Source organism: Hippocampus bargibanti, linkage group LG06 (genome assembly GCF_051943395.1).
Source record: "Hippocampus bargibanti isolate YZ-2025 linkage group LG06, ASM5194339v1, whole genome shotgun sequence".
In the NCBI taxonomy this organism is placed as follows: domain Eukaryota; kingdom Metazoa; phylum Chordata; class Actinopteri; order Syngnathiformes; family Syngnathidae; genus Hippocampus; species Hippocampus bargibanti.
The window spans coordinates 11,702,521-11,773,827 of record NC_142739.1 but is presented as its reverse complement, the minus strand read 5'-3'; the positions used below and the strand labels follow the sequence as shown (position 1 = coordinate 11,773,827).

Here is a 71,307-nt window from a genome sequence, read left to right as displayed (position 1 = left end):
AAGGTGGAGTACACTCTGAACTGGTCGCTCGTCAGTCACAGGGCACACACAAAAGACGACCATTCACCATTCCCACCCACATCGACACTAAGTGAGAACCGATCCCACGCTGCCCAAACAGAAATCCACCACATCATCAGCATCTGCGGCTAGTACATAACATGCAGTACATCAGCAGAGGTTCTATGAGATGACACAAGTTATGTAGTTCTTTTTAATTCGCCTTGCGTCATTACTGCATCATCGCTTTTCATCCTTAATCTTTTCTCAGCATTCCACTTAGTTGTTCAATGTTTCACAATCTCTTGTTGGTTGCCAAAAAAAGCTCTCAAAGGCCCTTAATGTCGTGCACATTTTCGTCTGTGAATGAGTCGGAAACTGATATGCAAAGATTGACGCGAGTATCACTGGTGAAAACCCAAGGGTGTATGTATTCTAGATGTCATCCGCTACCGAGAAGGGGCGTCATGTTATGTTGTATACAAACGTGATGTTGATGCATGTCATCACTTAAAATAACTTACATTTCTTTAAAAAAATGTCAATGCTTTCAGTATTAATATGATCATTTTTCCCATTTTTTTCTATTTGTGTGACATCCAAATTTTACAGAATAACTCTTACAGGTTATTCTCAGAGGCCAACACTAAAAATAGGACAATATAATGAATTTTTTTTTTCCCCATACAATCAAGAGTTTTCAAAACAGTATATTCACATTGTGCATAGCATCAAGGTGCATTTTCCTGTATTGAAACTTAAAAGACAACAAAGTCAAGTTGTGTCCATAATTTGTAAAATCACTTCAAATGACTTCTACTGAGCGTATTTTACAAAGATTCCACCGCATATAGCTATATTTTACGTTTTAAGACTCGCGCTGAATATTCAGGAAGTCTTGTTTTTGAGTTCAGAATCAGAAAACCTGTATTCGAAATTTGAGTTGATGACGATGCCTGACCTGACGTCACGTCTGAAACGCCCCTGACCGAGAAAGCGACACACAATGGATTTTGGGTATTTTGTTTGGTCTGAAAACTTCGTGTTGATGGCGAAATTAGAAGGAAAGCAAATACATAACGCAATGGTGAATCATTGTGTGTTGCACCAAGACTACTATTTGATACGAGTTGACACAAATTCCCAGCAGACAAATCAGCCCATTTCCAACGGAGCTTGGGCACCATCTTGTGCATTTTCTGGGACGCTACATTGGAGTCCTGGCGGCTCGAATTGATACGGAAGGACTTCTTTAATCGATTGCAAACATTTATGCTTTCCTCTTCTATTTGAATCATATTCATAACTGGATGAGTAACAAGAAAGTATCTTCTCCAAATCTGAACTCTCTGAAGCCATTGTTTTTATTCTAGAGCAAGGCACGACGTCACGAACAAGGACCTACTGAAACTGAAACTCATTTTGGAGTAGTTTTGAGACACTTTATGTCATTTTTTTATTGGTGTTTTTCATATGACTAAAAATATCAGCCTGCGTGTTTTGGGTATTTTAGATGCTATAAAATGTTTTTTCTGATGTCAGTTAGGAAACAAATAAATTGTGTTGGTTGTCCTTCAAGTACGGCAATTTAAAACAAACTTTCTGTTTGAACTAAAATGCTCTGTTAAAATAAATGAGTCGTGTAATTTGGAGAATATTGATTGAGCGACCCTCAAAAGTCAATCAAAATGCAGAACTCCATTGTGAAAACAAATACTGTATTTTCCGGTGTATAGGGTGCACCCAAAAGCCTTAATTTTCCTCAAAAGATGACCCTGCACCTTATAGGCCGGTGTGCCTTATATGTGAAGTAACATTGAGCCACAACGGGTTTCACAACTACTATTAGCAGCCACAGAATCCATTTCCCCTTGTCCAAGAAGTTCTGCATAACCCACCCTCTACTGTAGCGCCTTATAATAAAATAATTAAAAATAAATAAATTAATAATAATAATAATAATAATAATAATAATAATAATAATAATAATAATAATAATAATAATACATTTCATTTTCAAGTGCCTTTCAAAACTCTCAAGGACACTTTACATTCAGTGATTAAGTTTTTCTGCGGATGAGCTGCCAGACCTGCAAAAATGTGTCCAGTCACTCGAATTTCAGACACACAAAATATTTAGTTTTAGGACTATATAAACATTCAATCCAAAAGAAAAAAACATTGTCAGAGGCCATGGCCAGTGCATTATCGGCACCCAAGCATGACAAGACAAAACCCAAACAAATTCAGGAATGGTGCTCTGCGTCATATTTTCACTTCCAAATATATCGATGAGAAGGTTTCTTCAGCCGTCATCTGTACAAAAGTGAAGGTTTCGGACGTTTCGCCTCCTATCCAAGAGGCTTCGGAACAATCAGTGGGCCCACAGGGAGGGGTTCCCCTGCCCCCCCAACCTGAGAGTAGGGACCTATCATAGCTGTGTCCGGCGCCACCATGTCTGGACATTAGGGATATATAAATGGGGCCGATACGACCAGTCAGACTTTAGTTCGCTGTCGAAGCCTCTTGGATAGGAGGCGAAACGTCCGAAACCTTCACTTTTGTACAGATGACGGCTGAAGAAACCTTCTCATCGATGGACCACTCCTGTACGACTGAGAGCTTACACAGACTTCCAAATATATTTGTGAATGGCAGTGAATGAGTTAACCAGACTTTTATAATCATGTGAATTATATAATATTATATTGATGTTATGTTATGTGTTATGGTGGAGAGGATCGTTTTTCACCAGCGGACCTGGGACGTCATGGTGAAATGTGCACGTCTGCTACAAGTGGAACAGCTCCTTATGAAAGGAATGGCTTGAGGAGCCCACGATAAGAAGAAAGGAGGGTCAGCGCAGAGCGCCGATGCGTATGTGGAACCGCCGCGGCTTGGAATTGAAGCCGATTTATGTGGGACACGAGATGTGAGACAATCTCTTTTTGTCAATGGATGCTACAGCTGCGTCTTTGCTTTTAATATTTATCTTGTGGTAGATGTGCACATTCCACCATGACGTCCCTGATCCACTGCTGAGGGGGATGCTTTGATCCTCTCCTCCTTCATCTAGAACTGCTTCATGTCACAAAGAGGGCACAGCAAGTGCTGAAGAATGAATGACTCTCTGTGTCTTTGTGTTGTCATATTATTTCCTATTTAGTTTTCTTTGTTGTTTTTTTTATTTCAAGATGGCGCCGCGAGAGTGGCTACCTTTCCAGTAGCTCCTGTATTTTGTTTTCTACTTCTTTATTTCCTTTCATCTTCCTTTCATAACTTTGCCGTTGTGAAATGTAAATGTATCCACTGCAAAACTAATCAAGGCTAATCCAATCCAATCCACCCCAACTCTGGACTGACTGTGTGGCGTTTACATGTTCTCCTCTGGCCTGTGTGGGTTATTTCCTAGTCCTCCGGTTTCTTCCCACATTCCAAAAACATGCACACTCCAAATTGTCCCCCAGTGTGGGTTGGAGGGTGGATGGATGTTCATCTCAATGTTCACTGCCATTGGCTGGCAATTGGTTCAGTGTGTCCCCCGCCTACTGCCCGAAGACAGCTTGGATAGGCTCGGGCTCCCAGGCGACACGTGAGGATAAGGCGGATCGGAAAATGGTTCACAAGCAGTCTTGTGGTCACAGTCACTGCATGTTGCGAGGAATTCAAATCACTTGAGTGCTATCAATGATAGCTTAGTTGCAAACTTTTGAGGAACATTTTGTTTTGTTCCAAGATGGGCAAGGAAATGAATGCAGCCGTTCGTGCAAGGTTTTTCCATGTCGTCAAGGAAGATTTCATTTTTTTAACTAACGCTCTACTCTACTTAATGACGTACAAGAACTCCTAATCTTAACACTTTTTTTGGAGGGGCAAGGAAGTGACTCAAGGCAGAGTTGATCGGGTGTGCACTGACAGAAACGAGAGTTAATGTGCCTTTATGTATTTGTTGCTAGGCCTACCATTTATGAGCCAAATGGAAATGGTGATGACACAATTGAGGAGATGATCTCACTTTTTTCTTCGACTTCTGATAAAGCACTGATAAGCAGATACTCATTGATAAAAATGTTCTGGTGGTAAGGAAGTTACTCTCAAACCTTTTACCTTGACATATGAAGTGTTCTTCTTTTGATAATCGGTGTATACATCGATTTGTATATCAATATGCAGATATTCACTGATGAACATTGAAAATATAGAATTAATTAGCTTTTTATGTACATTGGGTTGTTGTTATTTATAGGCAAGGATATACCACACCAGGCAAGACCCAAGGTGTAGGTTGTGCAAAGAGGCACCTGAAACAATCCAACACATAACTGCAGGGTGTACGATGCTGGCAGGGAAAGCCTACATGGAGCGCCATAACCAGGTGGCTGGCATAGTCTACCGAAACATCTGTGCGGAGTATGGACTGGAAACCCCAAGGTCAAAATGGGAAACACCTCCCAAGATAGTAGAGAATGACCGAGCAAAGATCCTGTGGGACTTCCAGATACAGACTGACAAGATGGTAATGGCCAACCAACCAGATATTGTGGTCATAGATAAAGGGCAAAGGAAAGCCGTTGTCGTGGATGTAGCGGTCCCGAGTGATGGAAACATCAGAAAGAAGGAACATGAGAAAATGGAGAAATACCAAGGGCTCAGAGAGGAGCTGGAGAGAGCCTGGAAGGTAAAGGTGACAGTCGTGCCTGTGGTGGTCGGAGCACTCGGGGCAGTGACCCCCAAACTCGACGAGTGGTTGCAACAGATCCCGGGAGCAACATCGGATATCTCGGTCCAGAAAAGCGCAGTGCTGGGAACAGCACGGATACTGCGCAGAACCCTCAAGCTTCCTGGCCTCTGGTAGAGGACCCGAGCTAAAATGGGGAACAGACACCACCCATGGTGGGTGAGACGCGGATTTTTTATTGTCACATCTCGTCTCGTCATCTGTCTCCACCTCCGGAGTCTATATATATATATATATATATATATATATATATATATATACTGTATGTACATACTGTATGTGTTGCATACCTACATGCATATTACACATACATACCTACATACTGTATAATACAAACATGCATATCATTTATCGTCTATTGTAGATGCTGTCATGATCGGGTTGGCGACCAACGGGGGACGCTGTCGGCCCCGCCTGCACCTGCACAGGTGCTGGTCGTCCCGATCAGTGGCGGACTGCGGGTAGCGACGTCAGCCCTGCCTGCAGCCTCGCAGGTGCTGATCGTTTTAATCAGTGACACTTAAAAGGACTCCCGGCACGACCATCCGGTGTCGGTTCATTGTTTCTTGCATGCTTTGTATGCATTGTATGCTGTGCATGTGTTTGTTTAACATTGGCGGACTTTTACACTTGATTTTCTTTTGATACTTTGTATTTTTTCCGTTCAGATGATTTTGATGTTTTACATTTTGTTCCTGCTGACCTTTATTTTAATACAATTTGTCAAACAACCTCCTGCCCACTCCTGCCTGCTTTTTGGGATCCGCACCCGCCATCACCACCTTGCAAAGCGTGACAGATGCGATATTTGCGATATAAAGATACCAATTCATGAATTCAAATCTTGTTCTTTTCATTTGTTGCTATAATGACTAACAAACCAAAAAGTCAATTATGTAATGAGTATAATAGAATGTACAGTGCTTGAGTTCGACACCCCTGCCCTTGGTCCTAGGTGCTCAATTATATAAGTTGTGCGAGTGCGTGCGTGCGTGTGTGAGTGGGTGTGTGCGCATACGCATGCGCTTGAGACTACATTATGAAAAAGGCATTTTTGCCCTTTGCCTTTGGCTTAACACCGTCATTACGTTCCACACCCACCGACCTCTCACCACCATCACATAAACACACAGACCCACATGGAGTGACTGCGGCAAAGCTGGAACATTACAAGCACGGGTGCTTCCCACTCCCCGTTGTCACGGTTTTGCGAGGTGGTGATGGCGGGTGCGGATCCCACAAAGCAGGCAGGAGGGAGCAGGAGGTTGTTTGACAAATTGTATTAAAATAAAGTCAGCAGGAACAAAATGTAAAACATCAAAATGATCTGAATGGAAAAAATACAAAGTAGCAAAAGAAAACCAAGTGTAAAAGTCCGCCAAGGTTAAACAAACACGTACACGATGCATGCTGCAACCAAGCAGCAAACAAACAATGAATCGGCACCGGATGATCGTGCCAGGTGTCCTTTTAAGTGTCATTGATTATAACGACCAGCACCTGCGAGGCTGCCGGCAGGGCTGACGTCGCTACCCGCTGGTCGCCAATCTGATCGGGACGACCAGCACCTGTGCAGGTGCAGGCGGGGCCGACAGCGCCCCCCGTTGGTCGCCAACCAGATCATGACAGTACCCCCCCTTCAAGGGGCTGCTTCCAGAAGTCCCAACAGTCTCCCAAAAGGTCCACTCGCCAGGGAACGGTCGGTGGAGAGGGCAACCGCTGCCTCTCCAGCATACGACGGGCGGCGGCCTGATGGGAACGGGACTCGGCCTGGGGTGGACGAAGACGCGGCACGGATCGTCGTGGGCGTGAGTGCGATCCCTCTCGCACGTTCACGCGACGGCGCATGGCTCTGCGTGGACGTCGAACTGCCAGGCGCAGAATGGCACCCCGTACGGCCGTATGGGACCAGGTCTCGGCCGGACGCCGACGTGGGCGTGAACTGCCCGGCTCCGGGGGAACGAGACCAGTCCAGAGCCGCTCCGGGATCCAGCGGTGAGTGGGGTCTCGGACTGACGTTGACGCGGACGTTGCACGGCTCGTCGTGGATGAGACTCAATTCGTCATGCACGACGACAGCGTGGCTGGACGTGGGCGTGCAATGCCAGTCACCCAGTGTCACCCTGGACGGCCACCTGGAAGGAGGTCTCGGCCGGACGTTTACGTGGACGTTGCGGCTCGTCGAGTGACGCAATTCAAACTCGACGAGGCTTGCGCTAACGTGGACGTAGCATTGCCAGGCACAGGGTGGAAATGAGACGGGTCCGATGTACCTGCGGGATCCGATCGTTGGCCGATTCATTCCGTCACGGTTCCCGCTGGTCGCCAATCTGATCGGGACGACCAGCACCTGTGCAGGTGCAGGCGGGGCCGACAGCGCCCCCCGTTGGTCGCCAACCAGATCATGACACCCGTGAACTCTGTCTCTGTATTGTCTTCCTTTAACACCCGCTGTGATTTTTTTTTTTTGCCGCTTCCCAAATATTCTTACACTTTTTTTCCTCTCTGGGTCCACCCCTCATATTTTGTAGAAAATAATGTAGACTCTACACCAGGGGTTCTCATTACGTCGATCGCGATCTACTGGTCTATAGCGATCTACTGGTCGATCGCAGCGTGACAGTAAAAAAAAAACATTCGTCAGCCTATCAAACGTCCCGTCCCCATGTTTATGTTTGTTAAAGTAATTATAAGTGCCTTGCATGCTGGGTCCGAGAGGACAGTAATTTCATCTGTGCTGTATGTCATGCATATTAGCATATTTGACAATAAAGCTGACTTTGACTTTGACTTGATTGACATACAGGGCAACCGTTCAGATGACAACGCATGCGTAAACAACGGCGCTAAGCGCAGCAAAATTTACGAGCTAGTCAACGAATTACCTCAGATATTAAGACCTTGCTAAAACATATGGTGATCAAAATGAGTGGGAAAGCTGGACCAAGTTCTTCACAGTCTTTTTCAAAATGCGTATTGCCAAGTGCAGGCATGATGCGTTCCCAGACTTCTTGAATTACCATTGCATAATCCACCAACAAGCGTTATGCGCTAAAATGCTCAACATGAGGAAATACCTCCTTGACTGCATTATTCGGCTCCACTTATTTATGTGAGTCAGCCTTTTCCTACATGAAGATCATTAAGTCCAAATACCGTTCCACCATGAGTGATGAACATTTGGAAATGTGTTTGAGGCTGGCCGTCAGCAGCTACTGTCCGGACTATGCAAACCTGGCTGATTCAATTCAGTGCAAGTCATGAAAGTAAACTCAGGTAATTACAAAAGATGTTAATAGTTATTTATTATTTGTTGTATTAAGTTCATCCTGTCTACTTGATATCTAATTTAAAGCAGATTCTTTCCTTACAGTGTATTGTAGTGTCAGGTATTTGAACACTTACAATACACTGTCTGTAAGTAAAGAATCTGCTTTAAATTAGTTATTTATTATGTTATGTATATGTAGTTATTATGTGTGTTGTGCAATATTGGCTTATTCAGTTATGCAAGGTACATCAACATACATTGTACATACAAAGAATTATTAATACATTTGAAAAGAATTATGTTTTGCATTTTTGTAGTGGGTAGATCATTTTGACTTGGTTGTTTGTATAAGTAGTATGCTGAAAAAGTGTGAGCACCCCTGCTCTACACATTTAAACTTTTGAGGAGCTCATTTCTAAAAAAAAATGGCAGTTAAAAATAAAAAGGATCTTCGCGTTCCCTTGACTATCTGCGCGTGCACAATCTTGATTATCTGTGCAATCAACATGACGTGTCAAGTGTGTTAAAACATTAACTGGACAAATGAAAGAAAAAATGGCCTTCGGATGGCAGAAAAATGGATTCCAGCAGAGGGGGTGTTCCAGGACGAGTCCTTTTCGTTCTTTTATTTTCTCCTTGTCCGTAACACATCATATTGCCACATTCTGTACTCACTTTTTTATCTGACAAAAACTTTTATGAGTTCATAAAACCAGCAAGCACTTTTACACCAGGAATTGAAAATGCATTACACCAAAAGGTGCAACGTTGTAAATACAAATGAAGTGTGTCACACAAGATTGATCTAAAAAATACAAACTCTGTGAGTTTTCCCCTTCCCACGCAGAAATGAAGATTGTAAATTGGATTTTAAATATAGTTTAGTGACAGTATGTATTATAATCCAGTCCCGAAATTCTCTGGCAAGACATTTTGGTCAGTAACTCAATTAAGTTGTTAATATTGCAGGAAATCCATTGCACAAAAACGAATTACTGATGATGTAGAGTTATGTCAAAATATTTTAAACTAATGTTCATAACATTGTTGGGGTATTTTTCATTCCTTGTTGAACGTGATTGAACAGAATCATCAGAATCAAAGATTTGGATCTGGATAAATATAATCCCCCCAGACTAATCAAATCAAAATGACAAATCAATCAATCGTCCATCCATCCATCCATCCATCCATCCATCCATCCATCCATCCATCAATCCATACATCCATCCATCCATTTTCCGTACCGCTTATTCATCATTAGGGTCACGGGGGGTGCTGGAGCCTATGTCAGCTGTCTTCGGGCACGAGGCGGGGGACACCCTGAATTGGTTGCCAGCCAAACAAAGGGATTTGTTCCCTATTAGTCCCATTCTTAATGAGCCATTCAAATACGTAGTGTCCTTTTATTTTTACTTTTCATGTTCCAGTATAGGGTGGCCCGATAGTCACGTGTTAGCACGCCGGCTTCACAGTGCAGAGGTCGCCGGTTCGTGTCCCTCTCCGGCCTCCCTGTGTGGAATTTGCATGTTCTCCTCTGGCCCGCGTGGGTTTTCTCCGGGTCCTCCGGTTTCCTCCCACATTCCAAAAACATGCATGGTAAGCTAGACCTCTTCAAAATTGACTTTTTTCTTCAAACATATGGAAACTGATATTATTCCCATTGTCCAATGTCCAATTTAGCTAAATATACCAGTTATTGTGATCTTGGACCTTGGCTATGCCTGCCTCAAGAGCCATGTAATTTTATTGTTGACATTTTTCAAAAACGCTGCAAAATTTGGGATATTATGTCCCAAAGTTAATAGAATTTTCTTGCATATGGTAGTAAACACATGAACACCTGTGTAATTTTTTTTCTTTGTGTGTGTGCGTGTGTGTGTGTGTGTGTGTGTGTGTGTGTGTGTGTGTGTGTGTGTGTGTGTGTGTGTGTGTGTGTGTGTGTGTGTGTGTGTGTGTGTGTGTGTGTGTGTGTGTGTGTGTGTGTGTGTGTGTGTGTGCCCAAAATCACCGGGGATAACCTCCAGCTCATCGATGACCCAAATCAGAAAAATGTGGTTTAATAAATGGAAGGTATAAAATGACATGACATAAAATACATTTGCTCCTTTGATTAGAAGCCAGTAAAAAAAAGTTTACATCAGTTCCGACTAAAAGATGAAAGACATGACTAATTGGAGCATAAGGACGGAAATGTACAATTTGTTTTTTTTTTAATGCTATGGATTTCATAATTTTTCAACAGGTATCCACAATGGATTAAAAAATAAGAACAAAATCACAGCCAGGTAAAACATGGGACCAGACTATGTTCACATTTTCGGTTAGAAAAACTGATCTATTTATGTTGTCGTTCAATGTTACAAAAAATTAATTGGACTTCTAATGTGAATGAAAAGTGACAAGTGACACACATGCGCACAAAGCATAACGTTGAGTGATGTGCACCAAAAAGAAATACATGCTGCAGTGTGACCATAGCAAAATGAAGCACAAGAATGAAAAAAAACATGGACTCTTGGTAGTATTGGTTGACGACAAACGACACATATTGGTTGTGGACATGGCACAATACAAGACGATGTGATAAAGGACAGGGCTCGGCGCTGACATACAGAGTACAAGTGACAACAGATGGGGACAATTGTAAAGCTTCTGAAACAAGAGGAAATGCTTATAACAAAACCAAATGCACGTTGACAATATGACAGGACAAAAAAAATGAAGACAGATGACATCTGATAAACATTTATTGATATTTCAGAGGAATATATAAGCTCAGGGCGGCCCGGTGGCCGAGTGGTTAGCATGATGACTTCACAGCGCAGATATACCAGGTTCAATTCCAGCGTCGGCCTTATAGTGTAGAATTTCAATGCTATGGCTAATGGAACACTAGAAATTGTCTCGAGGTGTGATTGTGAGCACGGATAGTTATTTGACTTTGTGTTCCCTGCGATTGGCAGGCAATCGGTTCAAGGTGTCCCCCGCTGACTATCCGAAGACAGCTGCGATCGGCTCCAACACCCCCCGCGACCCTCATGACAATAAAGCAGTTCGGAAAATGAATGAATGAGAATATAAAGGTACCGGTAATCATTTTTTGTCAAGTATATAATGTCATTTAAATTCTTAAATATTTCTCTCTTTCCTAATGTTGGTGCTGCAAATTGGGAATTTCTCCACTATGAGACAAATAAAGTATTTCTTATCTTAAATTGTTCCATATTCGTAATCTACATATAATTGTATGCAAATCCGTCATTGCAACAAGTAGTTTTTATAAACTCATTCACTGCCAGATGATGTCCCAAAATGTGTCAATCAGTGCCAGGGTTTTTGTCATTTTCACTCAAATTCCATTACCCACAAAATATTGAATTTGAGGACTACATAAACATTTGATGCAACATAAGAAACCCTAGACTCTCTTCTTTCATCAGAAGAAAAGAGTTAATTCCTAAATTATACGAGTCTGGAGTTATCTGAGCTTGAAATGGGGGCGGCTGTCCAAAAGGAAAACGCTGCCTCCTCTGACCAGCGCTCTATCGGCACCCCCCTCTCCCTCACCGCCTCTGCACAGGAAAAGATCCAAACAAATGTGGGACTGGCGCTGAATAAATTCGGTAATGGCACTGAATGAGTTATCATTGTTTAAAAGCTTTTTAAAGTTGTAATGCGTATCATACCTCTGAAGATGGAGGTTACTGATTCACTGTGGCGACCCCTTGAAGGGAAAAGCCGAAAGGAAAAGAGGAAGAATGTTACTTCCATTGTGTTAAATTTATTGGGTGCAGTTTTGTTTTGTTTTGTTTTGTTTTGTTTTGTTCTTTTTTTGAGTGGAGCACTCAAGGCCTGCCAAAAATGTGTTCTTGACTGGGTGGTGGTACAGCAACAAGCAGTGTGAGCGTGAGCTGCCTTCGCATGCCTTTAAAAAGGAGTAGTAACCTTCTAAATATAGTCAGACATGACTCAATGCCTCAATGTGACGTTTCAACAACACGTTGCTTGGACCTTTTCCACTGGTTTTCGCCGTCGCCCCGGTAACGCAAGATGCACCGTGGCCTCCAAGTAGTAGTCCATTTTATGCTTGTCATCATCAACATCTGAATGTACTTTGTTATTCTCCACACATATAGGGCTGATATGGGGACAGGCGGTGCAAAACAGAAAAATAAAAGTTGTTGATCAAGTCATAAGTCTTTCATTTGAAGATTTTTACGTACAAGATGGGTGGAGGCACTTTCTTTCTTGGATGTCGTCGAAAGCAACCATGGCCCACTTCATTTGTTTTGTTACAAACGGCCATGCATCTATCATGATTGTCAATGTTCTCTTCTTGACGTCATCATCTTGTTTTCACACGTCCTTCTCTGGTGGGACAACTAAATTGTTACAATGTTGCCGTGTTTTTCCAAAGGAGACTTTTATTCGGGCACAAAGTGACTGCAGTCCCTGTCTCATACTTACTGGTGTGCTCAACATCCACCCACGAGTGTGCAGTCTTTCATGACAGTGTCCTTGTGAGAACTTGTGCGCGTACACATTAGAACTATACGTACAATAGAACATCTCAAGTTGAAAACATTCCGTTCTGTTCTGTTCTATTCCAGGGTCAAACTGTTCAAATTTGTTTTACGTTCCCACGGTGACGATGTAACGATGCGGGAATAGACCGAGCCTAACCGGGTGACTTTTATAGCCAGAAGACACAATCAGTGGATTGGGATCAGGTGCGTGAGCCCGGAGGAGCAGGTAGGGGAGGGGCGAGGACCTGACGCCAATCAGGATGTGACAGTGCCCCCCCCCCCCCCCCCCCCCCCCGTAAACGGACGCCCCCTGGCGGCCCACCCGGTTTGGAGGGATGAGCCGAGTGGAATTCTCAGGTGAGTGATGGGTCGAGGATCCAGGAGCGGGGAACCCACTGACGTTTTTCCAGCCCGTAGCCCTCCCAGTCGACCAGATATTGCAAGCCCCTGCCCATGCGCCGTAAGTCCAGTATCTCCCTCACCGTGTATACTGGGTCGCCGTCCACCATCTGGGGAGGGGTGGGGGGTGCTGGATCTAGGGAGCTGGTTTCCACCGGCTTGAGGAGGGACACGTGGAAGACCGGGTGGACCTTCATCGTGGGTGGCAGCCGGAGCCTGACCGAGATCGGGCTGAGGACGGCATCGATAGGGAAGGGGCCCGCGAAGCGCGGCCACAATTTGGCCGACGTCGCGGCCAACCGGCGATCCCTCGTGGAGACGGGAGCGTCATTGAGCATCATTCACAAATTTGTTTGGGTTTTGTTTTTTTCTTGTTTGGGTGCTGTTAGAGCGCTGGCCATGGCCTCTGGCAATGTTTTTTTTTCTTTCCACAAGGGGGCAGTATTTCCCTCTTTTCCATCTTAGCGCTTTGTTCCAGCTTCAGCTGTTGTTAAAGCGCTATATAAACCAATATCTATGTATTGCATATTATTTAGGACAACTGCCCTCATTTCAAGCTCATATGACTCCAGACCTATATCATTAAGGAATTAACTCTTTTTTTTTATGATGAAAGAAGAGAGTTTCCTACGCCAAATTAAATGCTTATATAGTCCTTAAACTCAATACTCTGTGGTTCCTAGAATTCGAGTGGCAATGACAAAAACCCTGGCAATTAAGTGGACACAGTTTTCCACGGCTGGCAATGAATGAGTTAATCAGTAGAATAAATGGTGAATACATACTACAAAAGAAATGTGTGCTCAGTTTTGGGGAACAATACTTTAATTTGGCTCATATTTTGCAAATACATACAGTACCTGGGCGGCCCGGTAGTTCAGTGGTTAGCACAGGGGTGGGCAAACTTTTTGACTCGCGGGCCGCATTGGGTTCTAAAATTTGACAGAGGGGCCGGGCCAGGAGCATTTGGAGGGAGTGTTTGGGCCGGAAATACTCCGAACAAGTTATGTCCATAATTTATAAAATCACTTCAAATGACTTCGACTGAGCGTATTTTACAAAGATTCCACAGCATATAGCTATAGTTTACGTTTTAAGACTTGCGCTGAATGTATGAAGTCTTGTTTTCGAGTTGATGACGATCCCCATGTGACGTCACGTTTGGACCGCCCCTGACCGAGAAAGCGACATACAATGCATTTTGGGTACTTTGTTTGGTCTGAAAACTTCGTGTTAATCCGTGTTGATCCGTGTTGATGGCGAAATTAGAAGGAAAACACATAAATAACGCCATGGTGAATCGTTGTGTGTTGCATCAAGACAACTATTTGATATTCGCTGACACAAATTCCCAGCTGACAAATCAGCCCATTTCCAACGGAGCTTGGGCGCAATCTTCTGCTTTTTCTGGGTGCTACATTGCTGTCATTGACGGCTCGAATTGATATGGGAGGACTCCTAGAATCAATTGCAAACATTTATGCTTTCCTCTTCAGAAGAACAAGAACAAGAAAACATCTTCTCCGAATCTGAAGCCATTGTTTTGATTCTCGAGCAAGGCACGACGTCTTGGCGTGACGTCACGAACAGAGGGGTGGGACCTTCTGAAACTGACCATTTCCGGATTCATTTTGAAGTCATTTTTATTGGTGTTTTTCATTTAACTAAAAATATCAGCCTGCCTGATTTGGGTATTTTAGATGCTATAAAACGTTTTTCTGATGTCAGTGGGCAACAAAAACAAAAAATGGTGCCGGTTGTCCTTTAAATGTAGTATGTACAAACCTCATAGCACAGTAAAAACACTACAACCCAATTTATTAACTGTCTTTCAAATGTGAAAAATATCCCTGATCAGTTAATAAATTTGTCTCAAGGAATATGCAAGATATGGCATTTACAGACTATTTCGCAGATACTTGGAGGAGGAAATGGAAATAGATTAAAATAACATATGCACTGTGATTTATCAAGATTGCGTCTGTTTTTAAGTTTCCATCGAAGGGGCAAAGAAATCAACATTTATTGAAAAATGGAATCACTTTCCACTTTACACAACGAAATATTCAAGCTCAATAATACCTACTTGTGTTAAATTCCGCCAAATCATAGATGGTTTGTCCTGACCGCGCGCTCAACAAACTCCTCACTGACGCTCTCGCCTTCACGTGCTAACAATACACGTGTACCGTCGCCGAGCACACAAACATAGACTACCTGCAGTTGAAATTTGCATACTCGGCTCGGCAGCCAATCAGAAGCCTGCTTCTTTCTTCCGGACTTTCGCAAGCGTTACAAAGTCGTGCAATTGCATGTCATTTTCCAAAATAGATGCACAGAACCTCAAACTAGAAGAAAGATTCAAAAGAAGCTAACAACATATGTGACGCTACAAAACGTAAATTTACATTAAACCGTGACTGTAAAGTGTACGTGAGACTTATGAAAGGGGCTTAGTGGCTCGTAGGAATCAATGCAAACGTTGCATTGTGCACCACAATGACAATCGACTACTGTAGCAAAATTTACAGCCATGCGCAGTTGCTGTAAATTAAGCAAGGTAGCATTTGTAGTTGGTGCATTCTTGATTTAAAAAAAAAACTTTATACTTTGTGACAATGTTTCTTAATGGGATTGGTCTCATTTTGCTTCAAGTTGGGAAAAATGGGGCAGGCAACTTTTCAGTTATCTGCCCTGTTGTTCGCTAGCTTTTTGTCATGAGTTTTAGACACTGTTTGTACTATAATTTGGGCAAGTTCGGCGGGCTGGATTGAAAAGCCTAACGGGCCGTATGTGGCCCACGGGCCGTAGTTTGCCCATGCCTGGGTTAGCACAACGGCTGTCCCTGTGTGGAGTTTGCATGTTCTCCCCGGACCCGCGTGGGTTTTCTCCGGGTCCTCCGGTTTCCTCCCACACTCCAAAAACATGCATGGCAGGCAGATTGACCACTCCAAATTGTCCCTAGGTGTGAGTGTGAGAGTGACTGTTGTATATCTTTGTGTGCCCTGCGATTGGCTGGCAACCAATTCAGGGTGTCCCCCGCCTCGTGCCCGAAGACAGCTGAGATAGGCTCCAGCACCCCCCGCGACCCTAATGAGGAATAAGCGGTATGGAAAATGGATGGATGGATGGATACAGTACCTTACTTTTGGTGGCACAATGAACAACCAGATAGCACGTCCGCCACACACCACAGAGTTCTTGGGTTCGAATCCCAGCTTTGGCGTTGCTGTGTTGAATATACATGTTGTCCCTGTGCCTGTGTGGGTTTTCTCTGGGTACTCAGGTATCTTCGCACATTCCAAAAACGTTCATGGTAGGTTAATCAAACACTTTAAATTGTCACTCAGTGTGTACCTTGCAATTGGCTAGCAACCGTTTCGGGGTGTAACGTCCCCACTGGCTGCACACAATTGGGATTTGCTCCAGCATACTCGTGACTTTCATGAAGATAAGCAGATCAAATCATGGATAAAAGAATATCTTACATTGTATGTAAAGTGAAATTATCTCCAGTTGAGTTAATTGATGCTGACCGTTGACTTCATTCTCAGAATACAATAAAATGATGACGTAACACAGTCACAATCTGCAGTTTTGGTTTGCTGCAGGTGAACCATTTAGGCTTGGCTTGAATATCATGAATGTAGGTGTCAACCAAATGTGATTTTCAGAGTTAACAAGTTGTTAAGAACTGCTTCAAAGAACCCTGATCCCAAAGTTCAATATCGGGGTACTGCATCTGCACCACGATCGGAGTGACCCAAATGATCACTTTTATCAGTATTTTCACAACATTTAAGGTAAAACATTTACGGTCAATTCAGAACAGCCTTTTAGCTTTTAGCACAAATTGTAGTCTGTCATGATCATGCATGCAAAACCCAACAGAATCAATTTGATTATGACGAATGACTTACTGAATTAAATTTTGGGTGGTGTCCAATTTTGGAAGAAAGTACAGAAATGATTCAAAAGATGTACCTTCTTGCTCCCTCGGGACTCCAAATTTTTGTTTTGGAATGTTTTGCTCACAGGCACATTATCTTGACGGAACTTTCCATCTGCCGTCTAAAGGAAAATACAATATGCCCACACTCGCTCGTGTCCATTTTGTAGGTGGTCTGGGTTCTACCATGTTTCTTTGAGCCGTAACATATGTGTCTGTTTTGTTTCTACGCTGTCTGAGTTGCATCACTTTTTTTATTTTATCAACAGTTCTTTTTTCCCCAACTTGTCTTTGCTGCTGTGCTGAGCACCAGATGGGGAAAGTCCAAATGTAAGGACACAAATCACAATACAATAGTGAGAATGGCTTCTTGAACTCTTTGCCCATCGGTTAATTTCTTATTAAAAATTTGCATTAACTCAATCCAAGATGCTGGATACTGAAATCAAGTACATTTAAAACTGAATCTAACAGCAGCAACAATTCTTTTTAGTATAGGTATGCTATAATGGTACTAGCGCGTATGAGTGAATGAACATTTTATTTAAAATGTTTCCTAAACACTAATACAAATACAAATATAACGCTCTGCAAACCAATGGCGATGTTCATCATTTGGAACCATTGCAATAGGGTTAACGGGAATCCACGACTCTGACGGGGCAGACTTTGTTGCACAACAAAGAAAAGCACTCAATTGCGAAATTAATATTACATTACGTGTTAAAATGGGATCAATCTAAAATGATGTCCTGTTCATTTAATAAAAGGATGAATATATACAAATGTTTTTTAAAACATATTCAATCGATTATTGAAACAATCATGATTATAAATCACTGTTCCAAATCCAAACAAAACAAAGTTGAAACAGACTGCAGAGAACAGATTGTGATGGAATGGGCTCCATTCTACTAGTTTTTTCACTTTCTGACTGCAGTGACTTTATCAAACGTGCACTTCGTCCCATCTGTTGCACTTTTTTTTCCACACTTTTATGTTGACTGTAACCACAGAAAAAGCAGATGGCTTCTTGCTAAACCCCAGAAACAGATGCAATGAAGTTCTAAATAACTGCGGGCGGAATGTCCACACTCGTGAATCTAATGCGTACTGAATTAGTCCAGTCATGCATCCCGGGCTACGACGCTTCCTCCTTCTTGACGTCAGTGAGGGAGGGAAGCCCAGACAGGGTGGGGGTGGACAGTCTAATTGAAAACAGCCTCAAAGGGAAGCGATGCCGGCTTTGAGCAAGAACTCTCATTGAACACAGTATATCACGAATGAGTCAAAGCCAACGCGAGCTTTTAAGGAAATGCAGAAAACTTTACTCATGCTGTTGGGGTAATTCGACATGCGATAGAATTTTTTTTTTCAAAACTACAAATGCTTTGACGACCACCTGATATGTTGACTCACTGAGTGTCCGGACCAAAAAAAACATGTTTTTTTTTTTTTTCATAAGAGCTATGGTCTAGTGACTCTAGTCAATGCTAACTCTGAACTCTTCTTACATCTCAGTGAACAGTGATCTCCTGCATTTCTCTGTGGAAAATTCTGTCACTTGTGACCCTTTAATGTCCAAAGAAACATCGATAGAAACTGGAATCTAATACTCCATATGCCTCCCTATCAGGGAAAAATGGAAGTTCTCCCCAAACGAAATAGCTGTTTTTTTATGAGTGGCCACGAATGCAGCATGCTGGTCAGTATTGGACAATTTGGAGCTTCCCCTCTTTGAACTCCAACTTCCATCCATATTCCAGAAAAGATGATAAGTTTATTGAAGACTCTCAAATATCGATAAGTGTGATGAAGACAAGAATGGGTGTTTCTTGGAATTGTTCCAAAAAACTAAACAGACCAGGGTGCACTTAGTCTCTTGACCAAAGTGAGTTGAGCCTCTTTCTTATCGAGAACACTTACACTAAACTAGTTGCGGGCCGTGCATGTCACTCCTAGGCCTACATCTGAATCACTCCACAGCTGCGAACGTGGTGTGATTTACTAGATGTCCACTATAGGTTGTCATTGGCCACGAACTAACATGTGACTTGAAGCAACGTCATTAAACTGTTGGAAATTTTATTATGAACTTGTGGATTCATGATAACCTCAGAAAATTGCCATATTATTTGCTATATTTGCTAGCTTCGGAACTGTTCAACCTTTCTTAATGATGTCCATCTATTTTTGAAAAGTCCATCTTGAAAATGTCTTTAACAGTGCATCTACAACCAAATCCATTTCTTCTCTTCCATCAGCCTTTGTGGGTTGACAAAACCACCATTAAATCAACATAAAAATGTATTTGCTTATGCAGCTCTGGCCAGTATGCGGCCAGAGCTCTGGCCAGTATGCGGCTAGTGATACTATGATTGGCTAGTGACGAGCCGATCATAATTTGCAAAAACTCTGACGTTGCCACCCCCTATGAGCAGGCCTTGGCTTGCCAACTCGAACTCTGATTGGTTAAAGCCATTGTTTCTTCGCGATTGATTTTTATGCTGCGGAGCCTGCAGGACTGTGAAGGTGTCCAGGTAGATTTCTGACAATGGTACCAAATGATTGCTGAAATGTGATTGGCTGAATGCTTAAAGGACAACCGACACCACTTTTTTGTTTTCTAACTGACATCTGAAAAACGTTTTATAGCATCTGAAATACCCAAAACACGCAGGATGATAATTTTAGTCAATTGCAATAAAAATGACTTAAAGTATGCTTAAACTGCAAAAAAAATGAGCTGTGAATTGGGCATTTTCAGAAAGTCCTGCCCCCAGTTTGTGACGTCACGCCAAGACGTCTTGCCTTGCTGGAGAATCAAAACAATGGCTTCAGATTCGGAGAAGATGCTTTCTTGTTACTCATCCAGTTATGAATATGATTCAAATAGTTCTGAAGAGGAAAGCATACATGTTTGCAATCGATTAAAGGAGTCCTCCCATATCACTTCGAGCCGTCAATGACAGCATGTAGTGTCCCAAAAAATGCAGAAGATGGCGACAAAGCTCCGTGGGTTGATTTGTCAGCGAATATCAAACAGTTGTTTCGGTGCAACACACAACGATTCACCATCGCGTTATTTATGTGTTTTCCTTCTAATTTCGGCATCAACACGAAGTTTTCAGACCAAACAAAGTACTGCAAAATGCATTGTGTGTCCTTTCTCGGACAGGGGCGTTCCTTCCGTGACGGGACGTCAGGAATCGTCACCAACTCAAAAACAAGACTTCCGGAATTTTCAGCGCAAGTCTTAAAACATAAAATATAGCTATGTGTGGTGGAATCCTTGTCAAATACGCTCAGTAGGAGTCATTTGAAGCCATTTTAGAAATTATGGACACAACTTGTCCGGAGGCGTCGGTTGTCCTTAAAGTAAGAAAACACACATCTGGACCAGCGCAACAGGGGAACAGTAATGAAAAGAAAGCTGAAAGACAATTTGGAATTATTCAATAAGAATTCACGGACAAAATATAATTCAGATTATTCTGTGATTCAGATATTTTTCGGCCAGCAGAGAAGGCATTGTAGGCCCTGATGGCCTACCCCTGTGTTAAACTGGCTCTCATTTAAATAGCATGTTTCTACCTTCGAGGGACTCAAACCGCTTGAATTCTATCCATTTGTTTACCCGATGAAGCATCAGAGGTCAGGAGCAAATGGGTGCTCAGTATCTTGCTGAAGTACAATTCAACATGGTCATGGGGGGGACATGGCCCAGTGGAAGAGTGGTCATTTCCTGAACCTGAGGTTTATGGCTTGATCCCACTACCATCTGAGCCACGTTGCTTCTTGAATACTGAGTTTTATCAATATGTAGTCCCCCAACCACTGGGCCACATTCATTGAAAACAGGGGTTTTACTTCAATGTTTATCTTTGCTTGACTGGTAAATTGACAATCATGTGACACAGTTTGACAGCCATTTCAATTTAAAATCACACAAATTGTAGTGATTGGGTGGTTGGCCGAACCACCCGCGCACTGCACGACAAGAAGTCAATTACAGTCACGTTGCTCAATGTGTGGCTGCCCTTAGCGTGTCGCAGAAAGACTGCAAAAAAATAACCAGGTCACACAGCAAATGGATACGTTTTTTTCCGCGAATATTTTTTTTCAATTCTTCACATCAAATGCTGCAGTGCCAACATACAAAGGCCACAATCTATAACGTTTCCCACACATATACTAATCATTTATCACATCCACACCTCCAGTCAGAATATGTACATCCATCACCCTTACAGCTTGCACATAAAAATGAAGGACACACTTGAGTATGGAACAAACGTTTATTTCAATAGTTAAAAGCTACACAAATGTTTGAGGAACATGACACACTGAGCAAGTTTATTTCTAATGTTGGCAGATTTCAACATCATTTTCTTTGGAAGTACAAGTCAACAGTCAAATTAAAAGTTTTTGAAAATGCATCACATATTCAAGCTTTAGAGTGCCGCGCTTTGAATTTCAAACGAGGTTTGACCCAGGTTATCTCAATGATCTGAGACCAAAGCCATACTTTTAGTAACAGTTTTTGGGTCACCGTTTATGCATCTTGCTCCTTTCAACCAAATTTACCTTTTGTGAATCCAAAAATGACTTTGCGGGGACTTTAATTCGCTGTCAAGCAGTTCAGGGTGCAACATGCCAACTACTTGAAGACAGCTGATATTGGCTCCAATATGCCCCGCTTATAAGAGTAAGCGCATTGGAAAAGTGAGTTATAATATAATATAAATGGTTTTACAGGGAGCCATTCATAAAATATAACTATTTCTATATCAAGAAAATATTCAGCAAAGTCAGGCTCGAGGTAATAATGATCGTGAGTTGAGGTACAGAAGGCCAAAAATTCAGCCTTCTGACTCATGACCCCTTCACTGAAAAAAAAAATTAAGAAAAACACTTCCCAAGTACAAATACACGCGTGTGGTTAGCCATTTATAGCACTCACATTTCTAAGGAACATGAACTTTATCTTAACAATCACATGAAGGCCGTTGCTGCAAATCGATGCCATTTGCTTATTATCACTTCCTTAACCAAAGTTTTAATTGACAGCTTTATTTCAATCATATCTGGAAAAACAGACATTGAACTTTTTTCACTGAACACCAGTCTTCTGGAACTCAGGTTTTTTGTGGTCATTGTAATGAAACTCACAATGACCTTTGTGAGGATAAAAGTGGATCTGAAAATGGATGGACGGACGGATGGATGGATCTGCATCTCTGTTTGTTTTTGTCTTAATTTAAAAATCAATGAAAAAGAAAATTATGCAAATCGCGTTAACATAAAGCACACAACAGTGGTAAAACATTCACAACCACATGCATACGGTCACAGAGCAACATTTGCCAGCCAAGTCGACCATGACACGATCAGCGACCAATTAATTATCTATTTTTAAAATAATACAACTAGCATCAAAAACAAATTTAGAGAATGGGACTGTGTTGAGAATTAAACTCAGCCACCTTACTATTAGCATTCCCAAGGCTAACCGAGGAGACAATGGAACACAAGTGTGTGAAACATAAAAAGATATAGTCTTCAAATGATTACATTTCATGGTAACATAAAATTTTAGGAACCGGAGACAGGGAACAAATGTTTTTTGTTGCATGTGTCTGTTAGCAGCTCGCCAGTTAATTTAACCTAATAACTAATTAATTTTATCTGCATCTCTGTTTGTTTTTCTCATGATGAAACTTGCACTGATTAATAATAATAATAATAATCTGCGTTCAATACCATCATCCCAGAACTCCTCATCCCCAAACTTCTCCAGCTTGGTGTGTCCCCCACGATCTGCCAGTGGACCCTCAGCTTCCTGACAGGACGGACACAACAGGTCAGACTGGGAAATATATCATCCACAACACGAACCACGAGCACTGGAGCCCCGCAGGGATGCGTCCTCTCTCCATTGCTCTTCTTTCTCTACACGAACGACTGCACCTCAACGCACCCAGCTGTCAAATTCATAAAGTTCGCAGACGACACCACGGTCATCGGTCTCATCAAAGACGGCGACGAGTCTGCGTACCGACAACAAGTGGAGCAGCTGGAGCTCTGGTGCAGCCGTCACAACCTGGAGCTGAACACGCTCAAGACAGTTGAGATGATGGTGGACTTCAGGAAACATCCATCACCACAGCTACCCCTCACACTATCCAACTGCCCGGTGTCAACCGTTGAGACCTTCAAGTTCCTGGGAATCACAGTCTCCCAGGACATGAAGTGGGAGGTCAACACCAACTCTATCCTGAAAAAGGCCCAACAGAGAATGTACTTCCTGAGGCTGCTAAAGAAGCATGGCCTGCCACAGGAGGTGCTGCAACATTTCTACACGGCTGTCATCGAATCCATCCTGTGTTCTTCCATCAGCGTTTGGTTCGGGGCCGCCACAAAAATGGACAAAATCCGACTTCAACGGACAGTTAGGACGGCGGAAAAAATCATTGGCACCGCCCTACCCACTCTCGAGGACTTGCACACTGCAAGAATCCAAACTAGGGCGCGGAAAATCCTACTGGACCCTCCGCACCCTGCCCACCACCTTTTCCAGCTACTCCCCTCAGGCAGGCGCTACCGATCCATGCGCACCAAATCCAGCAGACATTTAAACAGCTTCTTCCCCCAAGCCATTAACTCTTTGAACTCTTTCAACAGTAGCCAAAATGGAACTGTATAGTGCCACTTAGCAGTTTTTTTTGACAACGATACTAGTGCAGCGTGTTCTACCGGAAACAAATTCCTTGTGTGTCCTACATACTTGGCAATAAAGATGATTCTGATTCTGATAATAATAATAATAATAATAATAATAATAATAATAATAATAATAATAATAATAATAATAATAATAATAATAATATAATACATTTTATTTCAAGCGCCTTTCAAAACACCCAATGACACTTTACAATAAAAACAATAAAACAAAGCACATAACAATAAAACCATAAGTAAAATGATACGTAATAAAATAGCAGATAGAACTAGACATTGAAAGCAATTTTAAACAAGTGGGTTTTGAGGTGAGCCTTGAAAATAGGGAGGGAGTCAATATTACGGATGTTGGGTGGAAGTGAATTCTAGAGTTTGGGAGCAGAGCGGCTGAAAGCTCTGCATCCCATCGTGGTGAAACGGGCAGAGGGCACATAGAGGTGAAGGGAGGATGAGGATCTGAGGGACCGAGAGGGAACAGGTCAGAAATATAGGGAGGGGCAAGGTTATGGATGGCTTTGAATGTAAACAGAAGTATTTTGAATTCGATACGATGTTTAACAGGTAGCCAGTGGAGTTGCTGGAGGACAGGGGTGATGTGGTGAAAGGAGGGTGTTCTAGTGATGATCCAGGCTGAAGAATTTTGGACGAGTTGGAGTTTATGAAGACATTTCTGATTGATACCGAAGAGAAGTGAGTTGCAATAATCGATGCGGGAGGTGACGAGACTGTGGATAAGGATAGCAGTGGTGTGATGGGTGAGCGAGGGTCGGAGACGGTTAATATTACGGAGGTGGAAATAAGCAGACCGAGTTATGTTATTTATATGGGACTGAAAAGATAGTGAGCTATCGAGGATGACACCCAGGCTCTTGACCTGAGGGGAGGGGGACATGATTGAACTGTCAATGGTGAGAGAGAAACTGTTAGTTTTGTGGAGGGTGGATTTGGTACCAACAAGGAGAAGTTCGTTTTTTTTCACTGTTAAGCTTGAGAACGTTATGGGAAAGCCAGGATTTAATTTCTGAGAGGCAAAGTGAGAGGGATGAAGGTGGAAGAGAGGCGTCGGGTTTGCTGGAGAGGTAGAGTTGGGTGTCATCCGCGAAGCAGTGAAAGTGAATGCCAAACTTACGGAAAATATTGCCAAGAGGAAGTAGGTAGATAACAAAGAGAAGTGGCCCCAGGACAGGCCCTTGAGGCACACCAGAGGACACAGGAGAGGACCGTGAGGTGAACTAGTTGATTTGGGTGATTTGGGTAGTCGAGTGGTTAGCACACCGGCTTCACAGTGCAGAGGTCGCCGGTTCGTGTCCCGGTCCGGCCTCCCTGTGTGGAGTTGCATGTGCATGGGTTTTCTCCGGGTCCTCCGGTTTCTTCCCACACTCCAAAAACATGCATGACAGGAAGATTAACCACTCCGAATTGTCCCTCGGTGTGAGTGTGAGAGTGACTGTTGTATGTCTTTGTGTGCCCTGCGATTGGCTGGCAACCAATTCAGGGTGTCCCCCGCCTCGTGCCTGAAGACAGCTGAGATAGGCTCCAGCAACCACCGCGACCCTAATGAGGAATAAGCGGTACGGAAAATGAGATGAGAGATGATATGAGTGAGCGATCAGAGAGATAGGAATGAAACCAGCGGAGTGGGGTATGTGTGATGCCTAGGGTGGAAAGTCTGTCGAGCAGGATAGGGTGGGAAATGGTGTCAAAGGCTGAGGTCAGGTCGAGAAGGATGAGGATGGAGAGTGAACCGGCATCGGCTGCCATAAAAAGATCATTCGTGATTTTTATGAGAGACGATTCAGTACTGTGGCGCGGGCGGAAACCAGACTGGAATTGTTCGTAGAGGTTATTGCGAGTGAGGTGAGAGTGAAGCTGGGACACAACTGTCTTTTCAAGAATTTTGGCGATGTATGGGAGGTGGGAAATTGGACGTAAGTTATTGAAATCGTTTGGGTCTGAGCCAGGTTTTTTCAGGATTGGAGTGACAGCTGCGGTTTTGAGTGGGATAGGAACAATTCCAGTTGATAATGAGGAGTGAATAATGGTAGAAATAAATGGGAGAAGAGAGGGTAGGCAGGACTTGATAAGGAGGGGGTCGAGTTGACAGGAGGAGTTCTTGGATTTGGTGATAATGTCTGCGATTATAGAGGAATGGGGGAGTTCAAAGGCAGAAAGTCGTTGGGAAGGAGTAGAAAGGCTGGAAGAGGGGGGGGGGGCAGAGGACCCGAGGTGCTGATGGATTTTGTTGATCTTTTCACCAAAAAACATAAGCAGAGTGTTGCATGTCTCAGAGGAATAGAAGTGTGAGGGGAGAGGGGTAGGAGGTTGTGTGATTTTGTGATAGAGGGAAAAGAGGACCCGTGAGTTTCCAGGATTAGAGTCAATGAGTCCAGAGTAATATTGCGATTTTGCACGTGTGATAGAGTCCTTGTAATGGGTAAGGTGAGTTGCGTACATGTCCTTGTGAGTAGTGAGCCCAGATTAGTTGCGATGGCCTCTATACTGTTCTGAAGAAATCGAAAGATAGCCAAACCCATGCCACTTTGTCCTACTTTACTTGTTTATGCTTTCATCTACGTAAATATATCCCAACTTTACTGGTAGTGTGTCCCTTTGTGATTGCGCCATTAAGTCCACCGTCTTATCTTTTTTCAAATTCTCAATTTGTATCTGATTTTAATGAAAAAAAAATCTATAGTTTTGTTCATTAAAAACATATTTAATGAAAACATATTATCAGAAGATTTAGATACCTATGCCATTTTGAAACAGATGCAGTACCGTATTTTCCGGTGTATAAATTGCACCGGAGTATAAGGCGCACCCCCAATGAATGGTGTATTTTCAAACCCTTTCCCGTTATAAGCCGCACCGGACTATAAAGTGCACCTCCAATGAATGAAAAAAGTTTTCCAAATATAAGGCACACAACATTATAAGGTGCTACAGTGAACGCTGGGATTACGCACCACTTCTTCTACAGGAGGAAATTGTGGCTGCTGACAGGAGTTGCGAGACCTGTTGTGGCTCAATATTACTTCACATATAAGGCGCACCTGCGTATGAGGCACAGGGTCATCCTTTGAAGGGAATTAAGGCTTTTGGGTGCGCCTTATACACTACAAAATATGGTGTTTTGAAATCCCTTAAAACTCAACTCGGTCTTCTTTTTATGACTGCCGCTCCAGGAAGCCAAATTACAAGTGGTTGTCAGATTGGATTTTAATTAATGAGCCATTGGTCACAAAACTTCAAAAATGGTATCGGGAGTTAATTTTCATCGACTCCTGATACTGTTTTTGAAGTTAGCTTGACTGTTAGCCAGCCAATTGATGCATGAGGGAAAAAAGAGTACACAAAAGCAACGTCTTTGCAAAAAAAATGTGATCTTGTAAATTAAACTCAGCAAAATGTTGCCTTTTACCTGATCTACGTTTAAGGCTCAATCCCAATTTATTAATTTATTTAATCTCACCATCATTTCCCTCTGTGGTTCTCAATATATGAATCAGATCTTTGTCATTTTTGTCACTTGGCATTCGGACCAGGCAGGTCATACTTATTCAACCTAGACCTCATTGAAAGACCAAGATGCACTCTGCCGCAGCGCTTTGAAAGTCAATGAATCTGCAAAGTTCTTTTGAATGACAGTATATATCAGAATCAGAATCAGAATCATCTTTATTGCCAAGTATGTAGAACACACAAGGAATTTGTTTCCGTTCGAACACGCTGCACTAGTATCATTATCAAGAAATTGCAAGAGGCACTATACAGTTCTATTTGGGCTACTGTTCAAAGAGTTAATGGCTTGGGGGAAGAAGCTGTTTAAATGTCTGCTGGATTTGGTGCGCATGGATCGGTAGCGCCTGATTACGCGCTGGATGGGTTCCGTTGCAGCTTATTGAATTATACACTATATATTCCGTTCATTTATTCCCACTTAAAATATGAAGCATCAATCTGACACTTGTGGAAAGCGGAGTAATGCAATCACACTGACAAAATTGGGCAAGGTTCTGTAAATGTCTGCATTTCAATTCTTAGAAAGTTTGACCACAGTTGGTATGATAAATAATTACGCTGCCCACGCTTTGACCTCTCAATGAGATAGTCTGGCCACCCTACTCCAAAATACATCTTTTATGGTGGTTTTTAAAAAATGGTCAGAAAGCTCTTTTGGCCTTCACAGTCTATCTGTCGTGGTCTATAGGGCAAGCAAAGCAGTTCTAAATTTGAGAACATTTTATTTGCTTGCTATCTTGACTGCTTACTGGTTTGAAAAATGGTGTCCGACGTATCTTTTTTTGTTCATAATCAACTCTAAATGTGTATCCTATTGATTTAGGACATATTTATTTGTTAAATTGTGCCAAATGTTTTCTTGCTGGCTGTCGCCACACTGGATAACCTGTCATAGTCAAAGTTACAGTATTGTACTGGCAGCAGTGGTGCAATAAAATACCCTAAACTTCAACAATAAATTACTGTGCTTAAAATTCCTAGTGTAGTAGCCAGCTGTTCATGTAATGATATGTGTTATGTATGTGAATATACTCTCTAACAAAATGTCATTGAAAATTTCCAGACACGTCTTTCCAGGTTTCCAACAAATTCTTAATAGCGTCACGATTGAGCTCTTTGGTTTTAGACATGCGTTTTCTAAATGATTTAGATACAAAAACAACAGTGATTTAAAATTAGAAAAATATTTATTTATTCACATTGTCTCTACACGTGACAACATGAATCCATTGATACGTAAAAACAACAACAACATTAACACAAAAAATGCTCATACATTCATACTTCACACATGTGAGTGGATGTCGATACTGCTACATCATTGTGGTAAATGACAGCATAAATGTGACTGGATGAATATGATGTTTGTCTTTTGGGATGGTAGTCACCTCTGAAGTGAAGTCTCAAAGCAGGCATGTAAAATTGTTTTACTCTCATGCAGTCGACGGTGTGCGCCTGATAGGTGCATCCTTGAAGAAGTAGCAAAAACGACGTTGGCGCTCAGACTGTGGGAGTGCTTTCTTATCAGGAACTCCATGTTTTGGCTCAGAAGCTTCAGTGAAGGTCTCTGGGAGCCAACTGGACTCCTTTTTTTCCCTCGCATCACAAATCCAAAGATTTTTCCAAAGCAAGGGTCCTTTTAAAACATACATGCATATATATGTGCATATCTGGACACATGTTCGTCTCTTAAGTGTGAAACCCTGCAGAAAGGTATTCTCAGAACTCCAGTGCAACAACAAAAGTGGTGAAAAGTGGTGTTGTTTTTGTTTTGACACCAAATCACATATCTACAACCATGTATTTCTTTTGATATTTCCACAATACCCAGGATCCTGTTATGTACAACATGTATAGAGTCTTTTGATAGAAGGAATATGTTTCTCCTATTTAAGTGCATAAAATAGGGCAAAAACCCTCAGTACAGTTTCATTACAATGAGCAACTCTCAAAGAATGTTCTGCTCATTTCGCAAATTAATACGTCCCTTTTTTCTCTCTTGGTTGGTGTAGCAGCTGCATGAAATCCCCTTTGTTGTCCTGAGATGGTTGGCAAAATAAATTAATAAATTTCAAATAGCAGATGTATACCTGTAATAAATTAACTCGCCGGGATGTCACTGGACTCTCTGGACCTACACATTCAACTTGTAACTTTTAGCACGTGGCCGACATGACCTGCGGAACCACACCCAGTATAAAACCATCATGATCAGCCAGTAACACAAGTAAACCACGCAACCAAAGATAAGAAACTCAATTTCTTTTCTCTTGGCTGCGGTAGACCAGTCAGTTTGACTCTCTCTGTAGATTGTGTAACCCAGTCCCGATAATAAAATGACCGCCCACACCGACAGCGGCAGCAGCGGCATGTAGTTCCCCACAATTTTCCGCCGGCCCGATGTCCCCCAGCTGCTTTTGTTCATGGTGAGGATGGCGAAATACTTGGCCGGCAGCAGGCTGGTCATGTACAAAGCTGAGTAGAGGGACATGAACACCATCACCACGTCCCTGCGCAGGATGCAGGCGTACGCCGCTTTCACCAGCCCGATCAGCTGGATACAACACAGTACCCACATGATATCCCACAGCGAGCCCGTCCAGAACAGCTGGATGATGGTGGCCGTGACGAAAAAGGGGAACACCCCCGAGACGATGGACTCGTATGTCATCCACAGGTGGTGCTTGTGCCACCACATGGCATTGAAGAGCCACTCGCGGAAATAGGACTTTGTCCAGCGGGTCTGCTGGTTGAGCCAGCGCAGAAATTGAGCTGGCGTCTCCGTGTAGCATTTGGAGCGAGATGTGTATCTGGAAAGGACAAAGATCAGTAGAGACGTTAGAAGACATTAGAAAACGAGGGCCCGTTGACACAAAACTGTCAACTATGCTGCTTCCATCAAGGACCATGCCTGACCTCTGCTCTGATAGGTCCCTGTGCCGGAACCCTGCTCTGATAGGTCCCTGCTCTCAGGTTGGGGGAGCATTGGAGAACTCCATGAAGCCAATCTGATTACATCAATTGTTCTGTCCCTTGCCACCTCTGTCCATTAGGGACATCAGGCCAGAGTTAGCACCACAACTTTAGTTTGCTGACAAAGCTCGTCGGATGAGGAGTGAAACATCCAAGACCTTCAAAGAATTACGGATGACGGCTGAAGAAACATTTTCCTCGATGTACCACTCCTGTACGACTGAGATGAGCCTACACAGACATATGCTGCTTTCAGTTTCGAAAGCGTTTTTCCCATTCATGGACAAGGGAAGCTGGAAACTATTCCAGCTAACAATCATTTGTGCTCAAATTGTGTATCAAAGTTTATATTAAAAAAATGTAAAGTAGAACGGACGATACAAATGTGTCATTGTCAAAACAGCAATCACAGAGGACATGTGACAAATTCTGACGGGCATCCAGGTGACTTGACTTCACTGAAGCAATTCAGTGGCTAGACATCTAACATTTTATTTTAGCAATAAAGTTTTATTTTGAATCACCAATCAGCATGAAATACATATTGGTGTTTAATATCAATATCATTCAGGAATGCAGCCGACGTTACTGTGAAGAAAGACCACTGATGGTTATCTTGGTGCTTACTTTGTGGCGTATCCCATGCTCAGCATACGGTTGGTAAGATGTCTGTCATCTCCAAAAGTGCAGTGAGTCCCTAAAAATTTCTGATTGTACCAAGATTCCAGAAATGCCTGAAGTAGATCATTCCTATAGAGACCTAATACAGAAAAGTGACAAGTTGATGTTACTGCTACAGATTGAAATTGTGTCACTGTCACTCCAAAAAACACCGACCCAAGGGCCCACTTATGCAGGAGACGCAGTTGAAGAAAGACTGACAAGACCGCTCGATGTTGAAGGCCATCCAATAGCGAAGACTGCTCATGAAGCTGATGTACGAGTCCTTGATGTTGAGGATCATCACATCGCCACCGACTGCGCCGTACTTGGTGTTACTCTCAAGCACCTTGCACAGCTCCACTGTAGCTAGGGAGTCCAGCTTGGTGTCCGAGTCACACACCTGTACAGATGAATGAAAAACCATTGGAGCGCATCTGACATATAATTGATGCCGTCTACCCTTCATTGTTGTTTTATGCTCCGTTTGTCTCCGTTTCTATATGTTACGGTTCCCCTTTTAAAGGATTATGATTACCCTTCAATGTATGCTCTTTTCCATTCGCCTGTCTATAGCATTTCGCATATGTCAGCATTAAGCTAACAGGTTTAGGATAGATCAAAAGAATGTCTTAAATACAACTCTTCTGCGCTTTTTTGTCTTCGTGGATACGATAATTCGCTGCACTCGTCATGAACATGATGTGGAATGTAACAACATTCTCACTGGGTAAAAGCAAAGGCTTAAAAGTTCCTGCTCCACTGTTTTAGCGAATGTCCCACATATTTGAATGTCACCATAAAGCTGCCTAATTTCTCCACATATTCAAGGAGAAACTAAACAGTGAATTGTTGGGTAGGTTTTATAATTTGTTTGAATCCACTGACAGGGATAAACTTCCTGTTTGCCCATAAACTATCAATTAAATGTATGTTTTCTGTTATTCTTTGTCTACATATGTATTTAAAAATCAGGAGCCACCACAAAATAAGTAGCTTCTAGTCGTCTCTCTTTCCCGTGTTGTCTTTGGGTAAAGTTCAGGTCACCCTCATGATAAATAGGGAAGGTTTACGTGAATAAGATCTAAGTAAAAGTGGCTGTCCAGTTGGATTTGCAAAGTCTTCTTACTAGTGTGAATAATAACCTTACACCAGATGCCAAGTATAGCATATAAATGTTGGAGCCTTTGTCAAACTGTCTTAGTGAAGACAACGACAGGTATATTGAAATAAATGTCCGAATTCCTGACGGTCAACCTGAGCTGGAGAAGACATCATCTTACCTGGATGTAGTCGACTGATGAGCCGAGGGCCTTAAAGGCGGTGTACATCACTTCTCGCTTGCCCCCCCATTTCTGCATGATGCAGACACAGCTCTTGGTCTGAATCAGGTTTTCCACTTCCTTTCGCTGGGGGTCCTCTGCTTCAAAGAAGAGGCTCACAGCACCGGTCTCCGGATCGTGTTGAACTTCATTGGGGTCCCACGTGTGGTAGTTGTTCTTCCACACGTAACACGCTGGGTCCTGGTCGGCAAACACCTCCCTGAACATCTCCATCATGTAGCGGTCATCGTCGTTGTTCCCGTCTACCACCATGATGATGCGCAGTAATTCAGATGGGTACTGGAGTGCCCGCACAGAGTTGAGGCACTCTCGGAGGTAGACGGGGTCCTCCTGAAAGGCCGAGATGGTGAAGCCTATGGTCTTGGTGAAGCCGCATGGCTTTTTGCGGCTCCTCATCCGCCGCTGCTCGATGAAGGCAAAAAGACTCTGGACCAGCACGTGGAGTGAAAGGAGGAGGCCATAAAAGCCGAAGGAGATGATTCCATACATGGAGGTGGCCAGTTGGTAACCTTCCACGTAGGCCCATACCATTACCCCAAGAACGACCAGCGCAAAGAGGAACGTGAAGATGGCTCGGAGTATTGAGCAGAGCTTCCTGAGGAGAGGTTTCAGCTCCATTGTGTGTCTTCACCTATATAGAAAGAGCACACACACGCAGGATAAGATAGATGGTCAGTGCACTTGTTCAAGTGTGTAAAGGAAAACCTTCAACAAGGTCAGCGGCTGGTTCTATGAGGACCTTTTGAAAAGAAAAGTAATTTTGAAAGTAAAGTAAAGATGAGATAAGAACACCTTTATTGGCCTTACAATCATAGCAGCAAAGTCATGAAAGAAAGAAGGACAAGAAATATAGGAGCTACGGTAACAGCAGTCACTTTCGCAGCGCCATCTTGAAGTCAGATAACAAAATAATACTAAAGTCAAACAGATTACCGTTGGCGTCTTCCCTGATTCTGGGATACTAAAAAAAATGAATAATGCCAAACGGAAGCTATATCAAACAGGAATGCTTGTCCAGTGAAGAATAAAAAAGAAGAATCTATCCATTTTCGAATCTGCTTATCCTCGCAAAGGTGGCGGTCCTGCAAGAGCCTCTCTCAGCTGTCTTTGGGCAAAAATCGTTTGCCAGCCAATTACAGTATCAATAGTTGTAATTATATGACAATTATTATTATTATTATTATTATTATTATTATTATTATTATTATTATTATTATTATTATTATGAATACTGCAGGTCGGTGTAATAATAATAATAATAATAATAATAATACTCAACTGTATTTCTAGGGCACTTTCAAGCACATAAGCTGCATACAAAGTGCTGTACATGGGCAACTATCATAAAAAGGCATATAATAATAATAATAATAATAATAATAATAATAATAATAATAATAATAATAATAATAACTACACAGAATAAAATATTTACATTGCATTATTTGATTAATGGTGTGCATAATTGTTCAGGTTTTTTTTTCGGAATAATTTAAAGAGCAAGCAATTCTATTCAAAATTAAAAATCAATCGTTTTTTTAATGAAATCGTTAAAACTCATATTGGGAGCAAAGTGATCCGCAGGGATCTATCTGTAGCCGTACCTGGCGTTGCGCTCTGGAGACATCCACGCGTAGTTCCTGTGTGCGCGCTTGTGAAGGGCTTTCACTTTATAAGCTCCCAACTTGGATGTGGAGAGCCATCTGCGAGTAAGTGATGATCGAGCGGCGCTCCCGCTGAGTCAGCCGTGCGTCAGTGCGACTGTGCAAGGCGGTGGTCCCCTTGGCTGAAGAGCGCGCCCTTCCTTACACGCTGCTTTGTTGCCCCTTTTTTTATTCTTCTTTTTTTCCTACTCAAGTATCACCATGCATCACGTCTGGCATCTCCCGATTCCACAAAGAAAAACAGCTCACTTGTATTGAACGGTTCTGCCTGGGCTTTTTGTCTCTTCCCAGCCAACCTGGCAAGACCTTTAGCCCCGCCGTCTCCACCCCTACCGACATTAAATGGCAACTCGTTAAAATTATAACCGGGAATAATCCCCACCCTTTGGAGTTTCATTTCCATTCATATACTGTATTAAATTTTAAATCATTTCAATCGAATCAATCTTGAAAGTTAACCACACAAAAAGAAAACATTCCTTGCGTTCCGTCCATTGGGATACTTTCTGCTCCTGCTTGTTCTCACCGGTGGCGGGGAATCCTCGTGTTTTCAGATTCAAATCAGATGCCGTCCTCTGCTGGCCGGTTTCTTACATTACCAAAATATATTTTTTCTTACGTCCAGTGTGGCCATCGTACTCACACTGTACAATATGTACTTATGAAGAAGCAGATGCTCATTTAACTACATTCCAGTAAAAGTAAATGTACTGATTCAACTGAGTCAGGTCTTTTCCCCTTTGCAACATGTTGTAATCTGGCTTCACACGACTCAAACACAGGGTTTAATTAAATTTAATGAAAATGTTATGAATTCATCAGCAAAATCACCTGATTTGTATTCATCTCACTGGGGGGAGGGGGGGTATTTTGTCACTTGCTGTGGACAAAAAAATGACATCATGGTGCCTAAGGGCTTATGAAATGACCAAGCACGGTTCACCTGTTTTCTGCCCACCCATCCATCCATTCATCCACCCCTTTTTCAGTCCGTTTATTCTCATGATTTTTTCAGCCTTGCTACTGCTGATGAGTCGCGATGAGGCCTCTCACCTTGTTTCCAAATCTTCCTGCCAAAGAGAATCTCAGAATCTTGAACTCTCCCAATTCCAACTCAGTCTAATGGTCTGTCCATTGTCCTCTATTTCCTTTCTCATCAGAGGGTGTCATTCTGACACAGATGAGCCCCTTCCATTTAAACAACACCACGAGAGAATGTGTACCTTTTTTGTGTGAACTGTCACAACACAATTAAACATGTCAAAAAGTGACAGCGAAACAACACCCAAGCTCAAGTAACTATATTAATTCATGTACCAAACATGCCTAATTTAACGGTAACTTAATTGTTTATTTTGGGAGGCCGTGTTCCCTCATTGCATCATATTATTCACATGGGCCTCTGAGGACTTCAAAATTGGCAATCCGCAAGGCTGCCTGAACTATTTTTTGCACTTTTTACAAGACAATCTGTGGAGCTCTCATGAAAGCCCACACCCTCCTGTAACCACACGAGCTGCTTAAACCATCAGCACACACTCCATGGCAGGCGTAAATAGAAAGCCAGCAGGCAGCTGATGGCATGTGAAGCAGCTGAGCCAGCCCATGACTGTATGAGAAGAGGTCAATGAAATGTGTTATTATTCTGACCTTTCACTTTGAGATCTGTTTATGTGTTCAAATGGACATTACAGATGATGATGTTGGAGGATGGAGTTTCTTTTAAGTCAACTGGCAACAAAACGACTGCATTCTTGAATGACTATATAATGGAAACCGGCATTTTTTTGTCGAAAAACTCAAGTTTTTTGGGGGAGGGGGTGGCTTTTTTGGCTGCGATTGGCTGGTAAACAGACCTGGGTGTAGTTGCTCTCGCCCAAAATCTGGTGGGATCAGCTCGACCATTACTTAAAGGACAACCGACACCTGTGGACAAGTTGTGACCATAATAATGCATACAAACCCTCCCCCCTCTCGGAAGAGCAGACCACAATATGGTTTATCTCCAGCCTGTGTACAAACCCCTTGTGCAGAGGCAACCAGCTGTGACCCGCACGATCAAAAGATGGTCCACAGAAGCTGAAGAAGCTCTGCGGGACTGTTTTGATTCAACCAGGTGGGAGCTCTTTACTGAGATTCATGGGGAGGACATTGACTCACTCACCAACACCATCACAGACTACAGTAACTTTTGTGAACAAAACACCGTACCCACCACGACTGTGCGGTGTTTTGCCAACAACAAACCATGGATTAATCCCGACATAAAAGTCCTCCTGAAGGAGAAGAAAAGGGCTTTTGTGTCGGGCAACAGAGAGGAACTGAAGGCCGTGCAGATCCAACTGAGGAGGAAGATCAGAGAGGGGAAGAAGGCCTACAGGATGAAAATGGAGGAGCAGCTGCAAGCCAGCAATGTCGCTGGTGTCTGGAAGGGCCTGAAAAACATCTCAGGCCACAAAAGCCCAGTGACATTGAACGAAAAAGACAAGGACTGGGCAGATGAACTCAACCGCTTTTTCAATCGGTTTGACAAGACGCCAGCCGCCCCAGGCCCACCGTCAACTTCACCTGTAGCTGCACCTGCACCAACTCTCACTGTGGCCTTACCCTCCCTGCCCCCTCTCACGACCAGCTTTCCACAACCAACATCTGCCCTCCCAACCGTTGCCACACCCTCAGCCGCCACTCTGCCTCCTGGTTCCTGCCTGTCTGTCACAACTGCGCAGGTGAGGAACCAACTGAGGAGGATGCAGGTGAGGAAGGCAGCAGGTCCGGATGATATCAGTTCCCGACTCCTCAAGACCTGCTCCGACCAGCTCTGTGTCATTGTCCAGCACTTGTTCAACCTGAGCCTGAAGCTGGGCAGAGTTCCACAGCTGTGGAAAACGTCATGCCTGGTCCCAGTGCCCAAGATTGCCAACCCCAAAGAGCTCAACAGCTACAGACCGGTGGCGCTGACGTCTCACCTGATGAAGACGCTGGAGAGACTCGTCCTCGCCCACCTGCGACCGCTGGCAAGCCCATCGCTGGACCCGCTACAGTTTGCCTACCAGCCCAGCATCGGTGTGGAGGATGCCATCATCTACCTCCTCCATACGGCGTTGCTGCACCTGGAGAATGCTGGGAGTGTTGCGCTCTCCACTATAGTAAGGAAGATACGGTGTTGTGGGATCCAGAAAAAACCACAAGACAAGCAATGTGATACGTCTTGACTCAACAGTGGTTTACTTCGAATGCCCCGATCTAATGCAAACGTATGTGCACAACAATTTCCGGTCCAACGATCTAAATCGGTCCGATACGAAACACTAACCGAAGCAGGCGTTCCATGTTTAAATAAACATTTTCGATATATATCATTTGTAAACCAATAGAACTACGCGAATGTAACCAAAATAGGAAATACGATAATTTACAACCTGTCACATACTCCCCCTCAAAATAGATGTTGTCCCCAACATATGTACTAGTAAATACATAAATGCGCTGGACGACGTGCCCAAAACAATGACGCACGGTATTATGAACTGCATCCAAATATGAACTATAATAATGAACAGTTTACAGACTGGAACTCTTTTCATACATTCTGTTTACATTATAACAATCAACAATTCACAGACTGGAACTCTTTTCATACATTCCGTTTTACTTATACAGGGCTCATCGGGGTCTTCTTGTTTCCATCTCACTGTTCTATTAAACCGAAGTGTCGATTAACCATTTCTGTAGTATTTCGTGGCATAATAGGGGTGTGCGCCATACATCCAAGGCATTGTCTGTTCACCATGATATGGTACTGTCCCTACATTGTAACAAGATGGCGAACCAAGGCGATCATACGTGAATACCTTGGGTCTCCTGTGTTCTCGTCGTGGCCATTGATTTCCCCCAATATCAGGATTACTGGGGGTTGGCTGGGGAAAAGGGGGACACACCGTCACAGGTGAATCATTTTCCGGACCAATGTTGCCCTCCTGAGGTTGGTCAACTTCCGCAGCTCCCGGCTCTGTCCCCGGCAGTTCATTCCCCAGTTGATTGTCATCATGGTGGGTTGTCTCCACGAAGCTCACGTCCCGCGGTTCTGGTGAGTCTGGTCGGGTGCTCTGGCGATGCAACACTGGATAATACTCATCCTCCTCATCATCCTCTTCCGGATCCATTTCCGGCATCTGTTCGGTCGTTGCCGAGTGGACTTTTCCTTGGACTGGGACTGTAGTGAAGTTTCTAATGGCAAATGATCACATGGCAGCAAGAGATTGCGGTGGAGTATCCTAGATCTGCCCTTCCCCCTCTCAGGTTTCAGCTCATAAACTGGAATGTCTTGGCTGACTTGACGAACCACTGTATGAACAACATCCTCCCAGTGGTTTCTCAGTTTGCCTGAACCTCCGCGTGGGGTTAAGTTTCGAACCAGAACACGATCACCGGGCAACAGGGTAGAATACTTCAGTTTACTGTCATATAGTCTCTTACTCCTGGCAGCAGCTTTGTTGTTATTTTCTTGCGTGATCGCATACGCTTCCTCCATGCCCTGTTTCCACTTCTTCACATAGTCCTTCTGGTTGGTGTCACCCTGGTTAGAGTCTGGATTCAAATTAAACAACATATCAACTGGCAAACGTGGTGAACGTCCATAAAGTAAGTAAAAAGGTGAAAACCCTGTCACCTCACTTTTGGTACAGTTGTAAGCATAAACGAGTTTGTTTAGTGAGTCTTTCCAGTTACTCTTTTGTTTCTCTGTCAGTGTCTTTAACATCTGGATCAGTGTTCGATTAAATCGTTCAACCTGTCCATTTCCCTGTGGGTGGTAGGGGGTTGTCCTTGAACCCGCAACCCCACAATATTCCTTCAGTTGAGCAAAAAGTTGATTTTCAAATTCACCACCCTGATCATGGTGAATTCGAAGGGGGAACCCAAACTTTAAAGCATAGTCATTAAAGATTTTGTTTGCCGCTGTTTTGCCAGATTTGGACGTTGTAGCATAAACTTGAGCGAAACGTGTAAAATGGTCTACTAGCACAAGCACGTATTCATAACCACCCTTACATTTGTCAAGATGCAAAAAGTCAACGGAGACAAGTTCAAAAGGCTGAGTAGTCACAATATTAGCGAGAGGGGCTCTGGTCTCACGGTTGGGCTTTTTGTGTTTTAGGCACACACACTCTCTCAGTACATAGTCCTCTATTTCTTTTTGCATAAAGGGCCAGTAAAAACGATCCCTTACAAGGGAAAGAGTCCTTTCTACACCATGGTGGCCCATTTCATCATGCAGCTCTTTTAACACTGTCACCTTGTGTTTTTCAGGAAGCAGTAGTTGGGTTCTGTTTGCCGTTTTTCTGTACAAAACACCTCTGTCATTAAAGTGTAGCTTGTCCCATTCCCTCACAAGACAAACAACTTGAGGACAATGCTTTCTTAGTTCAGTACCTAGCGGTTTCGTCTCCGCCAATTTGTATCTAATAATATGTCCTATAATGGGGTCAGTCTCTTGATCTAGCTTGATCTGTCCAACAGTCAATGGGGCTATCGGTGTGTTTAGTGACACCTCGGCACACGTAGCTGAGATTCCCATAGACCAAGCTGCACTAGACTCGTTCTGTTGGTCAACCGCTTGTACGGCAGCACTCACAGCATCATATGACATTTCTTTTGTACATCCTTCCATATATGTTACCATATCAAGGGGCATCCTAGTTAAACTGTCTGCATCAACATTTTCCTTACCGGGACGATATTTAACAGTAAAATTAAAATCAGAAAGTTCTGCGACCCACCTGCACCCAGTTGCATTTAACTTAGCAGTCGACAGTACATACGTGAGTGGATTATTGTCACTATACACAGTGAAGAATGGTGCATAGTACAAATAATCACGAAACTTGTCTGTGATCGCCCACTTAAGCGCCAAAAATTCCAACTTGCCCGAGTGTAAGTTATAATTCTTCTCAGCTGCAGTTAATGTCCGAGAGCCATAGGCTATCACGCGAAGTTTGCCATTTTGTCTTTGGTACAACACAGCACCTAAACTCCGGTTAGAGGCATCTGTATGCAAAATGAAAGGATGCGCGAAGTCAGGAAAACCTAAAACTGGTGGTTGAACTAAACAGTCTATTAGCTGCTCTAACACTGACTGATGCTCATCACTCCACTCAATACGTGTGTTGGAAGACACACTGTTATGTCTCACTTTCCATTTTTGTCTTTGATGCTGCTGAGTCTCAACATTCAGAGGGGCTTTAAGCAAAGCATACAAGGGACTAGCGATACAAGAGAAATCTTTGATGTATTGCCTATAATAGCTTAATAGACCCAAAATGGCTCGAAGCTCACCGACAGTGCCTGGCTGCTTGTTTTTCAGGGCACGCACTGCTGCTGTATCTGCCGGGTCCATTCGGCTCCCCTCAGCAGAGACAATCCTGCCGAGGTACCTCACTTCCGGCTTGAAGAGGTCACACTTTCGGGCTTTGAGTTTTATTCCATTTTCCCTGAGACGTCGCAACACTCGTCTAACGTCCTCAACGTGGTTGTCAAATGTCCCGCTGAAAACAAGAATGTCATCAAGATAGGGGACACATATTTCGTCCCGTAACCCCTCCAGACATTGTTCCATACACCGCTGGAACGCTGCTGGTGCATTCATGAGTCCAAACGGGATTCAAATCCATTCATAAAGGCCCCAAGGGGTCACGAAGGCAGTCAGGTGTCGGCTCCCTTTGGACATGAACCCCTGGTGGTATGCTTTGCCTTGGTCCAGCAACGAGAAGATGGTGTTACCCCCAAGGCTATCCACCACGTCCTGTACCCGTGGGATGGGGTGCCGGTCAGGGTGTGTTTTCCGGTTCAGCTCTCTGTAATCAATACATAAGCGCAGTGTACCATCTTTTTTCCTGACACAGACGACAGGGGATGAGTAGGAGGAAGTGGACTTTTCCACCCACCCCTGCGCTATCAAGTCCTGTAAATAATCTTTCACCTCTCTGTACATTGGCTTTGGGACAGACATATATGTCTTTGAAACGGGCTCAGTGTCTTTCAACAAAATGTCCATTTGTAGGTTTTCCACACACCCTATGTCGTCGTCCGATTTTGAAAATGATGCTGATTCCTCTCTCAACATCTGCTGAACGGTCTTTCTTTTATCTTCGTCCAAATGAGAAAGGTCAATTGGGGGGTCCCACTGCTCACTGAGAGCGATGGTGGTATTCTGGACATGGACCTCATTGACAACCGCTGAAGGAAGGTCCCTTTTAAATATGTTAGCTGGGTAGACAGACCCTACTGACTGCACTGTACCAATAATAGCCTTTACTGGAAACCTAATATCATGATTAGTAGGGTTCTGGACACTAACAACTATCCTAGGGATGGAACCTGCCTTTACTGAGACCAACGAGTCACAAAGCTCGAGGCCATCTGGCCACTGTGGGTTTTCACTTGGCTCAAAAACCAATGTAACATCTTCCTTAAAGGGCTTAGCCTGTACTTTGCATGGAATAATAAGTGAGCTATGCCTGGCTATAGCGAATCTCTCATTTGTTGTTTTTACACGGTACTCATGTGCTTGTCCCAGACTAACTGCTTTTATGAAAGTGGCAGCTTTATTGCGCTTAAGGTGGGGAAAAGCTAGTCTAACCGATTTCAAGAGCTTTTCTGTATCCCCTGTTTGTGACTCATTAGAGAGGCTATCTAACACAAGACGCTCAATGACATTAAACCCTATGATAGGACACTGTTGCTGGTCACCTTTTAGTACTAATACTGGTACAAGTAGCCCTGGATCATTAGCACCAAGTTTAAATGGTATCTCAAGCCATCCTACATAAGGCATATCCGTTCCATTAGCTGCCATATTGAGAGTGTTATCAGGGTCAATAAGCTCATTCACATTTTTCAATGACACGTCAGGTAAGTTCGTTTGTTTCCATAACTCATCTACAGCACACACCTGGGACCCCGAGTCCCAGAGTGCTTCAACCCTTTTGTTACCCAAAAAGCACCGAATAAGACATTTCTTCCCCACTAACTCCCTGACCGAAGGTAATTTGCCACACTGTTTCTTATCTGTACGCTCGACAAATGACTGCTTATGTCTCTTCTGAACGGGGCCACATGTGTGGGGCTTACATTCCATTTTCATAGCACCACTGTAACGCTGGGACCTATCTGTCTCTGTGGTCACACCATGTCCCACTGGGGTAACCCTTTCTAGTTTAAAGCATGGTTCCTAGCTGAGTTCTGTGCTTTGCAGCCTGCTCTGAAATGTTCACTACTTCCACATTTAAAACAGTGCTGACAATATTCTTCACCTGTCTGGATACAAGAATAACACCTGGGCTGAGGGCGACGGGGCATGTAGTACTGCTGAGGGGCGAACCGCTGCTGGAACTGTGCTGCCCCCCTCATCGACCTGGGGCCTGGTGCTGGGTGGTACTGCTGAAGAGCTGATGGGGAGTGCTGGGTGTAGTAGTGCCTGGCTGGTGGATCTACCTGATATTGTGAAGGTGGAGTGAAGGCGACCTGTTCAGGGTAGTGGTCAGGCAGGCGTTCAGGTCCTCCGCTGGTGGGCTGAGAAGTGGCTGTTGGTTTCTGAATAGTCTCTTTGATCTGGGACACTTCTGCACGCAGCTCTTTTAACAGCATCATCTCTGACCTCATCTCTTTGATCTCTGAAAGGAGTTCATTCGGCGCAGTAAAAGTATTCTGCTTTAAGACTGTCTTCTTCCCAATCGGGACTGGTGTGTCATCTAACTGGACAGTGTTCAGCGTTGTCACCCGTGCAGCAGCATTTTTCTTTTTTTCCTGTCGCTCTTTTTCATTTGCACATGCCATGTTTAATTTTTCTAACAGTACTTCATCTGATGTGGTGGTTAGCAGGAGGAAAGGTTGCATGTCACTCTTTACATTGTCACTCTGTAACCCCGTCAGAACTGTGTGCAGGAATAAACTCTGGACCAACGTGGGATCATACTTCACCCCTGATTCAGCCTCTTGAGATGCAAAAAGAATCCTTTGACGAAGATCCATCGCACGCAGTAGAAATTTCTGTGGGGACTGTTTATTAGTCTGCACTTCCGATGAGAGCTGCTTGTACAATTCAGTGGCTCCTCTCTCTTGATAGTGAGATCGGAGAATCCTTCGTAAAGAAGGTAGGGTGAGATTTTCTTTCCCTTCGAGGTAGCTTCTCAACTGCAGACCTGGTGTTATGGCACGAACCACTGCATCAATGATCTCATCCCCCTGGTAGCCTTTACTGAGCCCACTTTCTATCTGTCTGACCAAATTAGGAAATGTGAGTTTATCTTTTTGTCCGAGTTCACCTATTTGTCCAGATATTTTGAAATCTTTGCGCCAGGGGGCAGTGTCTGGGGGCACTATGCTTCTCTTTCGCACTGCATCCCGACCTTTTTCACTTGGTTTGGCTATTCCTAGTTCAAAATCTTTTATACTTTCAATCAAGTCCTTTACACGTAGCAAAACTGACATTCCTCCATCTTCTAGCTCTAATTCAGCTCTTTCAATGTAGGTTGACACAATATTAATTAGTTGGCCTCGAGTCATTCCTGTAAGTTGCTCTCTTTCCAGTCCAGATATTTGGATTTCAGCACATAACTCTGACAACTGTTGAAAATTCAGTCCAAATAACTTGCCTTTGATGTCCAACTGTAATTCCTTTAACGCCATTTTCGAGAGGGTAGACGCAGTTCAGCTGGCCGGATTCACTTCAAAGTCTTCCAGTGCCCTCTAGTGGTGGCTGTACGCACAGAGATGCAACTAGAGCACATGTAGAAACAAACCAGTAAACGGCGACGCCACTCCGACTGGGTTGATTGGGGATATTCGGCGCGAGCTTCTACCCACGGCGAGTAGACAACACTCGAACGCAAATATCCCAGTGGTGCCTCCAAAATGTTGCGCTCTCCACTATAGTAAGGGAGATACGGTGTTGTGGGATCCAGAAAAAACCACAAGACAAGCAATGTGATACGTCTTGACTCAACAGTGGTTTACTTCGAATGCCCCGATCTAATGCAAACGTATGTGCACAACAATTTCCGGTCCAACGATCTAAATCGGTCCGACACGAAACACTAACCGAAGCAGGCGTTCCATGTTTAAATAAACATTTTCGATATATATCATTTGTAAACCAATAGAACTACGCGAATGTAACCAAAATAGGAAATACGATAATTTACAACCTGTCACAGGAGCACGGTGAGGATCACATTCTTCGATTTCTCCAGTGCCTTCAACACCATCCAGCCAAGTCTACTGGGGGACAAGCTGCGGCATGCCGGAGTCGACCATCACCTCACATCCTGGATTACAGATTACCTCACAAACAGGCCACAGTACGTGAGAGTAAAGAACTGTGAGTCGGGCAGGCTTCTCTGCAGCACCGGAGCGCCGCAGGGAACAGTCCTGGCTCCATTCCTCTTCACCCTCTACACCTCGGACTTCAATTACAACACCCCAACGTGCCACCTTCAGAAGTTCTCTGACGACTCAGCTATTGTCGGCCTCATTACAGAGGGAGGCAATGGGGAGTACAGGGGACTGACAAAGGACTTTGTGGACTGGTGCCAGCAGAATCACCTCCAGATCAACACCGGCAAAACCAAGAAGCTGGTGGTGGACTTCTGCAGGAAACAATCCTCACCTGCACCATTGAACATCCAGGGTTCGGACATTGAGAGGGTGACCTCCTACAAGTAGCTGGGTGTTACTCTCAACAATAAACTGGACTGGACAACAAACACGGATGCCCTAATCAAAAAGGGACAGAGTCGCCTCTTCCTCCTCAGGAAACTGAGGTCTTTTGGAGTTCAGGGGTCACTCCTAAAGACTTTCTATGATTCTGTGGTGGCATCAGCCATCCACTATGGCATTGTCTGCTGGTCAGGCAGCATCACCACCCGGGACAGAAAAAGACTGGAGCGCTTTGTCAAGCGGGCCAGTTCTGTCGTGGGCTGCTCGCTGGACTCTCTAGAGGAGGTGGGCAACAGACAGACGCTATCTAAACTAAAAGCTATGACGGACAGCCCCTCCCACCCCCTCCTGCCCATCCTGACAGCTCTGGGTAGCTCCTTTAGCCAGAGACTATTACACCCGCGCTGCAAGAAGGAGAGGTACCGCCGCTCGTTCCTACCGACTGCTGTCAGGCTTCACAATTCCCAATGATCACATGTGAAAAAAAAAACAAAAAAAACTGGACACTTGTAAATATAGGTTGTTGCAATATATCTAAATGCATTTCTTGATTCTGCACTATGTACAGTCTTGTTTATAGAACGGTTTTTGCACATCTACATTTGCACAGTATACAGTTGACATTTTTATTTTGTTATGCTTAGAATATCTTGTTTTCTATCCTTTCACTCCCACCCCAATCCCATCCCTCTTCAATTGCTGCTGTGGACTGCAAATTTCCCCATTGCGGGACGAATAAAGGTATTCTGATTCTGATTCTGATTCTGAATTTGTAAAATCACTTCAAATGACTTCTACTGAGCACATTTTAAAAATATTCGGCCGCATATAGCTATATTTTACGTTTTAAGACTCGCCCTGAATATTCAGGAAGTCTTGTTTTCGAGTTGATGACGATGCCTGACGTGACGTCAGGTCAGGTCAGCGCCTGATCGAGAAAACGACACACAATGCATTTTGGGTACTTTGTTTGGTCTGAAAACATCGTGTTCATCCGTGTTGATTGTGAAATTAGAAGGAAAAACACATAATAACGCGATGGTGAATCGTGTGTCGCACCAACACTACCAATTGCGATAACACCATAAGTGGACACAAATTCTCAGCAGATCAGCCCATTTCCAACGGAGCTTGTGCTACATTGGAGTCCAGATGGCTCGAATTGATACCGAAGGACTTCTTTAATTGATTGCAAAGATTTATGCTTTCATCTTCAGAACGATTTCAATCATATTCATAACTGAAGAAAGCACCTTGTCCGAATCTGAACTCTCTAAAGCCATTGTTTTATCCTGGAGTGACGTCACGAGCAAGGGGGCGGGACCTTCTGAAACTCGCCATTTCCACGGTCATTTTGAAGCAGTTTTGGGACACTCTTGGGACAACTCATTTTTATTGGTGTTTTGCATTTCACTAAAAATATCAGCCTGCGTGTTTTTGGGTATTTTAGATGCTCTTAAACGTTTTTCTGATGTCAGTTAAGAAACAAAAAAATGGCGTCTGTTGTCCTTTAAGACGATAAAGGGTATATTGTACACAGTGGCGGACCATTAAGGCCTGCAAAGCCCTCCCCGATGGCCTAAAAATATCTGAATCACAGACTGATGTGAATTATATTTTGTCCATGAATTCTTATTAAATAATTCAAAATTGTCTTTCAGCTTCCTTTTATTACTTTTGCCCGGTTGCGCTGCTTCCAGATGTGTGTTTTGGTATTTAAGCGTTTATCCAATCACATTTCAACCATCATCTGTTACCAGGGTCAGAAATCTACCTGGACGCCTTCACAACCAGTTCTGTCGGCCCTGTCGTATCAAATGTGTCGATCAAACAGTTGCTTCAACCCAGTGGTTCTTAATCTTGTTGGAGGCACTGAATCCCACCAGTTTCATATGCTCATTCATTTAACCCTTCTTTCAATGCCTGTGCCCACTAACTGCGCAGTGAACCTCTGCGGTGGAGGATCCACCGAACCCCTGAGACCGACTCACCAAACCCCTAGGGTTCGATCGAACCCAGGTTAAGAACCACTGCTTTAACCAATCAGATTTCGAGTTGGCAACCCAAAAGGGGTACCAACCCCTTCTTGAAGGCGCTGGTCACCGTCAGAGTTTTTGCAAACTATGCTTGTGACTAGACCATCATAGTTTGCTCTGATCACAAATATACAGTATATATATTGTTGTGTTGATTTAATAGCAGTTTTGTCAACCCATAATGGCCGAAGAAGGAGAAGAAATGGATTTGCTTGCACATTTACAGTACTGTTAAGGCCATTTTTAAGACGGGCTTTTAATTAAAAAATGGACATCATTAAGAAAGGTCGGTCAGTCATTTCCTGGCTAATGATCCCCTCTAGTGGATTTGTGGTAAATCACATCACTGTTTTTTTTTCATTCTGTATTGATTCGGATGTAGCACGACTGAAATCCGACGGATTAAATCCACAGCACGCAACTGACTGTGTATAATTTGTGTTTCTTTAAAAAATATATAAAAACAACGTTGCAAGGTGCATTTTCCTTACTCTTTTCCACGGGAAACGAACAAAGACCCCCCCCCCCACACACACACACACAATCACAATAACGTCAACCACATTCAAATTGGAGGACAAAAGAGGTCTTTTGTGCTCATGGACCTGTTTATCTTTTAATGGGTAGACGTACCATGATTATTCTTAAAAGTTTTAAAAACTCTTAAGAGTTTTAAAAACTAGTGTGTCATAAAAATTGTTAATTTTTTATTCAATATTTTTTTTAAATGTGCCATGCCCATTAATTGAACTCCACATAATGATATCAAATCAATAACTATATTTATGTATGAAATAGTTTTTTGACAAGTGCTTCTCGTGATACACACTCAATTTTGAAAATTATTTCAGCTGAGAAATGAATCAGACACTACATAAGCAACAAATAAATACATTTTATTTGCCAATGTTAGAGAATATGACTAAATGAACGCAACAACTATAACATGTTTATCGAGCTTTGGTGGACCTGATAGTAAAAATGGGCAGGTCGTACTTTGCTCAGTTCCAGATATAAAGTCGATTGCGAATCACTTTGTTTAACAATGGCTTTGTCCCAAGGAAAGAAACGAGGCGATAATTTATAGCGAGCTTCGTTCCTATGAATTGTCAACGCACGCCCTCTCCAGTGAAGCGCAAGTCAGAGCTAGGCGGTTGCTACGGCAACAACACGCGGACTTCAGTTCTCGCTCGACCAACATGTTGCCCGTAAGATCCAAAATGTCCAAAAGGATGGTACAAAACCTCGCCGAAAGCATTTGCAGGAAAATGATCCACTGTGAGTAGTTTTTTTTCTTTTTTAATTATATTTATTTTTGTTGTTTTATTTATTTGGAAAGTTGCTTGGAGCGTTTCACCATCGCACAACTTTTGACCTGTGGATGCACTCATTTGTTCTTGTTCTTGTTTTACTGGGTCTAGTCAATAAAAGAGAAGTTGAGTGCCTTATCAGAGAGTTTCATACTTTATTGGAGGAGCCGGCGAATTCTGCGAAGTCAGTCGGAGGCTTGGACAGATGGAAGTTCAGAAGCTTCCTGCAAAACCCCTTTGGACTCACAAATGACACCATCATGGATGGGGGTACAGCACTCGATCGCATAACAGTGGATACAAAAGCTCTGCATACAAATATTTTGCTGCTAGTTTTTTGGGGGTGAAAAAATTTAAACAGGTTGCATCTACATGTTCCAGAATACGGACACAGTGGAGTAAAGGCTAGTGGAGTAAGTAGCCTTTACTCCACTGTAAAAGTCAAGGCCCACTGTAAAAGTCAAGGCCCGGGGGCCAAATCTGGCCTGCCACATCATTTTATTTGGCCCGCAAAAACAAATCTAACTTGTGAAATTCCGTGATGATTGCGATAAATCACACAACTAAAATTTCAAATTGTCCCATGTAAACCACAAAAACAATCATTATTTCTTATTTTAACTTTGAAAAGTTAAAGTTATTCATTAATTTGTTGTCCATTCTATATGGAGTAGATGAAACATTCTAATGGCTTCCCCAATTTGATAAAGGCCCCTGAGAGAAAAACCGCAACTACAATGTGACCCGCAGCAAAAAATGATCTTGACACCGGTGCTTTACTGTGTACATTGAATGCCATGAAAATATAGGAGTACTACTCTCCTGAATGGGACCTCATCGTTCTGAAAATAATTTCAATGAATTGTAGTAAATCACTTTAGGGTTAATGATTTTTATATCATAAAACCATGCATTTCTTTATTCAAATGCATGGTTTAACTCGTTAACTCGTTCACTGCCAGTCACATGCAAAAATGTGTCCACTCTAGTTCCAGAGTTTTTGTTATTTTCACTCAAATTCCAGGACTCACTGAATATTGAGTTTTTAGGACTACATAAACATTCAATGCAGCATGAGAAACCGAAGACTCTCTTCTTTCATCAGAAAAAAAGAGTTAATTCCTAAATTATATAGTTCTGGAATTATATGAGTTTTAAATGAGGGTGAGTGTCCAAAATACCATGCAATATGCATATTGGTTTAATATACAGTGGGGCCTTGGCTTACGAAGTTAATTGGTTTCCAGACCGAGTGTGTAAGGCGAAAAGTGTGTATCCCAAAAATTAATTTCCCATAGGAAACCATTAAAATGAGAATAATCCGTTCCCAGGTCTTCATAAAATATAATTCTCAACTAAATAAGCCTTAAAAGTACACACAATATACCTATGTATAATAAATGTGCTATTGTATTGTAATGAAAGAAATACGCTGCATTGTATAATAAAGTCACTTTATTTACATTTGTGATGGTCGTTGATGGCTCTTGATTGACACCTGTTGCTTTCTGACTTGTAAGGTCTTACAAAACTGAGGCATCATATTATCATTCATCATGTTGATAATTCTCATAGCCACAGTCTTTTCTGGATGGAACTTTTCAATAAAAGCCTGCACATGATTCCACTTAGCCAACATTGCCTTGATGCTCTCACTTGATGCTGCAGCCATCTCCTCCTCCTCGCCCTCAGATGACAACTACTGAATGGCTGACTTCTGCTTGTCCTCTTGAAGGCAAATCAAATGCTCTGTGTTGAGGACCTTATTATGGTCAGCAACAAGCTCCAAAGTGTCATCTGCACCCACTTCGAGTCCCATGTTCTGTCCAATGGAAACAATGTCGTCCAAAACAACAGAGTCATGAGGATCAAATCCTTCAAAGTCCCTCTCAAGGATGCATGCGGGCCACAAATTCTTCCATGCTGCTTAAAGGATCGAAGGGTAACATCATGCCACGCCTTTTCTATCAGCTGAACACAATGATACACATTGAAATGGTCCTTCCAATAATCCCTAGGGATAGTTCGGTGTCATTCGTCACGTGAAAGCATAAAGCCTTTGTGTAAAGCTTTGTTGCGAAGGATGGTAGCAATGGTGGACTTTACATATCGGTACTGGGCCGCGAAATCAGGCAAACGCACACCTCGTTCGTGTTTCTCAATGATCTCCTTCTTCTCCTCGACTGTAATTTTGTTTTGTGTCTTCTTCGGCTGAACACGAGCCTGTGGTGGGATCCTTTTCTGTCCCATAACAGCAAAAGGATCCGTTTTAAATTCTTGAAGACGATCGACGTGTGCATTCAGAGAAAGGGGGTGTGGAAAGGTAGGCCGGCTGGGGTGCTGTACGGTCGTGTGCTTTGGTGTTCTTCCGCTGAAGATTACTCTGCCAGCCGTGGTGGCGCGGTGCTCCATGTGTATCCCTAAAAGTAGACCTTATGCCAAGGTTTAATTGTCATGAATTTAACGTTCGTAAACTGAAAATTTCGTAAGGCAAGGTGTTCATAAAACGAGTCACTTTGTACAAAATCACTCTATTGTTGAACTGGTAATATGCACTGAAGTAGAAATACAAGCTAGCGGTACAAAAAAAAACAGACAAGGAAAAGTACTGCACATGTACATATTCAATTATTTTAGTTCACAAAATAGCAATGTAATCTCAAGCTTGACGTCACTGTGGCTCTTCTTGCAGTGTTCCGGACATTTGACAAAGACAACGATGGTTTGGTCAGCTTGAAAGAGTGGATTGAGGGACTCTCAGTTGTTCTTCGGGGCACCTTAAATGAAAGAATAAAATGTAAGTCCAAAAGAATACAATTGAAAGGAGAACGTGTTCCACCAGGACTCTTTTCTCTCATATGCTCCATCATTCCTGTAGTCTGCTTTCACGTATACGACTTGAATGCTGACAAGTACATCACCAGGGAGGAGATGTTACAAATGCTGAGGTACAGCCTCAGACTACCTGGGGAGGAGGACCCTTACGACGGCGTCAAGGACCTGGTGGAAATCACACTCAAGAGGATGGTGTGTATGCTACTGAAAAGGATTTTTGTAAAAAGGACAGAAGCACTGAACAGATGGATGTTTGAATTTTAACGATAAAGTTGGGCAAACGGAGTTCACCAAAAAAGGCTACACTGTATGATAGAGTCTTGCATATTGTGGTTTAGCGTTCACGGATTCATGCATTTACGGCATTTTGTGGGGAAACTTATTCGATTAGCCTCCCCCCCTCACTTTTTTTCTTGAATCACAGCTTATGCTGGTGCAATCACAAAATTGGTTTTAAGTTAACTCATTCACTGCCAGATATGTGTAAAAATGTGTCCACTCCAGTGCAAGGGTTTTTGTCATTGTAACTCAAATTCCAGGACCCACAGAATATTGACTTTTAGGACAACATAAACATTCAATGAAGCGAGAGAAACCTCAGACTCTCTTCTTTCATCAGAAAAACGAGTTAATTCCTAAATTATATGGGTCTGGAGTTATGTGAGTTTGAAATGAGGGCGGCTGTCAAAAAAAAATGCAATATTGGTTTATATAGCACTTCAACAACAGCTGAAGCCCAAACAAAGCACTAAAGGTGCTTATAAATGAAATGTATTATTGTTGACATTGAAAACATTGAAATGCTGCCCCCTTGTGGAAAGGAAAAACATTGCCAGAGGCCATAACCAATGTTTTATCAGCACTCACACAAGAAAAAAAACAAAACCTGAACAAATTCGGGAATGGCGCTCTACGTCATATTTTCAATTTCCAAATAAATTCCTGAATGGCAGTGAATGAGTTAAAAGTAACCTCCTCTGGAATTTCCACAAGGAGCCAAAGATTTTTCCATCAAGATTTTTTTTATGTCATCACCATTCTCAGGATCACGATCATGACGACAGGCTGTCTTTGGACGACTTTGCAAAGTCGGTGAAAGAGGTCAACCACATGCTTGAGGCTTTTGGAACGTGTCTTCCCAACACTACGGTGCGTTCGATCACTTGTCTTTCCCACAAAGATGCTCTTTCACTGAAAACGTTTTCTTTCTTCTTTCAGAGGATTGACACTTTTGAAGACCGTGTTTTTCACAGTCAAGTGCATAGATGATGCAGTTTTTCAAATACTTGTATAGATCATTTTAATGGATGCAACAGCCATTTTACATCACGCCAGTCCTCATTAAAGGACACCCTACGTCACTTTTTTGTTTTTTAACTGACATCAGAAAAACGTTTTATAGCATCTAAAATACCCAAAACACGCAGTATGATATTTGTAGTCAAATGCAAAACACCAATAAAAATGACTTAAAGTTTCCAAAATCTGCAAAAAATTGAGCTCGAATTAGGCATTTTGTGACGTCACGCCAAGACGTCTCGCATTGCTAGTGAATCAAAACAATGGCTTCAGATTCGGAGAATATGAGTTCTTGTTACACAGCCAGTGATGAATATGATTCAAATAGTTGTGAAGAGGAAAGCATACATGTTTGCAATTGATTAAATAATTTTTTTGTGCCATTTTGAGGCAAAATTGGGGGGAAATCTTTCACACACAAAAAGAGGCACAAAATGGCGACGTCCTGTGGCCACCTCCGTTTCCACAGGCTGATAAATTCCTTATATGGCGCTTGGACGCCCTCTTTTGGCCTTCTGGCGGCTTTTGGGTGCAACATGAGGTCCCCAGACCAAATAAGTACAGTAAAATACATTGACGTATTGGAAGGACCGCTACAATGCGTCTTTTTTACGGTCAAGGGCGGTCCTTTAGTGACGTCACGTACGGACTCGTCACCAACTCAAAAACAAGACTTCCTCAATATTCAGCGCGAGTCTTAAAACGTAAAATATAGCTATATGCAGTGGAATCTTTGTAAAATACGCTTAGTACAGTACAGTTCTACTGGGCGTATTTTAATAAGATTCCACTGCATATAGCTATATTTTACATTTTAAGACTCGCGCTGAACATTCAGGAAGTCTTGTTTTTGAGTTGGTGACAAGTCCTCACGTGACGTCAGAAAAGGACTGCCTCCTAAAAAAGACGCATTGTCGCGTCTTTCCATCACGTCAATGTATTTTGCTGTACTGTTTTTTTTGAAACCCTTGTGTTACATCCAAAAGCCGCCAGCAGAGGGAGTCCAAGCTCCATGGAAGGAATGTACCAGCCTATGGAAACGGCTGATTCATTCCTCACAGCTCGGTGGCCATTTTATTGCCTCTTTTTGGGTGAGACATTCCCCCCCGCCCATTTGCCTCAAAATGACACGTCATTTTTATTGGTGTTTCGCATTTGACTAAAAATATCATACTGCGTGTTTTGGGTATTTTAGATGCTATAAAACGTTTTTCTGATGTCAGTTAAAAAAACAAAAAAGTGACGTCGGTTGTCCTTTAAGGTTGCATGTGAGCCAGAGGTCTGAGAGAAGCGTATTTCATACCTGGCAAGTTGTACGGGTTCAGCATAATTTGTACAAGTGAGCACTGATTTTTAAATGCATACGACGTACTTTCAAAATCTGTACATTTTCTGCACATATTATACGCAACATATTTTGTCACCGTGACAGCAACCGAATTGCACCGAATTGGTCTGTAGCCGTTTGATCGCGGGAATCTCGCATTTCAATTAGCGTCAAAAGCCGCAAGTCAACCAATGAGCAATATTTGCCTCAAAACAAAACCACACTCATCGGATTCTGTGACGAAGATTTTATTCTGCCAATTTGTTGCAGAACACAACCTGTTTGCAAATGTTGCTGATCATTTCTCAGATTAAAAAAAACATTTCCTGACTCAAAGATTGCATCTGTAAATTAACTTTATTGGCCTTTTTTTAATTTCGTTTACCAAATTGTTAATTAGGCACTGTAACTTTATTCAAGCTTGCATAACTGTGATTCTGTCTTGCGTAATTGATAAAATGAAAGGTACATACGAAGCTACATTTTCATATATAGCTACAGATATCTTTTTATATCTCAACAAACATTTTGACATTTGTAAAAAAGAGACTATTTCGGTAAAATTGCTTGACAGTACACGTTGTCAGTAAATAGATGTGTTGTGGTTCCACGTTTAACCTGTCACAGTATCGTAGGATTGCACAATAATGCCTGAGAAATTATTTTTGGCAGGTCATTACAAAAAGTACCTCTTAAATTATAGAATTCATGACACAGTTGAGCAGATGAAGACATTTTTCTTTGATTGAACCAGGCTACGTAGCATGACGTGGGGTGCCATTCCCAAGTTTGTTCGGGTATTGTTTTTTCTTGTGGGGGACTGCGAATCAGGCTGCGGTCAGACCTCTGGCAATGTTTCCCCTCTCATAAAGGAGCAGCATTAGCCTTTTGCACAGACTCCACAAAAAAATTAACAAACTTTGCGAGATCTCGCAACCCAAAGAATGAACCGGAAGTGCATGAACGAGCATTTAAAAAAACAAGATTGCGAGATCTTGCATTCTTTGCGATTGAATGCGAAGTTTTGCGAGAAAATGCAAAGTATTGCGAGATCTCGCAAAGTATTGCCAGGGAATGCCAAACTGCAAGATCTCGCTAAGTTTTTTTTTCTTTGATGTTCCCTAAGAGCTTAGGGCCTAGGCCCTAAGGCACAGGTGTCAAAGTCAAGGCCCGCGGGCCAAATCCGGCCCGCCAAATCATTTTTTTCGGCCCGCGAAAGCAAATCAAACTTGTTAAATTCCATGATGATTGCTAAAATCTGAGCCAAAATTTCATATTTTTGGATGTCAACCACAATAAGTCATTATTCTTGACTTCAGATTTGAAAACGAGTTATTCATTAATTTGCTGTGTGCTCTATATGTAATATTTGAAGGGATTTAAACATTCTAATGTGCTCCCCAAATTCATAACGGCCCTCGAGAGGAAACCATAACTACAATGTGGCCCGCGGCAAAAAATGACTTTGACACCCCTGCCCAAAGGCTTCGGGGCTCCGTAAAAACACATTGGAATGTAGGCGAAGTTTTTCCATCTCGAGGCGTTTGAGTTTTGCTTTGTCCAAGGCTAAAAGCCAACATGACAGTTTTCAAAAGATTAAAATTTGTCAATTACTGACCACAACAGTGACAAATAAAGAAATCCACATGTCAAAAGTGTTGATTTGATCACGCTTCTGAGCATGTGGACATTTTAACAACTGACCTGTATGTTTGACCCAACAAAAAAATACAGGCGTAGAACGCAATAAATGTTTAATTTGAAGCAACAATTTTAATTGCTTCCATAAAAAATAACTCTGAATTGGATTGGATTAGCCTTTGTTAGTCTCGCAGTGGAGATATTTACATTTCACAGCAGTCATGAAAGGATGAAAAAAGGATAGAAAGAGAATTTTGACCCAACACAAACAATCCAAAAATTGAGTTCATGACACAACCCAACATTTTTATTGCGCAAACAGGCACGGAAATAGCATGCAAAAATGAACATGAATTTTAGTGGTTGTTGATGAGAATATCGAGTCAAGCTCAAATTCGCCGGCGTGGTTTAATCTTTTTCCCCACTGGTTTGAGGTCAGGAACAGATTCCACCTAAAAAACAACAAAAAGTTATCTCATTTCGGAACTGTTATTCATAACAGAGAAATTAAGTCATTCGCGACCATTTCCGAATTTATTCGGGAATTGAAAAGTGTGACGTGGAGCACCATCCCCAAATTTGTTCGGGTTTTGGTTTTTCTTGCGGTGGCTGCCGATAAAGCGCTGGTCAGACATCTGGCCATGATTTTTCCCTTCCACAAGGCGGCAGCATTTGCCTTTTGTCCATGTTAGCGCTTTGTTACAGCTTCAGCTGTTGTTAAAGAGCCATATAAATTAATCATCAATCAATCAAATCAATATATATGTATTGTATTTTGTACAGCTAGCCCGATTTCAAGCTCAGATAACTCCAGAGACATATAACTTAGTAATGAACTCTTTTTTTTCTGACAAAAGAAGATAGTTTAAGATTTCTAACGCTGTATTGAATGTTTATGTAGTCCTAAAATATTCTGTGGGTCCTGCAATTTGAGTGAAAATGACAAAAACCCTGGCACTGGTATGGGCACATTTTCGCCGATCGTCTGGCAGTGAATGAGTTAAATAGCAACAGGGATGAGAACTTGATTAAGGCTGAATTCATGCTGCAATTTATTTTTCCACACACACACACACACATTAATATTATTATCCTCTCATATATATATATATATATATATATATATATATAGGACTGCGAATCAGGCTGAGGTCAGACCTTTGGCAATGTTTTCTCATTTGCATTTGCCTTTTGCACCATATAATTTAGGAATTACCTTTTTTTCTGATGAAAGAAGAGGGGCTAAGGTTTCTTAGGCTGCTTTGAATGTTTACGTAATCCTAAAACTAAATATTCTGTGGGTCCTGCAATTTGAATGGAAAATGACAAAAAAAAAAAACCTTGGCACTGCAGTACAATGCAACACATACATATTGGTTTATATAGCATTTCATCAATAGCTGAAGCTGGAACAAAGCACTAACACGGAAAAAAGGCAAATGCTGCCCCCTTGTGGAAAAGAAAAACATTGCCAGAGGCCATGGCCAGTACTTTCTTGGCAACCAAGCATGAAAAAACAAAACCCGAACTAATTATGGAATGGCGCTCATATTTTGAATTCCCAAATAAATTTGTGAATGGCAGTGAATGAGTTAATTATATACCCGCTTTAATTCGTTTCATCTAATATGCTCCAAGACAACGTGACACCCCACCTGTTTCATTGTGTTCCTTATTAAATTGACGGTTGTGTTCAGCGAATCATCGTCCATGTCCAATTTCGGAGTGTCTTCAAGTTTTGGTCCTATGAGTGGCATATTTGTTCCAACTCGCTCAACCGGTGAGTGTGACACAAGCTCTTCCATCTTGCGTTTTCTGCTTTCCGTGTGTGTTGTCCTCGGTACAAATGTGGCCGCGCACGGCTGATTCGAAGTCCGTGTAATGTGTGGACCTAAAGACTTAGGAAATTGTTTTTGGCTGTGGCTTATGCTTGATGTGGCCGCCTTGTCTTTTGCATCGGGGATGGCGTTGTGCAGTGTTCCCATTTTGTCCTCTGTTGGTACAGGATCACGGTGTCTATTCCGTGGGTTGTTGTAATGTTCTTGAGGAGGAAGTGGCAGGAGAGGAAATGATGAATGATCATCCACGTTCCAATATGCTCCTTCGTTGTCACGGACACTCGCTTCACCGTGAGTGGGGATGTCGGCCCGTGTGGGTTCTGCTGATGCAGGCTCTTTGTTCACTGCCGCTTCCTGCTCCCTCTCTTGGACTTTAGATTGAAGAATACACATTTACAATTAAAAATTTAAACATGCATTGGGAAAATGCAGGACAAATACAGCATATTTTTGGATCGGTATAATTTAAAAAACATCAGATTTTTTTTTTCATTGTCTTAATTTCTAAAGTCAATCATAAAATATTTTATGTCTTGACTTGATTGAAACAAATGCTGACTTTCAGCCATATGCAAAATGTATCATCTTGGGATGCCTTTATACAAACATCGAATAAAATTAGTCGAAAAAAAATATTGTTGTGTTTCTCTTTAGTGTGGACTTAATACTGAGGGTAGGCGTGCACCTCTCTTTTCTGCCATCCTCATTATGTATCTCCTCCGGTCCTGCAGCTTCATCCTGGTGTCCTCCACAGTCTCATATTCAGGGACGTAGCAAACATGCAGCACACCGCCATAGAAACTCTTCTCATCCATGTGTCGTTTGGCAGCTCTGGAAAAAGACAATTCGCATTAGAATTGCTATTCAGAGAGCATTCATGTTGTGAGGCATTCGATAACATTTGAACAAAATAAAAATACCTTGCTACAGCATTGTAGTAGATTTTTTTGCATATCTGAACTTGGACCACCTGTATTTATTTTTCTCACAGCTTTTGACTATTAAGTCCTTCTTTAGAAAACTTTTTTTGATAACTCACTTCCCACGATTATCAGAAAATATGCGAATGTTGTTTTGGTAGTAGACGTTTTGGCCAAAACTATTTCTCTTGTTAAAAAATGCACTATACAACATCAGAAATGTTTACTTCTGTGAGATAGTATTTCAATATTACTTTCATTGGAACTGCTTCATGTCACAAAGAGGGTGCAAAAAGTGCTTACGATTGAATGACTGTCTGTGTCCTTTGAGTTGTGTCACATTATTTGTTTTTTTTTTTGTCTTGTATTTAAACATCAAAGAGTATATGGGGAAATTTGTTACGATTGCACAATTGTCCATGTTTTATGTTATTGTTGTGTTTATTATTTTGCTCTAGTTTGACTATTATGTGAAGCACCTTGTCACAGCTGCAGCTGTTGTGAAAGCGCTATATAAATTAGGATGTATTGTACTACTTGTGAACATTCTGCTTTCACCTTTAGTCTTTTTTTCTTAACTCAAATATTTGCAATTCTTAAGTACAGATTGTGAGTCACTTTACCACCATTAATGCTGGTACACAGCAACATTAACAACCTGGCACTCGTGAGCTTCTGGAACTTGACCAGGTAGACCTCCGTGAACTCCTCCGCGGGGTACTCGTCTAAGGGTCGATACTCTTGCACGACTCCATACAAAGCACATAGCTGTATGAGTTCAGTCATCACTCCAATCGCCGGAACCCCTTGGACCATCACGTAACACGACTCTAAATTGATGGTGTACACCTGACAAGACAGAAGAGAAGACATTGCTCCCAGTGCCAAAAGATGTGTTTACTCTACCTTATTTAGCGTAGGACACGAATACAAAGCAAGCTATCACATTCAAGTCTCGAGTTTATATGAAATAACAGGACTTTGTATGTTACCTTTACGGCTCTGGATTTCCTCCCCTCTCGATATTTAGGTCGAGAAATGCATACTTTTCGTTGTTCGTGGTGAATGTAAACCTCCGGAGCTTTCCAACAACTACTCTTGGACGCCGCCATGCCTGGTAGAAATATATTTCCGCTCGCGGTCTTTGAAAATAAGAGGCAACAACTGAGCACAACTGAGTGATTGAAGGAAAGTTCACGAATTGCCTTTGTTTTGAAATAAGACAGGAAGTAGTTGTGAAATAGCGCATCTCGACTGTATTCGGATGAGTGGTGTACAGAAGGTGTGTCAGGAAGGGCATCCGACGTAAAAGCTTGGCCGAAACAAACGTGCGAGTCAAACCTCTGAAGAAGCAGGACACTTATTCGCTGTGGCGACCCCTAAAGGCCAAAGCCGAAAAGAAAAGAAGTACACTCTCAATCAGTTGCCAGCCAATCACAAGACACACATAAAAATAGCATTTATGCTGACAATCACCGAGAGTATTCAATCGGCCTGCCATTCATGTTTTTGGAATGTGGGGGGAAACCGGAGTAAATGCAAAAAACGCACACAGGCAAGGGGAGAACATGCAAAGTCTCCACAGGAAGGCAGGAACCGTGATGGAACCTTGCACATCTGCACTGTGAGATGGAAATGAAAACCAGTTGAGAAATACAAATAAAAATACCAGGACTCTTGTACTGTAAATAGCACGGCCATCTTATGTTGATGCAATACAACTACATATATCAATATTCTTTTTCTTTGATACTTGCACTATGTACAGTTTTTTTAATGAAACATGTTTGCACATTTGCAGTGTACATCTCAGTCTGCTGACATTTTTACTGTGCTTAGAATATACAGTATTTTTTTATCCTTTCAACCCCCACCCCCATCCCCTTTCAAATTGCTGCTGTGGACTGCAAAATTCCCCATTGTGGGACGATTAAAGACTTTCTGATTCTGAAATATTTTTTTTTTTTCCCACTGCACAATTGATGGTCAGTCATAGCACAGTAAAATATGCTGCAGAACGGTTAGGAATCACTGCAATAGAAACTAGATTACTTACCTCTCTGACATTGATTAACATATTAGCCAGCAGTTCATGTTGGATCTATCCTCAAGGGTTTCACATAAATGCTGCAATCTGAAATTCCAAAAATGGCCCAAATGGCATCCTCACTGATCATGTACATACGCTCCTTCAGTAGCTCACGACCTAAAGTTCAATGTACTGTAAATAACCAAGTGCATATTTTTTTGTTTGTTTCCCCTGCATTTAAGTTCACACATAACCACAAAAACATGACCATCCAATTGCACTTTAAGCCAGCTAAATACTACATTTGGAACTACACTCTGCATTCAATGATGATGGACAAAAGCCAGAACGTATAAATGCTGTCCAATTTTAAAGCCACATGGTGGAGCGTCGCAGTACTTTTTGCTTTTGTGATTTACTGTCGTGTTGACGGTAAATGTCATGTTAGTACATTTGCGTTTTGCTCAGGATTTTTGTACATGACCAATTTTCAACCATTTTATAAAAAGTTTATGGTGGTGTTAAATAATTTGGGAAAGGATTGAGCAGTGCCACCGTCAGAGTAATGTTGCACACTAATGAATGCCCTCAGATGTGACAAAAAAAACATATCAGTCCAATTGATTGTACCAATTAACGTTTTAAATTAAGAACATAAAAAAGGAATTCACACGGTTTGTGCTAGTGTGGGAAAAATTGGCAGAAAAGCACATGTTCTCACATGATTTATTTTTAGTATCTTTGTGCACCCATATGCTGTATCTTGTCACACTGATAGACCTCAAGCACATTTCATGATGTTCTCACATGAGTCTTCCAAGTCTAGCCTGTTATCATTGTCTTCTTGATCCATGCGATGTAATTGCACACTTTGGTGTACACTCCGGGCTTGTTTCTCAGCGCACAGCCTTTCCCCCAAGACACAATCCCTTGGAGAACCCCCTTGCATGTCAATGGACCCCCAGAGTCACCCTGTCAACAAAAGAAACCAATTCTGACAGTTGGTGTGTGTTCAAGAGGCAGAAACACACCGTTAGGTGACATTTTCAAATTACCTGGCATGAATCTTTGCCTCCCTCCAGATGACCGGCGCAGATCATGTTCTCCGTGATTTGGAAAGGATATGCATTAAAGCATGCATCATCACTCAGGAGAGGGATATCCAGGCACTGCAGTGTATGAGGAAACCTTGCTAAATAAGAATGGATGAGGGGATTTAGTGTGTGAAGAAAGCACACCGGCTTTTACAGACTGATGATCGTGTTATACAGTATTATTTTGATACTAACTAACTAAAACCTAGCTGAAATTACAGTAAATGAGTCATCTAACAAATTAAGTGAAGAGGCACACTGTGACAACATACTTTTTTTTCAAAATCTACTCAAGTATTGTAAATAGCACAGCCACCTTATATAGAGCCATTACAGTTACATATCCACTTTTATTCTATATCTGTGTACTTTGCACTGTGTACAGTTCTTTTTATGAAACATTTTTGTGCAGTTGTACATTTCAGTCTTCTGACATTTTCTTTTTTCCATACAATACATTGTTTTCTCTTTTTGACCCCACCCCTTTCAATTTTGCTGCTGTAGATTGCAAATTTTCCCATTGTATGATTATTAAAGGCTTTCTGATTATGATTCATATTTTCAGCTTTGTCCAGCGACAAGTACCTGTACGTGAAATATGTAAGTATGTGATACAGATAACATATAACTGCTTTAATATTAAGCAGATTCTTTACTTACAGACAGTGTAGGTGTTCAAACATGTCGAAACATGTCAGCTATTTGAACACCTACACTGTCTGTAAGTAAAGAATCTGCTTAATATTAGATATCAAGTAGACAGGATGAACTTAGTACAACGATATAACATCTTTTTTGCTTCAAACAGCATCACAATTTGTGAATATACTGTAAAAACCCAATTTAAAAAGGTTACTTTTTAAAATGTGTATACTGTAAAAATAGTAATATACAATAGCAAATGATAAAATAGGGGAACATGGTGGTATGTTAATAATTAACCAGTGTTCATTGATACACCTGTGACATATTCAGCATTATCTCTGGCAATATGATTCACACGGACTCCGTGTGCCTCAGGGGTGACTCTTTCCACGTTTCATTTTGATTTTATGAATAAGATGCACTGTAGTAAATCCAGCCAATATGCAAGGTTCCCCTAACTTGTTTCGTTTCCAGATGTGTTCATGATTTACAGTAATTAAACAAAACTGTTATTTACAGTCACAAATAGATGTTTTAAATGAATAATTACATTATTTAGAGCGAAAAATAGATTAATTCAACAAACAGAGAACTCTTGATCATGTAAATACTTGGTGGGTAGAATTAATATGGATATGATATGAGATATACACCTCTGGATATGTTTTTCCCTTTCGGGACAGGGCAGCAATTGCCTTTTGTCCATGTTAGCGCTTTGTTACAGCTTCAGCTGTTGTTAAAGCGCTATATAAATCAATATGCATGTATTGTATAGTATTTTGTACAGCCGCCCCCATTTCACGCTCAGATAACTCCAGACCCATATAATTCAGGAATTATTTTTTATTTTTTTTTTATGAAGAAGAGAGTCCAATGTTTCTTATGCTGTATTGAATATTTATGTAGTCCCAAAACTCAATATTTTGTGGGTCCTGGGATTCAAATGACTATGACAAAAACCCAGCCACTCATACCTGTCAACCTCCACGGCTCCATGCCCTTACAAACGGTCATATTTTGTCTTACAAAATACAAAATAATCTTACAATCTTTTTTCAAACGTGTTCATTTATGTAGTTTAACATATATTGTACATGTAGCTACTTTCATGTCTTTTTTGCAAGCAACACAATATGAATATTCCACACCTTTCTTCGAAACTTGTATCACTCCCTCTTATCGTCCTGACATTTGCTGCCACTCTTTGTGATGCTTGCCTCTTCCATTTAACTACCACGTTTTAATTCAGGTTCGGTCATTGCGACTTGATGATTGTATCCAAAGAAAATTCAAAACTATTTTGTAATGTAGGCCTACTGCTCTGCTTTCGCTTTGTTCACGTGTGATCGGAATGATGCAATGGGAAATCCCCAGGCGGCAGACAGTAGCATCAAACCGCTCGCTTCGTTTGCAACGAAAAAACCCATACCGAGATAGAGGCAACCGCGGCGAACTAGTTTAACTTGATTGATTTGCCGTTTCATGATCGTCGGTACACCGGATGGTACCCATAATTGACAAATTTTCATTTTTCCGTACGTTCTTGTACGTCTTAAAATGCATAATAAACGTACTTTGTACGGCAAAAGCGTAGAGGTTGACAGGTATGGCCACTGGAGTGGACACAGTTTTGCACGTCTGGCAGTGAATGAGTTAACTTACTGAGCTGCTCTACCTGTCTGTCACATATCATAGCAAAGTTGGTCTAAAAATTTCAAAGCATTTTTTTCCCAAAAAGTATGACATGTATGACTTTAGTCACATGACTCACAGCCTTCATCACTGGGGCGGATGCTCCCCCAACCAGAGACATGGCACATGGTGCCTTCAGGAGCACATTCAGAAGGGAGCGTAACAGGGCGCACGTAGTTGTTCAGAGAGGCGGATTCACTCAGTTTGATGAGCATGATGTCACTATCCTGTGTGCCTGGTTTGTAGTCGGGGTGACGAATGAATTTAGCAGACATGATGTGCTGTTCAGGGCCTTCGGGCTCCCAGATGTCGTGCTCACCCAGCCGCACCTCGACATTGGATCTAGATGAGGCATATGAAGCATCAGAAATACTTCTCATGATTTGCAAGATACGAGTTAAAGAAATTGTTCTCACTTTGTTCTGCAGTGGGCAGCAGAGAGCACCCACTGTGGGGACAGGAGAACTCCTCCACAAAAGTTGTATCCCGTGAAGAGAGACACTTGGTAGGGCACTGAGTGTCTGCGACACTCATACCCACCAACTATCCTGTCGTCATCTTTCAGGGCAGCTGCAACTAAAGTTAACAAAACAGCAAGGTAAATATTAACCAATCATCACATGTATGGTGGATATATATGCAGTGAATATATAGAACATGCTTCCACTATAGAATTGACCGATAACCTGTCTGTCTCAAGTGATTCTTTTAAATGATTTATATCGCGCTTTCACAACAGCTGCAGCTGTCACAAAGCTCTTAACAAAACAGTGAACATAAAATAAAATAATAAACACCACAACTAACGATAAAAAGGTTTCTTCAGCTGTCATCTGTACTTCTTTAAAGGTGTTGGACGTTTCGCTCCTCATCCGAAGAGGTTCGTCAGCTGATAACTCTGACTCTCTATCCTGAATGGACAGAGGTGGCCGTGCCAGACCTCTGCTCTGATAGGTCCCTGCTCTAAGGTAGGGGGAGAAGTGGACCACTCCCTGAAGCCAATATGATTACCTCTATTGGTCTATCCCTGGCTCGGGTTTCACCTCATTAGCTATTCTGATTACCTCTTCAATCTGATTAGCTCTATTGTTCTATCCCTAGCTCGGGTTTCACCTCATTAGCCAATCTGATTACCTCTATTGTGTCTATCCCTGGCTCTGGTTTCACCTCATTAGCATGACTAAGCCTATGCGGTATCAGCCTAAGTCTGTTGTAAGCACTGTCTAAATTAAACCTTAAACCTCCTTGGCGATTTAGTGAAGGGTTTTCTGTTTTACAAAAATTGCTTCTTTTACTCGTCTTTCAAACCATATACATATTTTCTTTCGCTAAGATTTTAACCTCAAATGAGTGGTTGCTCGCATTAGGCCACCACTCCAAGAAAAATATAGGTATCATGCCCATGGTTCCATTTTTGTGATCAGACCAGAGCAGTTTTTGATATTGCGATGAATTGTTGTCTAGCATAGTGACGCGATGTTGACGGTTTTGCATGTCCGCCACACAATGCAGATGCCGTGGGTTCGATTCCAGGCCTTGGCCTTTCTGTTTGGAGTTTGCATGTTCTTCTCATGCCTGCGGGGACTTTCTCCGGTTCCTCTGGTTTCCTCCCACATTCCAAAACCATGCATGGGAGGCAAATGGAACACCCTTAAATCAAGGTTTTTTTTTTTGCGGGCCACATTGGAATCATCGTTTCCCTTTGAGGGCCATTAAGACTGTCAAACCAAAGTAAATCAATAGTTTATTCAACGATTGTTGAAGTGACTGTGAGGAGGACTTTGGTCACAAGAAAATGCTTACAAGACCTGTCATTTATTACATATGAGAGTTTGAAATATTGCCAGATTTTAGCAAGCATCCATCATGGAAGTTTAAATGCTTGGTTTGCTGTCGTAGGCCACATTAAATGATGTGGCTGGCCTGATCTGGCCCCCGAGCCTTGAGTTTGACAACAATGCCCTAAATTGTTCTCAAATGTAATTCTGAGTGTGAATGGTTATTTGTCTATCTGTGCTCCATAATTGGATGGCAACCAGATGTACTTAAAGGCAGCTATGATATGTTGCAGCAAACCTGCAACCCTCTTGAAGATAAAGCGCTTCAGAACAATGAATCCATGGATGTAGGGATATTGTCTGTCACTATGGTGTAGTGAAAAAGTATTTGCCCACCTCCTGTATTTTGTTTGTGTTTGTGGTTTTATTTCTATTTTTTTAGCATAGCTATCCCCACAAGGGTTTCATATTCATTCATTCATTCATTCATTCATTCATTCATTCATTCATCCTCTGGACCGCTTTATCCTCACTAGGGTGGTGGGTAGTCTGGAGCCTATTCTAGCCATCTTCGGGCACTGGGCTAGGGGCACCCTGAATTGGTTGCCAGCCAATTGCAGGGCACAGTGATGGATCTTTTTCTCTGGAAATACGTTCTATCACACACAGAGACAACCAACCACATCCGCTCTCACACTCACACCTAGGGACAATTAGGATGTTCAATCAGCCTGCCATGCATGTTTGTCACGCATGTGGAACGTGGGAGGAAACCGGAGTACCTGGAGAAAACCCACATGGGCCCGGGGAGAACATGCAAACTCCACGCAGGAAGGCTGGAGCGGTACTTGAACTTGCAATCTCTGCACTATGAAGTCGGTGCGCTAATCGGTCGGCTACCGGGCCACTAGGTTTCATATTATCAAATCAATTTTAATATCACTCAAAGACAGCAAAGGCAATACAAAATGTAGTTCTCAAATGACATTTTATTTATTACGGGACCAAAAAAAAAAACTTTTCTGACACCTTATGAAAAATCCCCTAAAACAAAACAATAAAACTGTGAATGTCTGGTGACCTGAAGACGAGGCTGCCTTTTGCACAAAGCCATCTGTGATGAAGGCTCCCGCTCACTGCGGCCCACAGCACAGAAAGCCATGTCGAAAATGGATGAATGGATGTTTAAATGAGCTCATTTTTGTTTTTGATGTTAGTTAGGTCTATTGTCCTATCCACCACACCCAGCAGTTTCCTAACTGCCTGGACTCCATCTGGCTTGAAGTATTCACGGCTTTCGATTGATTTAGACAATATGTGGCCACAACTTCTCCTCGGCATGCATCAGCATACACTGGAGGAGCAAAAAGTAGAATCCGTGCCCAATGTGCCACAAGTTCATCAAAAGACATCCTCTAACCTCAAATGAGACAATGAGGATTTAAGTGAAGCTCCTCTGGCTCTTACGACCTCTTTGCTGCCTGAAATCATGTGATTCACATGACATAGTCATCATTTTCCTTTCTTAAAGAGTGGGAGACTGTTGAACTTAGCTTTAAATCATTTAGCAATAGGTGAAATGATTTGCCACTCCAAAAATTAAAAAGCCAATTTTAATACGACACAAAGACAAAACAAGTATTAAGCGCTTTTCTACGGCTTCATCTGTTCTTAAAGGCCAACCGACACATCTGGACGAGTTGCGTCCATAATTTGGAAAATCAATTCAAATGACTTCTACTGAGCGCATTTTACAAAGATTCCACTGCATATAGCTATATTTTACGTTTTAAGACTTGCGCTGAATATTCAGGAAGTTGAGTTGATGACAATGCCCGAAGTGACGTCACATTCGGAACGCTCCTGATCGAGAAAGCGACACACAATGCATTTTGGGTACTTTTTTTCATCTGAAAACACAGTGTTGATCGCGAAATTAGAAGGAAAATTACATAAATAATGCGATTGTGAAACGTTGTGTGTCGCTGCCAATTGCGGTAACATGCAAAAAGAAGGTGTAAGTTTACACAAATTCCCAGCGGACAAATCAGCCCATTTCCAACAGAGCATGTGCGCCATCTTGTGCATTTTCTGGGCGGTACAACTGAGTCCAGATCTTCACCGGTGTCATCGCTTGCAGACGGCTCGAATTGATATGGAAGGACTTCTTTAATCGATTGCAAACATTTATGCTTTCCTCTTCAGAACTATTTGAATCATATTCATAAATGGATGAGTAACAAGACAGCATCTTCTCTGAATCTGAACTCTCTGAAGCCATTGTTTTGATTCTGGAGCAAGGCAGTGTGTGACGGAAAGTGACGTCACAAACAAAGGGGCGGGATTTTCTGAATCTCCCCAGTTTCGAGCTAATTTGGGCCAGTTTTGGGACACTTTAAGTCATTTTTATTGGTGTTTTGCATTTGACTAAAAATATCAGCCTTGGGTATTTTAGATGCTATAAAACGTTTTTCTGATGTCAGTTAGGAAACAAAAAAATGGTGTTAGTTGTCCTTTAAAGCCTTGTATAAATCAATGTATAATGTATTGTATTATATTGTGTTGGTAAAAATATTATATTTTGGTGTTTTTTTTGATACTCAGGAAAGATTCCAAACCTAAAAAAAAATAATTACACACACTTTTTTGAACAAATCATTTCATATTTTACTGTTCACACGAGGTCCGTTTAATGCAAGATTTGTTAAATCAAGAAATAACTTCTTTTGATATTTTGCAATGTTCAACTCATTCACTGCCATTCACAAATTATTTAGGAATAAAAAATATAATATATATATATAATATATAATATATAATATATCTCATTTCTAGATCATATAACTTCAGACCCATATAATTTAGGAATCAACTCTTTTTTTCAGATGAAAGAAGACAGCCCAATGTTTCTTTCGCTGCATTGAATGTTTATGTAGTCCTAAAACCCAATATTCTGGCGGTCCTGGAATTAGAGTGACAATGACAAAAACCCTGGCACTGGAATGGACACATTTTTGGACGTCTGACAGTGAATGAGTTAAGTCAGGGGTGTCAAAGTCATTTTTTGCCGCGGGCCACATTGTAGTTATGGTTTCCTCTCGAGGGCCGTTATGAATTTGGGGAACCCATTAGAATGTTTAAATCCCTTCAAATGTTACATATAGAGCACACAGCAAATTAATGAATAACTCGTTTTCAAATCTGAAGTCAAGAATAATGACTTTTACTGTGGTTGACATCCAAAAATATGAAATTTTGGGTCAGATTTTAGCAATCATCATGGAATTTAACAAGTTTGATTTGCTTTCGCGGGCCGAAAAAAAATGATGTGGCGGGCCGGATTTGGCCCGCGGGCCTTGACTTTGACACATGTGAGTTAAGTGATATCTTGCAGCTTCAGCTTTTGTTAAAGTGCTATATAAATCAATATGTATATTGTATTGTATTGTAAATTGTAAAAATATTATATTTTAGTGTTTTTTTATACCCAGAAAAATAATTCCAAACCTAAACCATTAATCACCATACACTTTTTTGAACAGATAATTTCATATTTTAGTGTTCACACCGCCAATTAATGCAAGATTCGTTCAATCAAGATATAACTTCTATTGATATTTTGCAATGTTTAAATGGGCACCATGTTTTTGGCAATCTTCAACATGCTAAATTTTGCATTTTACCCTCCTTTTCTTATTAGACAGAAAACGATGCAAAACATGATTCTGCTCATCTTGTTTTTTGAAGACAATAAAACTCAACAATCACTTTATTTAAAAATATTCGCAAGAGTTGTACAAATGGATCAATAATACCACCAAATTACTGAGTTGGTGAACTTGACTGCTTTTGTAAAATACCGGCGGTACACTGCGCACTGCCAGCTACGAAAAAGGAAGAAAATTTATTCCTTTTTTAAATCAGTCAGACAAAGAAAATCAGTCCCGATATTTATGAAACGTCTATGCTTCATTGCTATTGAATGCAATTTATTTTTACTTCACCTGCAATTCCACAGAGAGCAAGGAAAGCCAACAGCTTCATTCCCTTCATCCTGAGTCCAACAGTGTTCGTGTGACTTCAGGCGATTCCTCTCAGCAATATATGTCGTGTTCTTATCTTTTTTTATCTTTTTTCACCTCAAACTTTAAACATCTGCTACACTACCCATACGTTGATTATGTTTACAGTGCAGTGGATTTAGTGTGAGCACACCTGTGTAAACAAAACAAAAAATCTTTTGAAATGCAAAAACAATTTGAAAATTAATCATGCCAAAAAAAAACATTTGTCGAAAAATAATCAAAAATAGCTCACACTTTGGCAAGACTCCTGGCCAAAATGTATTGATAATGAAAACAATTAATAATTGACAAATGCAATTAAATTAGAAAATAAATCAATGACTTCTGTTCTCTAATTATTGTAATTATTATTTTAACATTTTGAAATGTTCAACCGTGAGGTTTTAGGACAGGTGTGTTCGCATTGCCTCTAAACTTTAAAGGACAACCTACATAATTTTTTTGTTTCCTAACTGACACCAGAAAAACTTTTATAGCATCAAAAATACCCAAAACACGCAGGCTGCTATTTTTAGTCAAACGCAAAACAGAAAGAAAGAAAAGATTGAAAAAATAAAAATGGCTTTAAGTTGCCTAAAACTGCCACTTGTCACATTCCGACGGCGACAGTGGCAGCTGACAAGTAGGAACGTTAGGAATAGGGGTGGATCGCTAAGCAGGTGACAGATGCGTTGGTGCTGGCAGTAGTTTTATTAACAAAAAGCGTGGGTCCGAGATGACGCGGACCCGGCAAAAAGGCTTGTAGAACAAAAAGTGACAAAACAGCAAAGCTTGTGGGTGAGCGGGGACAATCCACCCAACCACACTATCTAACAAAATAAAGAGGCACACAAGGGTGCAAAACAGCATATGACGCGGTGCATATAAACAGACGCGATCGTGGCTAGATAATTCCTCGGGCGAAGCAACTCACGTACTAAATACACGTTCAAGGTACGGGCAAGGCGTGAGGCGTAGTATCTTCCGACACTGGGTAAGTGACAGCGTCTGGTTTAAATGTCCAACAGTCAGTGATGAGGGAATTGACAGCAGCTGGCGGACATCGGGAGCGGAGGCCCCGCCCAGCTGTCAACTCGCTCATGACACCACTAATGAGCTCAAAACTGGAGAGATTCAGAAAGTCCCGCCCCCAGTTCGTGACGTCTCGTCAGGATACTCCTTCACAAACTGCCTTGCTCCAGAATCAAAACAAAAGGCTTCAGAGAGTTTAGATTTGGAAAAAGATCCTTTCTAGTTACTTATCTAGTTATGAATATACAGTAAAGTCTCGTTATATCGATATCGGATATATCGATAGTCCCGGTTATATCGATACTATTTCTATGCACGCACGGAGAAAATTACATGCAAACAGGGTCGGATATATCGATGGTCCCGGTTATATCGATATTTTTTCGGACTCCCTTGAATATCGATATAACGAGACTTTACTGTAATTCAAATAGTTCTTAAGAGGAAAGCATAAGTGTTTGCGATCGATTAAAGAAGTCCTTCCGGATGAATTCGAGCCGTGTAAGCAAAGCGACGAAGCTGGTGAAGGACACGACATATGAAGCATATATGAAGCTCCGTGAATAACCAATATAGCATCAATTTATGTGATATGTGGCATATAGGAACACGAATAACAAATAATAAGCAACAAGATGTCAACATCAATGCAGATTGTTTAGTGGTTGCGCATGGAAAAAAGTTGTTTAAACATTCAAGATGAAGAGTTACGAACTTACGTATGAATGACAGCGGTTATCCATCGCTAACACCGGTTAGCACCTCGTTCCAGCAGCTGAATATTTGTCCAATCGGTTTGCTCCACTATTATGACCATTGCTCTCTTTCACCACTGGAAGCAACTTTCTACCCATTGTCAGCGTGAGAGAATGACAGCGGTTGTCCAAGCGGGGATTCGCGCACTCAGGGGAGCTCCTCGGCTGGCGCTATACTGCTCTGCTCCGTTGGAAATGGCTGGTTTGTCCTGTAGGAATTTGTGTAAACTTACACCTTCTTTATACGTGTGACCACAATTGGCTCCCACACAACGATTCACCATCGCGTTATTTATGTAGTTTTCCTTCTAATTTTGCGATCAACGCGGTGTTTTCAGACGAACCAAAGTACCCAAAATGCACTGTGTGTCGCTTTTTCGGTCAGGGGCGTACCATTGTGACGTCACTTCTGGCATCGGCATCAACTTGAAAACAAGACTTCCTGAATATTCAGCGCGAGTTTTAAAACGTAAAATATCGCTATATGCGGTGGAATCTTTGTAAAAT

General features: G+C 42.1%; 5 protein-coding genes across 7 annotated transcripts in view; 2 read left to right on the top strand and 3 right to left on the bottom strand.

The window, feature by feature from the left end:
* spaca6 (sperm acrosome associated 6) overlaps window positions 1-12,180 on the top strand; it is an 87,649-nt gene extending 75,469 nt beyond the window's left edge. The window contains exons 13-14 of the mRNA XM_088998343.1: window positions 9,440-9,608; window positions 10,976-12,180. Of these exons, the coding sequence (XP_088854469.1) occupies window positions 9,440-9,608; window positions 10,976-11,077 (271 nt within the window). The 3' untranslated portion in view covers window positions 11,078-12,180. The remainder of the gene's footprint in view (window positions 1-9,439; window positions 9,609-10,975) is intronic.
* A 16,140-nt stretch (window positions 12,181-28,320) lies between these two features.
* Window positions 28,321-34,251, bottom strand: has1 (hyaluronan synthase 1). Its single transcript, XM_088998301.1, has 5 exons — window positions 33,733-34,251; window positions 32,069-32,759; window positions 30,963-31,188; window positions 30,753-30,885; window positions 28,321-29,962 (listed from the first exon to the last, which is right to left on the bottom strand). The coding sequence occupies exons 2-5, from the start codon at window positions 32,744-32,746 to the stop codon at window positions 29,287-29,289; spliced, it is 1,713 nt and encodes a 570-aa protein (XP_088854427.1). The 5' UTR covers window positions 32,747-32,759; window positions 33,733-34,251; the 3' UTR covers window positions 28,321-29,286.
* Window positions 34,252-47,719: 13,468 nt separating this feature from the next.
* Window positions 47,720-52,140, top strand: clxn (calaxin). 3 transcript variants are annotated; one of them, XM_088998345.1, is made up of 6 exons: window positions 47,730-47,819; window positions 47,963-48,121; window positions 50,544-50,648; window positions 50,730-50,878; window positions 51,731-51,835; window positions 51,905-52,140. In XM_088998345.1, exons 1-6 carry the CDS (start codon window positions 47,741-47,743, stop codon window positions 51,953-51,955), a joined length of 648 nt encoding a protein of 215 aa, XP_088854471.1. In that variant the 5' UTR covers window positions 47,730-47,740; the 3' UTR covers window positions 51,956-52,140. The 3 variants fall into 3 exon arrangements, with proteins under 3 accessions (XP_088854472.1, XP_088854471.1, XP_088854470.1); XM_088998344.1 differs by having other exon boundaries at window positions 51,731-52,140; XM_088998346.1 differs by lacking the exon at window positions 47,963-48,121 and having other exon boundaries at window positions 47,720-47,819; window positions 51,731-52,140.
* Window positions 52,141-53,116: 976 nt separating this feature from the next.
* rbm48 (RNA binding motif protein 48) lies at window positions 53,117-58,859 on the bottom strand. Its single transcript, XM_088998331.1, has 5 exons — window positions 58,704-58,859; window positions 58,370-58,560; window positions 57,477-57,622; window positions 56,609-57,162; window positions 53,117-55,405 (listed from the first exon to the last, which is right to left on the bottom strand). The coding sequence occupies exons 1-5, from the start codon at window positions 58,821-58,823 to the stop codon at window positions 55,343-55,345; spliced, it is 1,074 nt and encodes a 357-aa protein (XP_088854457.1). The 5' UTR covers window positions 58,824-58,859; the 3' UTR covers window positions 53,117-55,342.
* A 1,593-nt stretch (window positions 58,860-60,452) lies between these two features.
* Window positions 60,453-69,008, bottom strand: LOC148896487 (trypsin-3-like). Its single transcript, XM_088998339.1, has 5 exons — window positions 68,954-69,008; window positions 63,588-63,747; window positions 63,251-63,513; window positions 60,796-60,932; window positions 60,453-60,712 (listed from the first exon to the last, which is right to left on the bottom strand). Exons 1-5 carry the CDS (start codon window positions 69,000-69,002, stop codon window positions 60,563-60,565), a joined length of 759 nt encoding a protein of 252 aa, XP_088854465.1. The 5' UTR covers window positions 69,003-69,008; the 3' UTR covers window positions 60,453-60,562.
* Window positions 69,009-71,307: the final 2,299 nt, after the last annotated feature.

What these genes read in the sequence shown, in the direction of transcription:
- has1 (XM_088998301.1), bottom strand. Translation starts at nt 32,746, where the DNA reads ATGGAGCTGAAACCTCTCCTCAGGAAGCTCTGCTCAATACTCCGAGCC. An exon ending in CATCAGTCGACTACATCCAG is followed by an intron (nt 31,189 to 32,068) that starts GTAAGATGATGT and finishes TCATCTGTACAG; the next exon opens with GTGTGTGACTCGGACACCAA. An exon ending in CTGCATAAGTGGGCCCTTGG is followed by an intron (nt 30,886 to 30,962) that starts GTCGGTGTTTTT and finishes TTTCTGTATTAG; the next exon opens with GTCTCTATAGGAATGATCTA.
- clxn (XM_088998344.1), top strand. Translation starts at nt 47,741, where the DNA reads ATGTTGCCCGTAAGATCCAAAATGTCCAAAAGGATGGTACAAAACCTC. An exon ending in CTTAAATGAAAGAATAAAAT is followed by an intron (nt 50,649 to 50,729) that starts GTAAGTCCAAAA and finishes TCATTCCTGTAG; the next exon opens with TCTGCTTTCACGTATACGAC. An exon ending in AAATCACACTCAAGAGGATG is followed by an intron (nt 50,879 to 51,730) that starts GTGTGTATGCTA and finishes CACCATTCTCAG; the next exon opens with GATCACGATCATGACGACAG.
- rbm48 (XM_088998331.1), bottom strand. Translation starts at nt 58,823, where the DNA reads ATGGCGGCGTCCAAGAGTAGTTGTTGGAAAGCTCCGGAGGTTTACATT. An exon ending in CAGAAGCTCACGAGTGCCAG is followed by an intron (nt 57,623 to 58,369) that starts GTTGTTAATGTT and finishes GTCTTTTTCCAG; the next exon opens with AGCTGCCAAACGACACATGG. An exon ending in TAAGGAACACAATGAAACAG is followed by an intron (nt 55,406 to 56,608) that starts GTGGGGTGTCAC and finishes GTTGTTTTTTAG; the next exon opens with GTGGAATCTGTTCCTGACCT.
- LOC148896487 (XM_088998339.1), bottom strand. Translation starts at nt 69,002, where the DNA reads ATGAAGGGAATGAAGCTGTTGGCTTTCCTTGCTCTCTGTGGAATTGCA. An exon ending in TGCTCTCTGTGGAATTGCAG is followed by an intron (nt 63,748 to 68,953) that starts GTGAAGTAAAAA and finishes TGTTAACTTTAG; the next exon opens with TTGCAGCTGCCCTGAAAGAT. An exon ending in GCTGCCCACTGCAGAACAAA is followed by an intron (nt 63,514 to 63,587) that starts GTGAGAACAATT and finishes TGCCTCATCTAG; the next exon opens with ATCCAATGTCGAGGTGCGGC.